Source organism: Hibiscus syriacus, unplaced genomic scaffold (assembly GCF_006381635.1).
Source record: "Hibiscus syriacus cultivar Baekdansim isolate YM2019G1 unplaced genomic scaffold, ASM638163v2 tig00116959_pilon, whole genome shotgun sequence".
Classification (NCBI taxonomy): Eukaryota; Viridiplantae; Streptophyta; class Magnoliopsida; order Malvales; family Malvaceae; genus Hibiscus; species Hibiscus syriacus.
The window spans coordinates 3,547,433-3,619,521 of record NW_024063485.1 but is presented as its reverse complement, the minus strand read 5'-3'; the positions used below and the strand labels follow the sequence as shown (position 1 = coordinate 3,619,521).

The following is a 72,089-nucleotide window of genomic DNA, read 5'->3' as shown; positions in this document are numbered from 1 at the left end:
TGTGATAATTAAATTAATATGATTACTTTTGAAATTTAAAATAAATTGTTAGTTATGATAACTAAATTAATAAATTTATTTTCTATATTAATTATAATCCTTCTATTATAAATTTTAATTATAATTTTGTTCATTCAAACATCTAAAATTTCATAACTGAACAATTATTATAAAACAATTATTCAGAGAAAAATCGTAATATAATATTGTTGGTTACCAATTCAAAACCATTTCAACCAGAGATAGACAGTTTCGTTCTATTTCATAAAATAAATACTATTGTCCACCACGTTTGATTTAAAACCCAAATTAATTTTATTTAAGCATAGTTTAATAACATATTTATTCATACTATTAATTATATTAATATTAACTATATTAAGAAATTTCAAACATTTCATTCTCGTATACATACCAGCTAGAACTTTTAAAACACAGTAGGATATCATTGTTACCTGTAAATATTTCCTTGGTGATTGATCCAAGCTCAGATCCTTACTCCTTTTCTTCCCTTTTACCATGCGTGAAAATCAACACACGTAAGTATACACTTAGGGAGGAAATCAATGGATATTTAAAACAATGTAACAAAGAAATTTAAATGAATAACCATATTCAATGCAATATGATCACTTTACTTGTATTCCAACATGTTACCATATTAACATGATATAATCAGATATCAAGTTTCTTACCAATATACTTGTCATTTGTCCATAAGCTCGTAAGCTTATTTGCATTGTTTACCATTTATTAACCAATAACCATATCCCAAAGTATAATTGCATGATGACCCCGATATAGGAGTCAATATTGCACAGTAGTGTTGAGGTCGAGCCTTGCTCACCTAATAATACACCGTAGTGATGAGGTCGGGCTTTACCCACCTTATACATCGTAGTGTTTTTGTACCGTGTGTCTTTGCTAGACACTCTGAAGCTTGAACTGTGTGCCTTCGCTAGACACTATAGTGTTACTTAATATGCAGTTACTAGACTCTATGGAATGCCATTAATACATTGACCCTCAATAACATACTTGGGCATACTCTATTTTTTTCATCCATGGCAAATTATATTATCATAATTTAACATTGGGCAGTTCATACCTGAAATATCATTCATGATAAATATCATATATGTTCATGATAATCATATGTAACAATCAGTTATCAATGCATTTTATACTCAACATTTCACATATTTAGAATATGTCAAATATATGATAAAGGGCATAAATATCATGTCAATATAACAAGGTAGACTTATTGCAAGTCCTACCCAATGATGTATAAAACATCAATGTATAATGTTATGTATGATTACACTCACTTTGACATTATATGCAAGTCAAAATATAAGCTTCACTAAGCTTTAACTTGATCCTTTGCTTGGTTAAAAACCAAATTTTCTCATAATTTCATATCCTGACAGTTTGCACCACCTTTAAAGAAATATTATTCTGTATTAATATACACCTTTAAAAATTATTCCACACTGTAAACTAGACTCAAATAAGAATATATCCATATATTCACTCTAGTTAAATTTGTACAATTTATGGTGAATTTTTCAAAGTTGACCGGCAAAATCTGTTTTGAGCAGAATCTGTTGCCTCGTTTTCTGACCTAACATTGGTTAAAAATTCATATCTTTTTGTATACACCTCAAAAACAGTTTCTGTTTTGTTCTAAACAAGACTAGGATTATATACTAATCTAACGGTGTAAAAATAATCCTCCAATCATTTCTTTAGAAGGTATGGTGATTTTATAAACTTACTTTCCATAACATAAATTCTAAGCATGTTTCACCAATTTACATTTTCAACTTGTTCACTAATTCTATTTGCTCACCAAATGTACATATGCATGCATCAAAAATCACATAACATTTTTAGGAGTCATTCCTTACCATAGTAACTGTACTGGCTCATCGCAAGCCAATGTTTGTTCGATAACATAAGTACAAATTAAATTAAATTTACACTCAAATGGAGTCCTTAGCTTGTAATTCCTTGGAATTTCTCATTTCATACTTAAGCTTCTCCTTAGCTTTAATAATATTTGATCTTGGTTCATGCACTCAATCTCTAGATGAACACCATTACTAAACATATACAATTCAAACCAAATGTTAGAATCTTACTAACATAAGCATACTATGGAAAATATATTCCTAACAAATTTTCGATGCTTATTCGATACAATTTCCATGTCACAACATAAATGTTAACCTTAACATTCCAATTGACCATTCAATTTCCATTTAATCCAAATTCACATAACATTTTCACTTGAGCTCCCAAACCTTCCATATTTGTGCTTTAAACCTTAGCTTTTATACGTTTTCCAAAATAATCCAATTTCACATCCTAAATTCAATTTCAACACTCAAACATTATTTCCAGCATAGTACATCAAATATTGAATAATTACCAACAATCCACAACTTTTCCAAAATTATCGACTAGTCCCCTAACTTTTCAAAAATAACAAATGGTCACCAAATTTTTATAAGGCTTGTAGAGCACTTCCCACATCATTTCCAGCCCTTACATAGTTTTTTCAGAATTTTCCTTATCCTTTAAGACCAAGGTCGAATGGTTCAAAGTTCCAAATCTAGGTTTTCATGATTTTGATCGGTTTTGATTCGATTCAAGCATGAAATCAACTTCCATCCAACCTTAAATCATCTCTACAATCAAATCCCTAATAAAATTTCATCAAAACACAAAGTTTCTCCAACTTATAATTTTTTCGAATATTAAATAAACATTTCTAGGAAGATTGAACATGTTTTAGTCATCATACAAGCTTGAAAATAAATCTACAACCTCAAAAACATCAAGATTCATAATCAATTCTATAAACCCTAATGTGAACATAAACCCTAGAATTTTGGATCTTTGAACACCAACCAAATTAGCAAGCAAAAATGGTACCAAATGATAGCGTTTTTTTAATATAACAATTTTTTGAATATAACAATAATGTAAATTCCTAATAAATTGGCTTGAAAAATCAAAAGAAATTTTTTTCTTACCTAGATAAAGAAATTCCCTTGAAAATTCTTTATCTTTCTTTATTAAATAATGAATTAAAAATTTATTAAATGTTAAATTACCTATTTACCCTTAAAATTAAAATACCTTTACTAATTTACCCTTAATGAAACTTGGTATTTTCCTTAATACCAAGCCTCATAAACCTTATCATATTTCAAAGTCAAAGATGAACAAAATATTTCCCACTTTATCGTTTTGCCCTTGCAATTTCCCAAAAATTACAATCTTGCCATTTTAATCCAACGATCCAAATTTAATATTGAATTAAATCCTCAAATCCAATTCTCCATATTGTTTTCCATTATTTTAAAATATGTAAATAATATTTCTAATCTTAATTTATCATCCTTCAAAATTTTCCAAAATTTTTATTCAGTTAGATTTACCGAATTTTTACAAGACTTTATCACTTTATAGCGTTTAATACCAAATCCGTACAAAAAAATTGATTCCCACATAAACGTCATTCATGGAGGTAAACTATTCATTTACAGGGTCGATTTACATAACTTTTTAAAATTACACTGTAGTCCCTAAACTTTTCTAAAAATTATACTTTGGCTGCTTAACTTTCAAAATTTATATTTTGGTAACTAACGAAAGTTTTGGGGTATTAAAGAAAATGAAGAACAAAATTTTTACAAAATAAAAGAAGAAATGAATAGAAGTAAGTAAAGGTTTTGATAAGAAAGAAAGGAAAGAAAATGGTGACTTACAAACCAAGAACAATACTTACAACCTTTCCTTTTGTATTTGACTTGTAATGCAATTTAATTTTGTCTTTGATTGCTGGAAATTTATTTCTTTTTGGATTTTATTCTTTTTGTGTTTTTCTCTTTTTTTTTGAACTTCTTGATTGATGTAGGAGTCATATTTTCTTTTTTTTGTTTGTTTTTGTTTTGCACGTCAATGTACTTGCTTGTCACTCCAAGAACAATACTTACAACCTTTCCTTTTGTATTTGCTTGTAATGCAATTTAATTTTGTCTTTGATTGCTGGAAATTTATTTCTTTTTGGATTTTATTCTTTTGTGTTTTTCTCTTTTTGTTTTGAACTTCTGATTGATGTAGGAGTCATATTTTCTTCTTTTTTTGTTTTGTTTTTGTTTTGCACGTCAATGTACTTGCTTGTCACTTCTAACTATGCTCTGAGTACCACTTGATGTAAGTTTATCCACAACCTTCAATGGAGAAGATAATACAGCCTTACTATTGTCCCGATCTAGAAAATGATAGCAAGTATTGCTCCCGAATGATAAGTATGGCTACAAATAAGAAAGGAGATATGAATAGTATATGGTAGATAATGATAGAATGGAAAATGAAAATGGAAATGGAAATGAAATGAAATAAATATAGAAGTAGAGTACTACATAAGTTGATAGATGTAATAGTGGCCTTTAATGGATGTGATGATGCTTGATGTTGTTGTAGAAATAGAAATGGAAGATGGTTGAAAGAATGATGAAAGATGATAAAGGAATAGTATCTTAATTAAGTTAAAGAAGAAATTATATTAAAGAGTATAGCCTCAACTTTTATAAACTTAATAAAGGACTGGTGAGTAGGGTTTAAACCCACTAGATATATTATCTTGGAATTATAAGTATCAAAGGTGAAGTGAATGATGCCACAAGTACAAAATTATACTTGCTTAATCGATATAGTTCTGAAAGAACTTTGAAGAATGATTTAACTCACAAGGAAGCTTTATAAATTGAATGAGATGATTAAAAATGATGAAACCTTTCTTATTTATAGGAAATGAAAGGATTGGTCAAATGGACACCTAATGTTTCGGCTAAGTACATGTTAATTGAAAATACATAATGATTAAGGTGAATGAACAGGCCCTTTAGCCTTATGTTGGTTTGTCTACTCTTCTTAATGTGCATGATGTTTCGGCTAGAATGGATGAGCATCTCCCTTGGCCGAAAGGTCTTATGATGATTCATTTTGGTGCCAAGGTTTAAGCATGTCCATGGCATGTTCACATGGTGTGGCCAAATAGTCACCTAGGTGTTCCTCATGTCTCTTCGTAAATTAGGCCTCCTTTGGTTGAAAACTCTTCCCCAACGTGCACCTAAGTGATAATACATCTTTATGGACAATGTTCACGATCACAATGTTTAGATGGTAACCTTTCATGAATGAGCTAGTTCCAAAATGTTTAAGCTGAACGTGAGTTGGCCATAGGTGAGTTGCATAATGATAAGTCTTTTGACAGCTCCTTGTGAAAAGTCATCTCATGGAAAGATACCTCTTCGTGAAAATTTAACTTGGCCCATATTTGAATTACTGTAATGGGTGATGATGATGGTGTAGCTCCCAGCTGAATTGAGTAGCCTAGCTAGCTCAAAAGTTCAACTCAAGTTAGCTATGAGCTCGGAGTACAGCTGACAACTTTTCTCCAAAATGATCATTAGCTTCCCCAGAGTTGTCCTCGTCATGTTCCCATAGCTTTGGGAATCCATTTACTAGCTTATGTCAGCTTCCAATATGTGGCCACCTATGTACCTTAACAAAGAAACATAATATAAGTTAAGTAATTAAAAATAATAAGCATATAATATAAAATTGTGAACTATAGGTTATAATAATAACTCATGGATCATATAATAATGAATTAATATGATTATCATAACTATAGTATAACATATATATAAATATATATATGATAACAAATGGAATATGAATAATATATTATGAATACAATAATCATAAACATAATGTAGAAAAGTATTAAATAAATCCCCTTTGAATTGTACGAAAGGTTGGAGATCAAGGATGAATATGATGTTGAATCGGTTCACATCAGAGGGAGTACTAGATGTGTAATTAACCCATTTTCAAATAAATAAAACCTTAATGAGGATGATCTCACATTTTTTTATTCTCTTCTTTTTATCCTACCAAATACTCTTCATTGTCTCATTCCTTTCTTCTTCTTCTTCTTCTTCTTCATCTCCAAAGGTTGAGCAAAGGTGTAATTTACAAGCTTAGTTTGGATTTACAAAGGTAAGAATATTCATCCACATATTTCAAGCTTTCATTTAAGCCCCTAAAATCAAGTTTTGGAAAAAGAAACCAAAAATAGGTTTAGTGGGGTTTAGGAAACAAAGTGATTTCTAACCTTTTTACTGAATTTAAGTTTATGTGTCATTAAATTCAATCCAAGCCCCTATATGAGTTAGTACTCATTATTTTCCTTGAATAGTGAAAGAAGTGAGAGAAGCTCCAAAGCCAAAGGAAATGAGAAATTGACCCTTAGGTGATTAGAAGAAGTTTCTAGTAGCAAGGAGGCCAAGGTAACACATTTACAACTCCTTCATACTATTTCTGAGTCTTTAGATTGCATTTAGCTAGATAGTTGAGTACTCAAGAATGAATAAGCATCCATGTAAATTCAAACTTTTTATGTTTTTAGTATGTTTGGAAGCCCTTTTATGACCCCTTGAGTATCGATACCATAGGTTCTGTTTGAGACTCGTAGGAAGGGCATCAAGATCGATTTCCCAGTAGCCAATTTTGGTATGGAACTCATGGGATAATCTTTTTAAAACGTTGAACCAAAATTTGTTATCGATACCCCGAAGAGTATCGATACCTTAGCACTAGAGTATTGATACTAGTCCAGCAATATCGATATTGTCCTTCCACTTCATCTTTAATTTACCATTTAGTGTCAATAGCCAAGGGTGAGTATCGATACTCATGAGTTAGTACCGATACCAAGGGGGCTCAGTATCGGTACACGCTTCATTATTGGACAATAAGTCCAAGGGGTTTAGAGAAATCTTAGGGACCCTAAAGTACTCAAACTACTTTAAAATAAAACTACAAGTGAGAACCTTGATAATAATCAATTACAAATAGAAATAAGATAATTAGGATGACATAGTCTTGGTGATGTTCGAAAATCAATTAGGACACCCGAGTTACTTTAGTAGATGATGATAGATTCGAGAAGTATAATGTTCATATATCCTTAGGTAGTGCGCGAGGCACTTTAAATGAATAACTAGGGTGCGAGGACCGACCACTCGCTAGGAGTGGTTAGTCGGGTGTTGTGTCCGATGTAAAGATTCCAGACTTCACCCTAGGTAGACTAGAGGGTGTGTGCCCAAGATGTGTAACCCTATGACCACACCATGATGTCTACCCTAGAGAAAGAGAGTAGTATACGAGTATACTCACTATCATTATTGCACTCAATAGCATGAGCATTTAATAAACACTTTTAGTACAGTTTAGTGTTAGTGGCACTAGGCTAGGGAGCTCATCGTTAGAAATTGTTTTCGTGCGCAAGTATTTAGGAGGAGTGTTCGAGAAGCCTATCGTACAATAGACATCCCGACTGATCGGGCATCTAAGTATGTCTTGAGTCTTATTTCTTAGAGGGCATGTATTATTCATAGACCTTCATGTACTTGAGTCGTAACTTTATGTTTAATACTTAGTGTATTATTTGATATACTTATTTAGGGGCTCCTCGATGTAAACCCTATAGTTATTTTGTTTGATTTACTTCACTTGAATGGTTTTAAATTGACATTTATTAAGAGTTTAAAGAAAATTTTTGGGTTAGCCACTCCGATGGTCTTGTGTGGCATTCTAATCGGCTGATTTTGTGTCATATCAGATATGGTGTTACAATTTCTAAAAAGTATAACATATTTTGTTATGTCATTTTCCAGGGCCTTTGAGTCATGGACGATATACAAGTAACTTAGATAATTCTTAAATTTTTTGGAAATACCAAATTCTTTTATACTTATTCTAAAAATGTGCTTTGCACGTTTATATTCTAATTTGAAGCACATATTTATTCTGACAAGATCTGGTTTGTGTTCTTATAGTTTGCACCTTCAAGCTTAGAGAAATTCATTCTAAATAAATGAACTGAACATAAATCTTTAGATCACTCAATTGTAAGTCTAAAACCAATAATCTGAGCTTAGTTTTTTTCCCTATTTTTAAAAAATAATCAAGGAGGAAAGGGCTTTATGTTTGGATTTGATCCATGTAAAAGGTAATAATATATTTTCCAACTAGTTTTTTTAATTAAACATGATTCATAGCTACTGCAACTTCAATAGTTCTAATTATCTGAGTTTTTCATTTCCAAAACAAATTTAAATATTTTTTATTCTAAATAGTTAATATTTTCTTTTCAATTGAATTGTTTTTCTTTTAAATTTTACCTCTTCCCTTTGATTTTTTCTTTTACAGGGAAAGAGGACATTTTATGGTAACTAGAGGCGATAAATTGTGTTGTCATTTGTTTAACAGAGAAGTTAATCTTAAAGGTCAAATATTTCAGATGCTTGATCTAACGAGAGATTTTCGCTTGGCAAGGGCAAAACAAGAGAAATTCCTCTTCATCGTAGATGAGTCAAATGCATGCTCGTTGTACACAATTCGAATGGTTTGTCGAGTTACTATGCAATAGATTTTTTGGACACAATACATTAGATTTTTAGATCTTTTATCACTTCCGTTATTTAATACAAGGTATCAAGGAGAGTTATTTGAGTTAGGAACACTTTGGGCCTGTATATTAAGTCCATTTAGTCGACCGCGTCATTATTGAATTTTTTAACTAAATGCATTTATTTTCTAAAAGCTTGGGGCCCTTCAAGATTAATATTTTAATGAGAATAATTGGACGAGAATCCACCTCTAATCTGAAGTAAATATCTTTACACCTTAACTATTTTCAGTTGACAGTATCTCTAAAATATTTTACACAAATCCTTTCAAGCTACGGTAGCATTTATAAGTTAATACTATATGTGGACATAAGTATATTGCCAGAGCTCCACTGTTTTTCTTCTAATCTCGCTTACATACTCTTGGCAAATTACATGCTAAATAAAGAACCAATATCAACACTAGAGAAACTTCCAAACTTAAGGTGTCTTGAGTTAGACGATTTATCTTTCATTGGAAACAAATGTTTTGCTTTGCAAAATATTTCTTAAACTAGAGTCTTTGAGCCTCAATAATCTTGAAGAATGGATCAATGGAAGGTGAATGAAGTAGTCATACCTTGTCTCCGACGATTGGAGATTAGTTTATGTAGAAACCTAGAGATTTTCCAAGATTTGGTAGTCCTTAAGAGATGAACATGATGAACTCACTGAATTCAAAAGATGAACTATTCAATGTTCTTTGAAATACACTAATCCAGTCCGACCCAAAGATCCATTGATTATAATGTTACACAGGACTACCGAAATAGTAACTCAAAAATTTATTTGAAAATTGATTTATAAAACAACTGATAATAGTTCTTCCATAGAAATAGCATCAGAAACGTACACCCAACCAACTTACTCCATTAAGTCTTGGGGCATCTGCGCCCAGAGCTACTGAAGTGCCTTGGCACTAACTTGGATATCCACTGACTGTCATATTTTTCTAGAGAGGAACTCGTGTGTCTTGACTATTTCTCGAGCGTCAAACAAGGCTATTTTTATGTAATCCTAGTTGTTATTGTTTCTATTGTTTTGATATTAATTATTGTTCTCACTTGAAGTCTTATTTGTCGTTATTCTAGTGTATTTGGGGTACCTCGAGTCTGACACCTTAATCCTGGGATTATTTATCCAAAACTATCCATGGTACATGTACTGGCACTTTAGTATAGATACTAAACCTTTGGTATCGATACCCTCTAATTGATATAGGCAAACTAGGTAAGGTAGTGTCGATACTCTATTCTGAGTATCGATACGCTGGTGCTAGGGTATCGATACCTGACTGAGTATCAAAACCAAAATTAGGTTCGATGTTTTAAAAATTACCCAATTTCGATACCCCTACTTAGAGTATCCCTATAGAGGTCCCCCCAATTGATGTTTAAGTGTTTTATTTGATAATAAGGGGTCATAAAGAGTCCATAAACATGATGTGAACACCCAAACAATGCAATCTACCATGAACACGCTTCAAGCTTATGCAACCTACCAAAACTCACCTAATGTGCTACAAGTGGTAAAGTTGAGTTAGAAGTGAGTTACCTGGTGATTTAAACTGTTGGAAGCTCTCAAGAACTCAACCAATAGTGAGTTTCTCTTTCCCATTAGCTTTGAAGCTTTCTCCAACTTCTCTCACTAGAAAAGAATCAAGAACAAAGGTTACTAGTTGAATGTGGAGGTTTAGGATACTTTATAAACATTTTCTAAGCTTAGAAATCCCTAAAAACGGATTAAATCACTTAGGTTTCTTAAACCCCACAAAACATGTTCTTGCAAACCATGGTCAAAGCTTGCTCTTTTGGTCTCAAATAGAAGCTCTTTTGGTCTCAAATAGAAGCTCTTTTGGTCTCAAATAGAAGCTCTAGAGGTGTTGAGTTTACTTATTACCTTTAAGTTGTTGAACTAGGTCTAAAAGGTCACCAAGTTTTCACCTTGAAGATTGCAAGAAACGGAAAAATGAAGGATGAAGAAAAGAGAATAAGAGACAAAGAAGGGTGAAGAAAATAGATAAATGGCAAACGTGAGATCACCAATCTTAATTAGTTTTTAGTTTTTATTTTGAACAATGGTATGATTACTCCCTTGGTCCCTCTGATTTTGGTGTAAAACTAAAAATACCCTTTTTATCCATTAACGGGCTCAATCTAAGCCCAATTTCACTTGTTCTTGGGCCAAGGCTTCTTGCAAGTTATGGTTTTTATTCGAAGCACAAATCGAAATTAACTTGAAACTCCTAACCCAAAATTCATAGCAGGATAACTCTCCCCTCCTAGAAAGAAATTTCATCCTCGAAATTTTACTGGGATAGAAGAGGTGAGGATACTGAAGTTGCATGTCCTCATTGGTTTCCTAAGTCAATTTTTCAACGCCATGGTTCGTCTATAGTACTTTCAATAAAGAGATTGTTTTATTCCTTAGCTTCTTCGCATAACTTCTAGAATTTTGGTTGATTCTTCTATATAAGTCATTTCTAGGCTGACCTCAATCTATTCTAAGGGTATGATGTGAGAAGGATTGGAACGGTATCTCCTAAGCATGAATACATAAAACACATTATGGATGCGCTCCAATTCTAGTGGTAAGGCTAACCTGTAAGGCACTAGTCCGGCTCTCTCGAGTCACTCATAAGACCATATAAAGTGTGGAGTCAAATTCCCTTTGCACCAAAAGAGAAGTACTTTATTACAAGGAATAACCTTGAGGAACACTTTGTCTCCTACTGCGAACTCGATGTTTTTATACTTTAAGTCTGCGTAAGTCCTCTTCCTATCTAGAGCTTCATTTAGTCAGTTTTGATTCAAATAAACTTTCTCTTCTATCTTTCTGATCAAGTCTGGGCCTACTATCTTACCCTAACTAAGTTCTATTGAACAAAGTGAACTCCTACACATGCGCCTATACAAGGCCTCATACGGAGCCATCTGAATGCTCGACTGAAAACTATTATTGTATGAAAACTCCACAATCTATCGATAGTAGTAAACCTTATTATGTCCTCTAGAATTTGGATTAATCACTATGACTGACCATCTTTTTTGAGGATGGAAAGTTGTGTTGAAACGCAGTTTGGTGGTTAAGGACTCATGCAGGGTTTTCTAAAAATAGGAAGTAAATCGGGGTTTTCTGTCTGATATAATAGAAGTTGGTACACCATGTAACCTCACTATCTCACAAATGTACAACTAAGCTAACTTCTCTAAGGTATAGTATATCCTAACTAGGAGGAAGTGAGTTGATTTGGTTAAGTTGTCTACTACGACCCAAATTGTGTCATGTCTCTATCTGGTCATTGGTAACTCAATCACAAAGTTCATGGTTACCATGTCCGATTTTCATTGAGTAATTTAAATGGGATGAAGCAAATCTAAAGGAACATGGTGTTTCGCCTTAACCTGTTGATGCACTAGACATCTAGCTACAAACTCTAAAACTTTTCTTTTCATGCTTGACTACTAAAACAATTGATGAAGCTCCTTGTACATCATGTTACTTCCTGGGTTATTAAGAGTGGGCTACAATATAGCTCATGGAGAATCTTACTACACAACTAAGCGTATGCGGGTACACACAACTGACCCCTGAAATACAACACATCTTCATCGCGTAACTCAAAACCTAGGGCCTCGCCTTAATGAACTTGTTTATTTGTAATTCTCAACTGATCATATGTACTCTGTAGCCACTTGGCTTCACCTACCAACTCTGGATCAAACGTAAGTCGGTTAACAACCCCCTATTACTGGTTATATTTAAACGTGATAGAAGGGCTCCTAATTCTATCATGGATTTTCTACTCAAGGCTTCTGACATTACATTAGCCTTTCCTTGATGGAAATCTATCACACAGTCATAATCCTTAAGTAATTTGACCCATATATTTTTTTTGAGGTTCAACACCTTCTCAGTAATGAGATACTTGAGGCTCTTGTGATAAGTAAATATATGACACTTCTCACCAAAGAGATAATATCGCTAGATCTTCAAGTCGAACACCACTACTGCTAGCTCTAGGTCATGGGTGGGGTATTTACACTTATAAGGTTTAAGTTGTCAGGATATGTAAGGTAAAACCTTGCCCTCCTACATTAGAATGCATCCAAGACTGTTCAATGAAGTATCGGTAAAATTGTGAAATCCATACCCGACTCTGGTTGGGTCAACACTGACCTGGGTCAACACTGACCTGGGTCAGAATGACCTTCAACTGTTCAAAGCTCTGCTATCATTTTTCATCCCAAACAAAGCAGACTACATTCTAAAGCAGTGTGGTTAGCAAGGCAGTTATCATTGAGAAACCCTGTATGAATCGATGATAATATCCAGTTAAGCTGAGGAAACTGCAAATCTTGACACATTTTAGGTGTCTCCCACTCAACTATGTCTTGAATTTTCTAGGGATCAACTCTGATACCATCTGCTTACACGACATGACCCAAGAAGAAAACCTCTGATAACCAAAATTCGTACTTCCCCAACTTGACATACAATTTTCTGTCTGTGAGGGTCTGTAGGATGGTAAGGATATGTTGATCATGTTTTGCTTCTGATTGGGAGTACAAATGGATGTCATCTATAAACACCACCACAAGTTGGTATAAGTATGGGTTGAAAACTCTGTTCATCAGGTCCATGAATGTCGTCGGAGTGTTGGTGAGTCCAAACGGAATTTCCAGGAACTCATAATGATTGTACCTTGTCCTTAAAGATATCTTTACGAAATTCATATCCTTGACTTTCAACTGATAGTAGTCTGACTGCCAATCAATCTTTGAGAAAATGCACGCTACTCTAAGCTAGTCGAAGAGGTCGTCTATCCTAGGGAGTGGATAAAGATTCTTGATGAATAACTTGTTTAATTGCTTGTAGTTAAAACAAAAAAGATTGACGCTCCTCATGAGGAGATGCTTGGTCGGATGAAACCTTCTCTTGTAATTCCTGAATCTGAGTCTTTAACTCTTTTAGTTCTACCGGTGTCATACAAAAGGGAGCAATGAACACAGGAGTTAAACCTAACATTACTTCAAGGTCGAACTCTAATTCACTCTCGGTAGAAAACCCGACAATTCTTTTATGAACACGTTGGGAAAACCTCATGCTGTTTAGATATCCTCGAGTGTTGGAACAGAAATTCAGGTTTCGATTATGTGAGTTAAGAAAGACTCATAACCACGTTCAATTATCCTTAGTGGTTTTATGGATGATACAATCCTCAATTGACTAGGTTTCTCATTGGTTATCACTAGCTTGGTCCCATCAATAGCTTAGAGTTTAAGTCACCTAGCCTTACACGTCAAACTAAAAGCTCATATTTTAAGTCGTCTGGCCTTGCAGCCCAAAATAATGTCAAACTCTCTGAAAGGTAATTCCATCAAGTCTGTTGGGAAGGTCTGATCTTGAATTCCGACTGGGCATCGTCAAATTTTTTTTCCACAAGGACATTTAGGTCCTCTACTATGATTTCTATTTCTTGAAATATGTCAGAGTAGATGTAGGAGTGGGTGAAACCAGGGTCTATTAATGTTGTAACTGGAATGGAAAAGACTATAAAGGTACTTGATATGACATATATCATATCACACTCCTCCATGGCTCGCACCGCATAATATTTGGATGTTACTCTCAGCTCTGCATTGGCCATTGATCTAGTTGTCCCTCGATTTTGATGTCCATACACAATATTACCTCCTCTAGCTGGTCCTCATCCCCTCTAGACTGATGGATATTGATCATTGAGTAATTACGTATGCTACTCCCTAAAAGATCAGTCAGTCTCAGACAAAGTTATATAAGGAGTTACAAATATAAAAACCCATATATCTATGTTGATATGTCTCTGGGAGTTTCCTACCATACTGGGTACAAATGAGATGTGTAAACCCTCTATTCAACTTACTAGCACTAGCTTTAGAGGCTACGGTCAAGGGTATCCTCCTAAACTCATATCTGCCTCCCTAATCTAAACTTTGACTTACTCTCTTAGACTGAGATGTTGGGGCCTCAACGAACTCTGACTATCTCGAGCCCTCTTGTTCAGAGTCTAAGATGGTCTTGTTGGCTTAAAGGCTCTCATAATATATCCTGTAGTCTCACTAGACTACCTAACTTGTCTATCAAGAACCCTCTTGACTGTCTTCACTTGGTGGATTGGTTGAGCGAAGACCTTGGGATGATCGACTGCAAGGTGGTACAAAATGTCAAAGCGAATACCCGCTCTAAATCTAAGATAGTTATGCTCTTATATCAGAATCAACTATGTAACATACTTTCTAAGTTTGAGAAATTCTCCCTCATATTCCATCACTAAACGATCCCCCTGAGTCAAGTGTAGGAACTGCTCCATCAAGTCATCGTTATGAGTCTCCTAGATGTACTTCTGTCTAAACTCATTTAAAAAATAATACCACATCATCCTCTCTAGCTCTATAGTCATCTCGATCATATCCCACCAATCTATCGCATCACCCTTGAGTCGAGCGATGATGCACTCAAGTTTACCCTCTAGGGTAAGATGATGTTGTCTGAGGGTGTGGAGGCCTCTCTAAGCCACTGATACACTACTATAGCATCATCATCTCCTAAACTAAAGAACTCGATTGTCTTGCATCTGCGGAGTCACTATACTGGGGAACTCATGGGGTACGGTCCCTGGCTGAGCTAAGGGTATTGGTATGGGAGGTAGTGCAGCTATAAAACTAGCTAGGGACCTAGATATCTGTCTAGGTACTGAGGTGAGGTCTCTTAAAAAGGTCGCTTCCTCAACCCGCATCAACTGTTACCTCTTGTTCATATGTGTCATGGATGAACCCTCACTTATGTCTGCTATTAGTGAGGTATTACTATCATTTTTGTCATCCTAACTATAAGTTGGGTCATCTGACATAGGTTTTGTCTGAAATTAAGGTTATTATCATCATTCTAGTCATTATAGTACTCTTGACTCCCTAGAAATATGTACGTGTATAGACCCTGACTGACTCTAACCAACGGGTCTTAGGAACGACTGAACATGGATGCTCTAATACCACTAAATGTAATATCCTTATCAAGTCTGCCCCGAATATCTATGGATTACAAAGTTACACAAGACTACCGAAATAGTAACCCAAAACTTTTTTTGAAAATTGATTTATAAAACAACTGATAATAGTTCATCCATAGAAATTGAAATAAAACATGATAATAGTGTGAGTTTACAAAATATGGAGAGCTCCCAAAATATATCCCAAAAATAATACAACACTGAGTATAAATCAAAAGTTACAACTAAATACACATAAGGGTCCATAAATGTACATGCCCTCTACGAATGACTCAAGACGTACTTTGAAAATCTATGTTGATCTGTTCTATTGCACTAGAATATCTGTGACGATAACTCCCCACGGATGGACTCCTAAGAGCCTACACACGGAAACACATTCTGAACGCTAAGTATACGAGCTTAGTGTATAACTATACTATTCTACATGTATTCACTAAATGAACTGGCTAGTGGCACAGGTCTGAAATATGAAAAGTTTTTAATCTACTAAGTTATGGATGTCATCATGGTACGGCTGAGGGTTCTGTATCTCGGAGCTCATGCACCCCTCTAGCCTGTTGAAATACCCTTGGGTATTCTGGGGTGAAATCCAAAATTTGCATCAGAAATGTACACCAGACCAACTTACTCCATCAAGTCTTGAGGCATCTACGCCTAGTCGGTTACTGAAGTGCCTTGGCACTGACTTGGATATCCAATGACTGTCGTATTCTGCTAGAGAGGAACTCAGGTTTCCTAACTTTTTACCAAGCTTCAAACAAGGCAAGCTTTATGTAATCCTTGCTGTTATTGTTTTTACTATTCTGATATTAATTACTATTCTTACTTGAAGTCTTATTTATCGTTAGTTTGGTGTATTTGGGGTACCTTAAGTCTGATCCCTTAATCCTTTGGATTATTTATCCAAAATTGTTCGTGGATTCTAGTATTGGCCTTTCAGTATCGATAATAAACCTTTAGTATCGATATCAGCCCACATATTGTTATCGATAGCCCTTGACTGATATAGGCTACTTTGTAAGGTAGTATTGGTACTCTATGCTGAGTATTGATAGCTACCTGAATATTGATACCAAAATTAGGTTCAATGTTTTAAAAATTACCCCATTATTGATACTCTATTAGGATAATCGATATCACTTCATAGGTATCGATACTCATTGGTCTCAATAAAAACCCAGTTGGTATCAAAACGAAGACCTTAGTATCAATACTACCCTTTAGAAATTTCCCAACTTTTGTCTGAATGATGAACAATATCGATATTATTCTTACAATATTGATACCCCTGCTATAAGGTGCCCTGAATTGGCATGAAAGTTCTTATCTTTCAACCCAAAAAGCCTTATAGAGATCCACAACTAATGTTTAAGTGTTTTGATAATGAGGGTCATAAAGAGTTCATAAGCATACTGGAAACACCCAAACAATGAAATCTATCATAAACATGCTTCAAGCTTATGTAACTTACCAAAACTCACATAATGAGCTACATGCGGTAGAGTTGAGTTAGATGTGAGTTACTTGGTGATTTAGATTGTTGGAAACTCTTAAAAACTCAACTAAGAGTGAGCTTCTCCTTCCCCTAGCTTTGGAGCTTTCCCTAACTTCTCTCACTAGAAAAGAATCAAGCACAGGGTTACTAGCTGAATGTATAGGTTTAGGAGACTTCAAAAACATTTACTAAACCTAGAAATCCCTGAAAATTGATTAAATACCTTAGGCTTTTCAAACCCCCACAAAACTTGTTCTTGCAAACCATGACCAAAACTTGCTCTTTTGGTTTCAAATGGAAGCTCTAGAGGTGTTGAGTTTAGTTCTTACATTAAGTTGTTGAACTAGGTCTAAAAGGTCACCAAGTTTTCAATTTGTAGATTGCAAGACAATAAAGGATGAAGAAGTGAGAATAAGAGACAAAGAATGATGAAGAAAAAAACACGAATGCTAGACGTGAGATCACCAATCTTAATTGGTTTTCATCTTTTATTTTGAATAATGGTATAATTACTCCCTTGGTCCCTTTACTTTTGGTGGCAAACTAAAAATACCTTTTTTATCCACTATTGGGCTTAATCAAAACTCAGTTTCACTTATTATTGGATCAAGGCTTCCTACAAGCTATTGGTTTTATCCGAAGCCCGAATCGAAATTAACCCAAAAACTCCTAACTCGAAATTCGGGTGTTACATTCTTAATGAATTCATATCTCAAGATTTGGGTGGTCATTGTGAGACGGACTTGATTAATTCACTAATTTTTAAATTGAGAGGTTTAACTTTCTAAATGCTCTTAATGATTTCATATCCCTAATTGGATAGTCTATTTTGAGATAGACATGATGAAATCACCTACAAAGTGTAAAGAATTAGCCACATTCTATGAAAGACTTTGGGCGGTCTTTCTAGAGTACTTACTAGCATCCCAAAGTATATATGCTAAAATTTGTTGATCTATCACAAAACTTATTTGGTGAAGAAGTTAATTGTGTGTTATGAGTTTACTCCTATTTTAACAAATTCTATATTCATTCACTTGTTAAAAGAAGAATTGTTTATTCCACTATGTATTACTTCCAGATGCGTTCAATAGTATTTAAGCGATTAATTTCATTGTTGCTCTTTTCTAATATTTAAAAATTCTCTACTTATTTTCATTAGTGGGGGATTATTTGTAATGCAAATATTAAGGGATATTTTTAGAGAGTTGGTTAGCTATTTCTAGGATGTGGTTGGAGTGGGTATTGTCAATTAATAAATTTACCCCTTTACCACTCCTAGAAAAGAGATATGCCTTTCCCTAATTTTACATACAATTGTTGGCTTTTGTAATTCCTTCTTTGAAAATTTCTGATCGAAGAGAGCAACACAAGTGGGTTCCATTTCCTCACTTCGGGTGTACGAGGTTTGGAATACTGTGTTAATCTTGGGACCAACGTCCATATTCGAGATTACACCAATTCGAACAAAATTGCTTCTAAGGCAGTGGCTTCCATAGTACGACACAATAAATCGGTCTATTTCCTTCATTATTTGATTATTATTTGATAGTCAATGCTAGCGATTTTGTTTTGCAGCAATATTGTTTTCTGACACCGACAAGTTGTAAATCAGACTCAAGAGACGTGAAAAGCTATTCACAAACGCATAACGGGTATCCAAATACAATCTAAGGGTCCAAAGCAGGGAAAATTAACAATATAACATATAAACGCCATCTTGATCAGACGTTACAATGTCAAATCAACTCTTTAAAAAAGATAAGTAAAACCAACGGCCAAACGACCAAAAAATATACCAAAAGACAGAAGAAAACGTGTCATAAAGGCATATGAAAACGTGTCATATAGGCATACTTATTGAAAATAGAAAAATAAAAGAAAATAAAGATGTGATATAACAAAAAAAAGAATAATAAAGAATATCGATGACCGACAACCAACATTAAAGTTGGTGTCACCGTCGATCAGTAAAAATAAAAAAATGTTAACATCGTACCAATGAAAGAAAAAATAGAGAGAAAATTCTCACTTTTCTCTCTCTCTTATTGGCATATGATCAATTAACTTTAAACTATGTGATTAATCAACAATAAATAAAAATAATTGGACAGAGAGTACATTAAATACTTTTACATCGTCATAATATATTTGTTGACACATTTTACTTTATAATAGCATTGCATATTTTAATTAAAATATAATGAAATGATATTTTGTTATAAACTTTTGTTCATCTCAAACTATGGAACTGGCGAAGAAAATAGAATGTAAATCGAAACATATTTGAATCACTATTCATATTTTTAAATAACTTATTTAGATTGGAAATTTTTCTGTTTAAATATGAATAATAGTTATAAAATTTTTAAATAAAAAATTAAAACCCCTCGTAATTTTTACGCGTAATTATCATTATAAGTAATATTGTACCTATTATAAAATAATTTAAGAGACGTGCTTACAATGAGTTAGTCAAATATATTGTTATCTAATATATATTTATGTATTAATTTTGATATCTTCATGTCAATGACAACGTCTATCATCAATCAACTACATATTAGTTGTTGATACATTATTGTTATTCAAGCCTGCAATAATATTCGACTAAAACCCTTTTAAAAATAATCATATCAGATATTTCGAGCACCCGAAATTTATTTATCCAACGGGTATGAATGACAATATAACGTACAATACGCACATGACCATTGACTAAAGGCAAGGTGCCTATAATGAAAAAGGAAGGAATGGAACTTCCTTATGGTAATTGATATGCCTTGCATTAAACATACTTTTTACTTACCGGCCTATGCTTATGTGTTATATGAATTTCTATATAATAGTTGTGTATTATTGATCTCGCATAGTTCACTATTTGATTGTTTGAAAATAATTAAAATAAGTGTTTAAATTATGTCATTTTTTAATTAGGTGTCCATATTTTTTTAATCATCCAGGTGTTTAACGTTTCAAACATTACTACAATAGGTGGTCGGATCGTAACTACCGTTAAATTTCTTCCTTAAGTGACATGTGTCACGTTCTGGTAATGTTAATATTTTTATTTTAAAAGAAAATTAAAAATATTGTTATATTTATTAAAAAAAACCCTAATTTATCTTAAATTACAAAAAACCAAAACTCAAATCTTCAAAAATCCTAAATCCCTTACTCTAACTCATCGATGTCGTCCTTATTAGCCACAGCCACCGTTGTCGATTGGCCGTTAAGATCGTGTGGGATCGCAATTTGCTGTGTAGGTTCGTCGGGATACAAACATCAATTGATCATTGATTGGTCGCGATTTCATAAGGTTATCGATTTTCGGGTGGAGATGAGGTTGGGTGGAGCTTCGTCGACGACAAAGGGAGATGTACGGCGTGAGTTTAGGGGTTGAAATGAGGATTTTCAAAGTTTTGGGGCTTTTCTAAAGTATTTCAATTTTTAAAATATAATTTTTTTTTCAATTTTAAATAAAATTTTTAAAGTTATCATAATGTGACATGCGTCCTTTAACGGTAGTTACGATTCGAACACCTAAAATGATAACATTTATAACATTAGACACTTAAGGATGATTCAAAAAAATTGAACATTTATTTAGAAAAACCGATATAATTTTACACTTATAATTAAGCCTTTTCAAGATAGTAATTTGTTGATCGAGTACCGTTACTAAAAAAAATTCCAGCACATTTATTCAGAGTACGTTATTAATTTTTATAGAGGACATATATATCCATGTGGACCTGTTTTTACGTTAGTCTTGAATCTGAATATATCTTGACTATTTATTATTTTGTTGAACATGTTCGGAGCTTTAAGTTGAAATCAAAATATTTACTAAATTTATATTATGGACAGAGATGGATTAAGGGCATGTAGAGATAGTCGTCCCTTAGAATCTTAAAATTACAGTATATTTTAAAAAAAAAATTTATATATTTTATATTAAAAATATGTTTTCACCCTGGAATTATGTAAGTTCAATTTCATCTTCTGAAATTTTAAAAGTTCAAATTTACTTCCTTTAACATAAAATCTTACGTATATCCATGACTATAAAGGATGTTTTAATGTAAAAATGTAGTTTTGGGCTTTTTAAATGTGAAAAAAAGTATATAGGCTGATAATTGGTTCGCTACGATCAAATGTACTAGTATCTTAAACCCATCGTAATCATATATCAAATTTAGGTGGCGTTTGGTTGGCATGAATCACTTGGAATTAGGGAGAATTAGAATCCAATTCCACCACTTTCTCATGTTTGGTTTAAGTTTTCCAAGGGAATTGGAATCCCTCATGGCTTCAACTTTCCATCAAATAAGGGAAAGTGAATTTCATCCAAGAATGGATGGAATTCAATTCCCTTGTTGGAGGGAATTGAAATTTGACCATACTACCCTCATCAATCTTTTGGTAACTTATTCATATATTGAATAAAAATATTTTTTTTATTATTTCGGGTCGGGTTTCTAATTCATATATTCGGGTCGTGTCGGGTGAAACTTTATTTTGGTCGGGTCGGGTCGGTTTTTTTAAGTGTGATATTCGGGTCGGGTCGAGTTCGGGTTTAGGGTGAAAAATACCCGACCCGAAAAAATATATAATTTTAGGGTGAAAAATACCCGACCCGAATATATTTAGGAATAATTACAATAATACCCCTCTATATATAATTTTTTTCAATTAAGTCACTGTTTTTATTGAATAAAAATAATTTTTTTATTATTTCGGGTCGGGTCGGATTTCTAATTCATATATTCGGGTCGGGTCGGGTGAAACTTTATTTTGGTCGGGTCGGGTTCGGGTTTAGGGTGAAAAATACCCGACCCGGCCCAAAAAATATATAATTTTATCTTATATGTTTAGGAATAATTACAATAATACCCCTCTATATATATATTTTTTCCAATTAAGTCACTATTTTTATTGAATAAAAATATTTTTTTTATTATTTCGGGTCGGGTTTCTAATTCATATATTCGGGTCGGGTCGGGTGAAACTTTATTTTGGTTGGGTCGGGTCTCGGATGGATGTTCCCTTGTACTCGGGTCAGATCGGGTGGACCAAAAACCCGACCCAACCCGACCCATGGCCATCCCTAATTGGGATGATTTTTATAATTTATTAAAATGAATAATCAATCAATAAAATTTAAATTTAAATTTAAATTTAAATTTTTTAAAAAAATTTATAATATATTGCTACATGTAATTTATAAAGCAAACTAAAATTAAGAAAAAAAACAAGAAGGGCAATCCTGTCATTTTATATTATTGAAATCAAATTCATATGATATGTCTGCGAACCAAACAGAATATGGAATTAGATTCCAATTCAATTTCCTGCAACCAAACAGAATATGAAATTTGATTCCAGTTCCTTCACAGATTCTAATTCCCTCAGAAACATTCCAGAAAACCAAACGCCACCTTAATGATTGGACAAAAAAGATATCCTTATAGAATAAAACACTCTAATAAATTTGTATGTCAAATAAATTGCGCATCTAATCACTTACAATTTCGAAAATTTTCATTATAATCATTTAAATGTAATGTGAACAATCCACCCCAATAGCAAAAAGCTAACACAGATTAAATAATAGAAAATCATTTGGTTTTTGAGTAAAAATTAAATGAAAAACACTTTATTAATTCAAACGTTCTGATAGTAAATAAAATCTCCAATCCAGCCCCTTCAAATTGTTTTATTCTTTAAAATGCTAAGCCTTCAAATTATTTTTCTCCCATAAATGAAAAAGCTTCCCTAGGCCATTATCAAAGCGGCAATGGCGAAAATCACCCCTAACAAGACATGGAAACCGGTGGCTTTGGCGAATAATGTCGAAGCTGAGGTGGGAGCTGGAGCCGGGGCACCGTCGAGCACCGTGATCTTAAGCTTCATCCCACCGTCGCAATGGCCATTGATGCCGCAGATGTACCATTTGGTGCCAGAGGTTGCCAAGTTAATCGTGTCATTTCCGGTGAATGAGCCTAGGCTATTGTTTGATGGAACAGTGCAGCTTTTGAATTGATCTCCGGTCACTTTGTACACATTGTGAGCATTAGCCTTGTACTTGAAAACTGCAACAACAAAAGTAAATAAAATTAAATCTTCTATCCAAAACTAAATTTATAACCTAAAAATATGATTTAGGATTACAATGTAATTTCAATTTTAAGTTACTGATAGATCATAAACCATATATATATATAAATGGTGATAGATCCAGAAATATTTTTAGGGTGAACATACATATGTTAAAAACATAAAAATTTTATATGGGTAGCTACAAATAAAACTTCTGAGTGGGTACCATCAATAAATATATAACTAATCGAAGAAAGTTCGAATTTCAATGTGATTATGTACCCATCAAGAATATTGTGAATCTATCACTAGATGTAAATATATTTGAAGTTAGTTATATTTATAGACACTACTTGATGTTCACCTCAAAACTATTAAAAAATAAATTAAAAAATTAAATTATTTACATTTAGATTGAATATATAGAGAGAGAGGGGGGCTTAAAGACTCATTTTCCCTCTAATTACTTTTTGGAACGCTTTATCCCCTAAATTATTATTTTTAAACATTTTGTCCCTGAAACTACAGATGTTATCTCTGTTGTCCTCTTTTTTAACATTGTAAAAAACAACCAATAAGAGTCTGACACATAGTAATTTTGATTGGCTAACTTTAATAACAGGGTAAATAGCATGTTAAGACTTTCATATTTATTTTTTGTTTAGTTTAGTCCCTAAAACGTATTTATTTATAGTTAATTTGAATTATATTTAAATATTAATATAAAAATCAATTTTAGGGGTATTTAGTAATTTTAGGGCAAATGACATGTATTGATATATTTTTTAAATAATATTGGACTAAATTAAAAAATAAACTTTTTCGGGACTAATCTGAACAAAAATAAAATATGAAAGACTTGATATAATTATATTTTTCATTAAAATCAACCGATCAAAACTTCCATGTGGCACATTCTTATTGGATGGATTTTTTTACAGTGTTAAGAAATGAAATACTAAAAATAACTTTTGATATTTAAGGGCAAAATATCTAAAAAGTAATTTAGAGGTAAAATGGTAAAAATATATACTTTGACTAGGGATGGGCATGAGACCCGAACCCGACGGGTTCCGACCCGATCGCGACGGATTAAAAAAAATTGGGTTCGGGTCGAGTTTTTTAAATGTGATGTTCGGGTCCGATCGGGTCGGGTCGTGTGAAATCTTATTTTGGTCTGATCGGGTATCGGGTGGAAGATTCTTTGTTCTCGGGTCGGGTGGACCAAAAACCCGACCCATGCCCATCCCTACTTTATACACAAATAAACCTTTTAAGTCAGTGAGATATTTGATCTATACAAGAGAAAAATCGTTAGGGATCGTAAAATGTACCAAGAGTGTCTCCAACAAAGAACTGCTTGTCCTTAGCCCATTCATCGTACTTAACTCCAAGTGCCCACCCATCGTCACCGCCGACTACGTGCTCCGTTGCTGATGCGATCACCGGAGCCATCAAAGCAACAATTGCAAAAATAACTAGTGAGTGATGACGGGCCATTTGATTCAAGCTTTTGTTGCTCTAATGTTTTGGTTTTCTGGGTATGGAAGGCTTTGACAAATGACATAGGTGGAAGTAAGTATTTATAGTGTTGAAGCCAATTGCTGGCTTCAAAAGAGTACAATATTGAAGGTAAAAACTATGCGTAATTTTTGAAATAAACTAAACGTTGTATTCAAGAACGTATTGCCGACTTAACATGAGACAATCAGATTATTTCTAGGATTGAACTTCATTGGATTATCTATGGAGTTGGTAGATGATTACAATATGTTAATAGAATTAATAATAGATGATGTATAAAAAGTTTAGGGTAAATTATGTGTTTAGTACCTAAACTCTCAATTTTGATCCGTTGTAGTACCTAAACTTTCAAATTTTTTCAAAATCATACCTGAAGTTTAATTTTTGCTTCATTTTAGCACTTGTCGTTAAAAACTTTAGTTTTTGTTTCATTTTAGTACCCCGTTCAAAATTTAACATGAAGTTTTGAAGAAAAAATTGAAAGTCTATGTACTAAAACGAACCAAAACTGATAGTTTAGGTACTAAACTCGTTAGGTTTTTAACGATGAGTACTAAAATGAAATTAAAACTAAACATAAAATATGGTTTTGAAAATATTGAAAGTTTAAGCACTAAAACAGATTAAAACTGATAGTTTAAGCACTACAAATGATAGTATTTGTTTTAGAAACCCAACCATTGGATAATAAACGCTTAAATATCCTGTAGTTACTGATGTTGGAACCTGAATTTTTTAGAGACAACAACTATCCTTTTATGCACAGAGATAACTTAATTCGTGATCATTTAAACTAGTTTAGATATCAAAGTGATGAAAATGGATAATTTTGAAGGTAAAATGAGTATTCAATCCTATTTACTATTAATCCTATTTACCTAGATTAATAAAAAAAACCATTCCGCATCCATTCATTCAATCCCATGCCAAAATTAGTGGTAAAATATAAGATTTTTACTGGCAAACAAATAATTGGAAGAGAAACCGTGGGGGGGGGGGGAAATGGCGTTATTGATATTTCTATTTCCACCATATCCTTTCGTGACTACAACGTCTATGGCAAGTGCTGGATTATCAGAATTTAGAGTAAAGAACGTTGAATATTCCAAGTTTTTCAACGTTGGTTCTAAAGCTTCCGATTCAGAAAAATTGAACAAGTTGACGCTTCCCAGCAGAATCGCCATGCCCATGCTTTATACACCAGCTTCTCTCGCTGGCCTTTCATCGTTTGCGATTTACCCAGAAGACAATCTCAGGTTTTTTTTTTTTTTTTTTTGCTCAAATCCGCCATTCTATTGATACGATCCAAACTAGCACCAACTTTCTCCATGACTTGATCACACCATGGATGTTATTCAAAGTTGTTTCTAAGGGAGTTCTTCCTTACCCTATCTTATATTATATCATTCATACATTCTATTCTATCATAAGCATGCATTCACATGTTAGTATAAATTATCATAATAATTCCATCCTATGCTTAGTTGATCACGTCTTTCATATCATTCAAATATATGCTATGATTACATATCATTTCTTAGGATATTATTATTACATGTTTCCATTTATCATTTATTATGAATACTATGTTATACGATATTCATGCATACATCTTGTAGACATCAATTTTTTCATTTAAATTTATTATTATTATTAAAATTATTATTATTAGTATTATTATTATAATTATTATTATTATTATTTATTATTAATATTAATATTATATATTATTATTATTTAATAAATAATTACAAAACCCGGAGCCCAATAATCAGGCCCGTTTTACACAACCAAAACCGGCCCAATCTAGTCTAGGCCTAGCAGAACCCTTTTAGGGTTTCCATCTCATCCTCAGCCGCCAGACGATCTCCACCGTTGGATCTGGCAAGATCCAACGGTCTAAAGTTTTACAACAAGAAACCCTAGGGTTATGATACCCTAGGGACCACGCGGCCGCCGCTGTCGCCACCACCTTCGTGCCGACGCCCATTGCCATGCCTCCACTGCCAAGTGACCCAACCAGCAGCTGCCAATGCCACTGCCAACGCTCCACCAATGCCACGCCCTCGCCAGAAGCCTCCAGAAGCTTTGCTGCCATGATAACAGCCGCACACGTCGCCTCTATGGTGAGTCACCAGCATAGCTTTGGTGACTCACCGAGCCTTACACCCTTGTAACCGGTCCGACGAGAGCCTCATCGAGGCTATAAAGCCATCACCTGCAAGACGAGAGAAGAGGCAGAAAACCGAGAGGAACACAACAGCAACAAAGATCGAGAGCAACCACAGTAAAGTCGAAAAACACAACAACCAGTATCAAAAATAAAATAAAAGAGAAGAGAGTGGAGTAGCTTACCCTTGTAGGAGTCTCCAAACCGCCGTGCAACTACAAAAAACCGAAGGTAAAAGCCTAGATCTAGGCCGAATGAGAGACTTTTAGGAATAAAAAGGCTCAAAATCGGAATAAGGAGAGTGAGACTTTTATTTTTGTGTATTTTGAGATTTTCCGGCCACCATAGTCGGTGGCCGGCGGCGGCCATCGACGCCGGAACAAGGTGGCCAACGGTGGCCAGTTTCCATCCGGCGAGGGAAACTTAGAGAGAAGCGAGAGAAAAAAATTTCTCTCGTTTGAGAGAGAGAAGGGAGAAAGGAGAATGAGAGAGCTGGCCCTTCGGGCCAGCCGTTTGGGGATTTATACCCCTCCTCAAACGACGTCGTTTTTGGGAGGGGTATATCTGTAATTTCACGCATGGCTAAACCCTTTCCGTAGCCATCCAAGTTTTATAATTATTCATTTTAGTCACTGAAATTAATTTCTGAACATTTTAATTCAGTCTTTGAATTTTATTTTATTATGTTTTAGTCCTTACCAGTATTAAATAATATATTTAGGATAAATATCACATTTAGTCCCTAATAATTTTAATATTTCTATTTTAATCACCTATTAAATAATTAATGGCTAATTATACTACTAGTATTTATATTTTATGATAATTCTAACCATGTCTCTTAAATATTTATATTTTATAATTTGATCATTAAATTTTATATAATCTTAATTTTAACCATAAGATTTATTATTTTTACATTTTAAGTTCATATATTTATGAATATGATCCAATAGTTTTAATATTATTACTTTTATTTTCTTTCATTTTAATTATTATTATTTTATTTTATTATTACTTTTGATATATGTTTAAATTATTATCTTCATGATTATTTTATTATTATTATTAAGTTATATAAATATATATATATCATATTTATTTATTTATTCTATTTGTTTATTAAATAAAAATCCTATTTATAAATTTAATTTTATAAATTACTTTTAAGAAAAATAAAACATATTTTGATATGTATTTATTTTTTAATATCTAAGAAAAGAGCTGTCTTAAAATACCTAGAAGTCCTTTTCTGATATTATTAAATAAATAAATGTCCTATTTTTATAAATCATATATTAATATATTTTAATTATTTTTAGATAAATGTTTTATTAACATTTATTTATTTATTAACATTAAGAAAGGAGCTGTCTTAAAGCAACTAGAAGCCATTTTCTGATATTTCTAAGTAAATAAATATCTTATTTATAAAAATAAAGATATATATTAATATATTTTCTTAAAATTATAATAATAAATTTAAATTAAATAGGATTATAAATTAAATATATTTTGAATTTTTAAATTTCTAATAATAGAGACAATTTATAATTAAAAAGTACCAATTCTGGGCGTTGTAGGGGTGCTAATCCTTCCCTAAACGTAACCGACCACGAATCCCTTTTTATTATTAAAAAGAACGAATTTTTAGTTAAAACGCAGATCAGTTCATCTTTTAACTGATGTTTTCTTAAAACTCTTTTAAAAGATAATTTTTAGGTATTCGACCTACCTAACCCAAAAGGTCGATGGCGACTCCCAAATTATTTTAAAAAACCATTTATTCACATCACTTTTCCCGCCGAGTAAATATTTCGTGCCCGGGCGAAAACCGGTTACGACAGCTTGGCGACTCCGCTGGGGATTGGTCAAACTTTAAAATCAATTATTAATTGTCTCTATTAATTAGAAAATTAAAAATTCATATATTTGATTTATAATTCTTTCTTTTCAAATTTTTTATTTACTTATTATTTTCATAGTATTTATATATTTTCTTATTAATATTTCATTATTTGCAAGTATTTTATTATTTATTTTTCTGTCAGAGGTTTGAACATTTCTCCTCACACACAACACTTGCATAACATAAAGCTCTATAATTGAGTTTGTCCCTTTTAAGTGGAAGTGAAAGCAACGTCTTCGTGAGAATTTATTCTCCGTGTCAGACCTAGCAAGTAACTTTCGGGGTTCATATGCTCTATGTCTTCGTGAGAATTTATTCTCCGTGTCAGGCATAGAGAAATGTATCCCCTCGAATTGAACTCGATCCACTTTAGTCTGTGATGGACTAGGATTGAGGGTTAACAGCCCAAGGGGGCATCAACAGGGACAGTTCGAGTACCTTTACTCCTAGAACTAAAAACTTGCATATAATAAACCCTAGAAATTCTCTTAATCTAAGACAATACTGAAACCATTTCCATAGGTATACACAAAGGAGAAATAAGTTTTAGTTTTTAATTTATTATTTTTTCTGAATAAATGCTTGCGAACTAAAAATCATACGGTTAGGTTAATTTTTCCTAACAAAACATGGAACTAGAAAGCATGAGGTTAAGATTTATACCTTGATAGATAGATTTTTTATTAGTAGGTACTAACTATTTTATTTTTTCTCATTTCTTTTTGTTTTCATTGCATGATCATAGCATAACCAAAAAGGTGTTTACTTGAAAGACTGTTCATCATATTGGAAAGAAATCGTAAATGGACAAAAAGTTCTATGATCAAACAAAATATGATGCGGCCAAGAAAAGACATCCTGAGGAAACTCCGATGATAGAAGAGAGCTATGCACCTAGAGATCATGTGTCCATTAAGGAGAAAGAGGAGATACGAGAAATAAGAGAGCAGATGTCCAAGATGATGGATAGAATATCTGTTTTGGCCAAAAGAGAAGAGATTCCTGCACAGAAAGAGAGAAAGCTTAATGAACATAATCCTGCAATCTCAAATATGCAAGGGACTTCTGATCCTAATCAATTGGAGAAGTTACAGACAATCATCATCCGTATTCACAAGTCATCTGGAGATACCAAAGAAATGATGACAATTGTAAAAGCTTCCAGAGAAGAGAAGAAATCATGTAACCTGAAATCATCGAAGTTTAGTATGCTCCCGATATCTAAAACTCAGGTTCAATGCAAGACAAAAGGCGATTCTCATGTTGATGCTATACCTATATCATATAAAGAGTTGTATGAAAAGTTACTTGAAGCACGAGAAGTGGATCCATATTATATAAAACCGTTCCAACCTCCGTATCCAAATTGGTATAACATCAACGTTCATTGTGAATATCATGCCGGAGCTCAAGGACATACCATCGAGAATTGTCTTGCCTTCAAACGCCGAGTCCACAGTCTTTTGGATCATGAAACCTTACAATTTATGGTAAATGATCGACCTAGTTTGGTAACCGAGGGTCCTGATAGATTAATACCAAAAGTCTTCAAAGGTAAGAATATCAGTAGGGGCGCCCAGAGAGAAGAAGATTTGCTGAGGTTTGAAGCTCAAATACGTCATTTGAAGATTGAAAACAATAAATTGAGCACCAAAATGGAAACCATACATGAAGATTTCCAGAAGGTCAGTCAAGCCTTTCAAAATGCTGGTATAGGAAACACCCCAGAAGAGTGGATAGCAGGGGTCACCAAACTGAAAAAAAGTTGCAACATACATGAAGATCTTGTCCAAAAACTTTTTGAACACAAATGTTCTCTCACAAGGGAAAATGAGCAACTCCGATAATTGACATAAGAGATGAAAGAACACCAGAATGTCATGGAAGAAGCTGCAGTCCAGACAAGCAATATGGCTCATAAGCTGATAAACTAACTTGGTTTTAGAGAAGAAAATAAGAAAGTTATTCCTTATATGTAAAGTGAGGACTAAAAGTTGTCCCCTACATGTAAAAGTTTTGTTTGATGTACCGAAACTTTTGTGTTCAATGAAATCTGTTCTAAGATGATCACTCTTGAGAAACACCTTTTCATACATGCATTTTCATTTTGCATCTTTGCATTTTTCATTTTGCATTCATACTTTTATGTTTGCCTTTGAAATGCACATTTTGCATTCTTATTTTTCCATTTATGCATTTTTCACATTTTTATTTAAAGTATTGTTATGTACTTTAATTATAAAAACATGTAAATAATTCATGAAAGGTTTTGTAACAGTAAAAACCAAGACCATTCATTTATATTACTATACTATCATCATGAAAACAATGGAGTAATCTTATAATGGACTACAAGACCAGTGGCCAGAACAATTGACAGGGTTACCTCATGATATAAGGAAAGAAGCGTCAGATTCAGTACCAGATGGATCAGATCAAATTATTCAGGGAATGGAATCTAATAAAGAAGAGATAACTGCTAAAGAGAAATTGTGCTATCAGATTGAAGAGTCAAGAAAGATAACATACCCTGGGGCATCCCACTCAAACCCAAAGAATAGCCTCATTAATTATTCACAATATGAGGAGAAAGTCAAGAGGACAGAGAAAGCAATCAGAAACATGAAAGATGTTAGTGCCCACCACAAAGAATTAGAAGCAAGAGAGCTCAGCTTGGTTCCAGATTTGATTATTCCCCATAAATTCAAAATGCCTGATTTTGAGAAATATGATGGCACCAGTTGTCCCTTAATCCATTTGAGAATGTTTTGCAGAAAAATGGAAGGATATTTGAGTTCTGATGATCTGTTAATTCACTCTTTCCATGATAGCCTTATTGGCCCAGCAGCAGTCTGGTACAATCAGTTGACCCAAGAACAGATCAAGAGATGGGTTGATCTAGCTGATGCATTTTTAGGACAATATCGGTATGTTAAAGGCATAGCTCCAACACGTATGGATCTTCGAAGAATAAAGAAGAAAACCAATGAAAGATTTCAAGAATATGCCTTAAGATGGAGAGGAGTGGCAGCACAAGTTCAACCTCCCATGTTAGAAGAGGAGATATCACATATGTTTCGTGATTCCATTTCCGCTCCTTTCTGCAAGTTAATGCAGGCAAACCCGACAAAGGAATTCGAGAATCTTATGATAAGTGGAAATTTAATTGAGAATGTAATCAGTGAAGAAAACTCAAAAGTCACATCCAGAAGCCTGACGGATCAAAAAGCTAAAGTTGGTAATGTGAATGAGTATCACCTCCAAAGTCCCCGTAATTGCAAAACAAAAGGAGCAAATAGTTGTTCGGATCGACCAAAGAAAGTCATGTGATCAATAAAAACTTTGGAAGTATTCCAAACTTCCATTTTAGACTTGTATCTTCATTTGGTTAAAGGTCAATACATCACACCAAGACCAACTAAAGTGACATCAAACCCTTTTTCTCATAGCTATGATCAACATAATGTTTGTAATTTCCACTTGGGGGTAAAGGGGCATTCTACAGGCAATTGTAGGCCACTGTTAAAAGAAATTGAGATGCTTGTTGACAAAGGGGTTTTGACACAAGAAATGATCAAGAAATGGGGGGCAAATAAAGAAAAGAACCCTGATCTTATTACATACCCAACATTATAGGAATAATGAGGCATGATGCATAAACAAGTGGAAGTGTTATCTACCACTATAGTACTTTTCTATTTTCAGCGTCCTGTTTAAACTTGTTTTTTGTTCCTTTCTACACCTTTTGTGCAATAAATAAATTTGTGTTGCTTTTAAGGTTATGAGCATTGAGTCAATTTTGTAATCTTGCAGTTCTTTGAATATCAACTGGATTAAGAAGTTCTTCATGATTAGAGTTATAATCTTTGACAGAATATCAGGATTGAAAACCAGAAAAACAAGGACCATTGACCTTACCTCAGAAGAAATACACCCAAACACTATCCTATTACAAATATGAGATAGCCTACTCCTATTGAAATAAATTACACAAAGGCTTGGTATTTATATATAGGAGCGTTGGTGCATCATTGATGTATTACATTACAAAACCGACTAGAGTATTTTTCTATTGATAACGTTCAATGATGAACGTAATCTTCACAAATAGGTAAATCTAGTTTAAGTCAGTTGCTTGAGAATTGAATTCTAACAAAGAGATTTTTTGAATTCCACCAAAACACCTAGACTATAACAGGTTCTTCTTAACAAGCTTAAGAAATTGGATTTGAACACCCATGTTATATTATTATACAATAAAGTTTGAGTTGTCCCTCTAGAGCAATTGGTTAATCGCCCTGGCTTTATGGATAATATTCAGCTAGTCTATTATACTATTATATGCAATAAAATTGTCCCTCTAGAGCAATTGGTTAATCGCCCCAGCTTTATGGATAAGTTTCAATTAACCTGATAAAAGTGATTATTATATACAATAAAACTGAATTCAGCTAGCCAAAATGGCAAATGTGTTAAACAAATGGACTAAGGGAGTTGTGAAACACCTGTTATAGTCGACTTCACACTAGCACTCAGAAATTTCATTTTTAGACCGATATTTTTGCACTACTTTGATTGGATGAATCTAAATGAAAGATTCCAAAGAATTGAAATAGAAGAATTCTAGAAGGTCTAGTGATTGGCAATCCTAGTTGCGTCATTTTGTACGCATCCGGTTAAAATACCAAGTCCTTAAAGTGAGGTATGTGACAAAGTTCACAAAGAGATAGAGAGGAGTGACATCTTAAATAGATGTAAACATAGAAAATAGGAAAGCCATCCTGAAATCAAACCAAATCTTGATACTTGTCAAAGAATTATAATTCTCAAACATTACAGAGTTGTTGATTCTTTTGATATTCTTTGAATTCATTCTTATGATTTGATTATATTGTGAACTTGAAAGGGGTAATACTTTACAAAATTCTTTCATTCTTCAATAGAGAAAGGAGAAAAAAAACATTTTCAAACAGGACAGTCTCAAATGAGGAAGGTCTTTGAAACAATTGTTGCTTGTTCTACCTCTGTTGTAGAAAAAGAATGAACGAGGCCAGAATAATGAAGCACTTCACATTTTTGAAAGCAAGTGGTCTGAGAAGCCAGAAAGTCTGGAGAATTGAACTTGTGACACTCTCCTATGACATTATTAGCAGCTCATCAAGAAAGATTATCGTTTATCTCATGTTGAGGTCGATAAGCATCACCAGACAAATTATTTTTCCCAACCATCAATTCATGTTCTCTAGAAGATTACATCATAGAGCCATGAAGAAGTCACTACCTGCACTCTGGTTATACCGTGATGCTGGCTCAAGTCTTGATACATCATTACTGCTTCTTCTATGCCGATCACTTTCTTTGTCAAAATGATATCCATTATGTCATTCAGAAGATTGTTGAATTTGAATTTGAGGACTTATGGCACAAAATAAGACGTTGGAACAAATTCTACATTTATATGCCGTACAGGATTCCAAAAGTTTAGATAACCAGTTTTACCATCAATTAAATCTTTCCATGGTTAGGGAAGAGTGGGATATGACAGTGTGTATTTTGGAGCAGCAGAAGAGACAGTCAATGTGGCAGTCATTGCAAGGAAATGCACCAAAAAAAATCGTCTAGCTCATCCTGATGATGTTTATTTCTTCCAGTAAGGTTGTTACATGGGATGCCATCGACAACAAGGTTGAATCCGCCAAATCTACTCATCAATTGCTCCAATCAATCATCATTCAGTTCTTGCACATCTATTTTCAAAGATATGCCAAGATAGTAAAAGACGGCCTCTGCATCACTGATCCCAGAAAGAGACAGGACATTGATACCACCGGGGAACATGTCTCTAGCAGATCCTCCTCCTCATGTATGGTTTTTAGGGAAACCTAGAAGCATTTTCACCTCATCAGGTTCAAGTGGAGCAACTTTATTCCTTCCAACCCATACTAGATTCCATTTTCGGCATTCATCAAGAATATACTTATGGACACTCGAAGATGGCTCATCATCACAAGCTTCAAGAACCTTGCGGATCCTTTCTGTCAATTTGGCACTTCCTGTACATGTTTATAAACAGTTCAACATTGTTCTTGGATCCCAGGAAGGCCATCATTTCTTTGTCAATGGAAAAATATCATGTATAGTGCATGGAGAAAACAAGAAATCTGTTCTCAATTGACAGATTATGAATATAGCCCCTTTTCAGTATAGCAGCATGAAAATGCTTTGAATCTACAAATTCTGGCTCTACATCGAATAAGTATTGTGATATTCCAGTCCAAACATTAACTGGAACAAGTGCCACGTTCTCGTAGTATAAATAAGGAGATCCAATAGCATCTTCTGGAAGTGTTCTTTGAGTTATCTAATCTGGTTTGGTATAAACCCCAAAACCAATCATTGGATTTAAAAGATGAATTTGCTCATAGTAGAAATAAGGAGATCCAATAGCATCTTCTGGAAGTGTTCTTTGAGTTATCTGATCTGATTTGGTATGAACCCTAAAACCAATCATTGGAATTGAAAGATGAATTGCATGATCGTCTTCATTAAGAAGCTTCTTTTCAAGCTTCCTCTGCTTCTTCCTTTTCAAAAATCATAGCCCGAGTTTCGCCTTTGGTTGTAATTGGGGTCATTGCATAATGACTTCCTATCTTCTCCTGAAAGAAGTGCGTCAGCAGCCTTAGCCATTTGAGCAGCACATATAAAATCTGTCAACTCTGTAAGTGATGAATCTGGACCACATCTCTCCATGGCTATTGAAGCCTCAGCCTCTGAGAATCTCATTTTTGTCAAGTATAACATTTTACTTTCCTCATCAGAATCAGAATTCAGGATTTCCTCGGTATCAGAAAAAAAACTATCAATATCTGTGAAATCATCCTAAAAAATCACTTCATAATCAGATGAGTTGTTAGCAGAATCAACATGTTGCATGGGTGCAGATTTTTGATGAGCCTGTACCACTGTATATGTAATCTTGCCATTGCATCAGATTACTATTCGCATAAATTGGTTTCTCTCCCACAGAAAAGTATATTTCAGAGATGACCTTCACTGAAAGATGATAAGCCACTGTGTCAACCTGGAATGAATGATTGAATACTTCTAAAGTTTATGACAACATAAAGAGAATTTCTCCAGTTACTTGACAACATTGCTGTTCAGTAACACCAGAATGAGAGTATTCAAGATAAACAGATTTGGGGCATGAATAAAACCACAAGTACAACAGTGTATTGTCAAAATTAGACCTCGTGGGGATCATGATATTCAAGTCAAACAGACATTGAGAGTCAACCATAAGCAGAATATTGGGGCATATCGAAAGCCCATTTAAGACAGAAATGTTTCATGTGGAACATCTTGAGGACCCATTTCAACCAGAAATAGAATATTGGGGCATTTTGAAGGCTCATAACAATATGAATATTTGGGCATTTTGAAGGTTCATCTCAATAAGAAGTAATGTTGAGCATACTTTTAGCATATGTATCAGCAAATGTTGAGGCATTTTAAAGGTTCCTTCAGACAGATCCATGTGGGGCATTTTGAAGGCTCAGATTAACAAGAAGCAAATGTTGGGGCATGCTGAAACCCCATTTCAATCAGAATCAAAAATGTTGATATATTTTGAACGCTCATATTAGCAAATGTTGGGGAATGTTGAAGGCCCATATCATCCTGTGTCAAGATCATTGATTTGAACAAATATTTCCAAAGAGACAGAAAGATATGAAGAATGAAAATGGTGAAACAGTGACAGTCGAGCTGACTATACATAATTGCTTCGTTCATCAGGCAGTTACATTATGATCATGTTGTTGAACAAATGTTTACTCAACAAGTATGTTTTCAAATACCTAATCTTCTTAATCGTATGTCACATGATAGTATGTTCTTTGTTAAGCTACATTACGGTTGCATGAATAAAGATGATCCCCAGGCAGACTACTCGATCCAGGGATCAGTTCCTCAAGATCTCAGCTTTGAATTTTGTATTCTGTGTGTCGGTGACAATTGAAAATATTTCTTTGAGATTCCTGGCAGTTAGTTTCAACCATACTATTGGGATTATGAAGCTGTTTTTCACATCAGTTTTTTACTTGATGACAATGAAGAGAGAAGCTCGACTTACATATATTAACATTTCTCGTTGTTACTGGGGTCATTATTGTTAGCCATGCTGAACTGAGTTTTTATCTATTTTGGGTTATCACGTGCGTTTTATCCCCAGCAGCAAGAATTTCATGAACCTTTTTCTGTACATTGATCCTACAGTTGATGTGTTTCTACTTCCTACAAAGATCATTATAGAAGAAAACGTGATCAGTATCACATTTGTCTTTTCCCGAGATGATATCAAGATCAGTTAGTGTCTCCTATTCAATTCGACACCAGCATATCTTGTGAATTTGACCAACTTTTTGGTCATACCAACATTACACTTGAATCCCCACTGAGTTTTTGTTCTCAAATGGTCTTGTGACATCATACAAAAACTTTGAACACCATGCAAAGAGCAGAAGCCACATGAGATGATGAATGTATTGACAAATGTTTTAAGAACCTGCTATTCTGATGTTGAACCAATGTTACGATCATATGGTTTCCATTTATTGATCCAAGATGAAATCTGTCTTCTTCAACCCCAAGATTAGAAGTAAGATATAATGAAGATTTCTTTCCACATAAGGGAGAGCTGAAATTTTAACAACAAGAAACTATTTGAACGACAGGTTGTGGTTAATCATCTCGACATGATATGGTTCAAGTTGCCTTGTTTGAGAACCAATTAAATGTGGAGACATGAAAGGAATTTGAATAAATCTTCCTTATGATGTGTTTCAAGAGTCAAATCAGAATAGGCTCTACTCCCCTAATTAATCCCCGCTGAGTCACATATCTACATCTACACTCTTCAAAGATGATAGATTCTCTTTTTAAAGATGATAGATTCTCTTTTCAAAGATAAAAGCTTTATGGGATTTCTACACAAGTCCAAGCAAATAAAGTTGGTTTTATCTAAGACAAAATGGGGCATCAGGGTCATAATTTTGACTACGACAAGAGTTCCACAAGTGAAACATTTCTTCTAAGACTTAAATGAAGCAAAGAAGGCACCACGATACAAGTTGATCAGATGATTCTGTAGAAATGCAAGCTTGATAGCATAAGTTTCTACACTGATATCTAGAGGTAACCCTGGCAATAAATGATGAAGTGAAGGAAGACCAAGTTCACCACTTTGAAGTCAAATGAAGATTGCATCAACATTCATGCATTCATAAGAACATCATTTGCACAATAGACAATGCATTACATGGATATATCTGAGTGCATTCAAACATGAAGTTTTACAGATCTTCGGAAGAACAAGAAGATTCATGGTAAGAAATACCTTACAAGAAGAAGGTATTCAAAACCGTAAATACAGGAATCACGCAAACATCTGAAGAATAGATGGACATAATCCACAAAAATGAGCATTATCTTGAGATTGGGGCATGTTACCCAATCAACATGATGTTTCCAAAAAAAAAACATAATGAGAAAACGATTTTCATAGTTTCTCATTTTATCTTTTCTAAAATGAAATTGTTGAAAAGTAAGAAAACAATTTTCTTAGTTTTTTTACTTAGTAAACTATTTCCAACAACCTTATCTTGAGATTACGGCATGTTACCCAATCAACATGTTATTTTGAAAAATAATGAGAAAACGATTTCCATAGTTTCTCATTCAATCTTTTCTAAAAATGAAATTGTTGAAAAATAATGAGAAAACTATTTCCTTAGTTTTTTTTTTTTGCTTAATAAACTATTTCCCACATCTGTAAGTCCTACAGCGCATGATGTTTCCAAAAAGCCTTCGGGAGCTTTTTGATGTTTTCAAAGCCTTAGGGTCATCTGTAAGTCCTGCAGTGCATGATGTTTCCAAAAAGCCTTCAGGAGCTTTTTGATGTTTTCAAAGCCTTAGGGTCATCTGTAAGTCCTTCAGTGCATGATGTTTCCAAAAAGCCTTCGGGAGCTTTTTGATGTTTTCAAAGCCTTAGGGTCATCTATAAGTCCTTCAGTGCATGATGTTTCCAAAAAGCCTTCGGGAGCTTTTTGATGTTTTCAAAACCTTAGGGTCATCTGTAAGTCCTGCAGTGCATGATGTTTCCAAAAAGCCTTTGGGAGCTTTTTGATGTTTTCAAAACCTTAGGGTCATCTGTAAGTCCTTCAGTGCATGATGTTTCCAAAAAGCCTTCGGGAGCTTTTTGATGTTTTCAAAGCCTTAGGGTCATCTGTAAGTCCTTCAGTGCATGATGTTTCCAAAAAGCCTTCGGGAACTTTTTGATGTTTCAAAGCCTTAGGGTCATCTGTAAGTCCTGCAGTGCATGATGTTTCCAAAAAGCCTTCGGGAGCTTTTTGATGTTTTCAAAGCCTTAGGGTCATCTGTAAGTCCTTCAGTGCATGATGTTTCCAAAAAGCCTTCGGGAGCTTTTTGATGTTTTCAAAACCTTAGGGTCATCTGTAAGTCCTGCAGTGCATGATGTTTCCAAAAAGCCTTTGGGAGCTTTTTGATGTTTTCAAAACCTTAGGGTCATCTGTAAGTCCTTCAGTGCATGATGTTTCCAAAAAGCCTTCGGGAGCTTTTTGATGTTTTCAAAGCCTTAGGGTCATCTGTAAGTCCTTCAGTGCATGATGTTTCCAAAAAGCCTTCGGGAACTTTTTGATGTTTCAAAGCCTTAGGGTCATCTGTAAGTCCTGCAGTGCATGATGTTTCCAAAAAGCCTTTGGGAGCTTTTTGATGTTTTCAAAGCCTTAGGGTCATCTGTAAGTCCTTCAGTGCATGATGTTTCCAAAAAGCCTTCGGAAACTTTTTGATGTTTCAAAACCTTAAGGTCATCTGTAAGTCCTGCAGTGCATGATGTTTCTAAAAAGCCTTCGGGAGCTTTTTGATGTTTTCAAAGCCTTAGGGTCATCTGTAAGTCCTTCAGTGCATGATGTTTCCAAAAGGCCTTCGGGAGCTTTTTGATGTTTTCAAAACCTTAGGGTCATCTGTAAGTCCTGCAGTGCATGATGTTTCCAAAAAGCCTTTGGGAGCTTTTTGATGTTTTCAAAACCTTAGGGTCATCTGTAAGTCCTTCAGTGCATGATGTTTCCAAAAAGCCTTCGGGAGCTTTTTGATGTTTTAAAACCTTAGGGTCATCTATAAGTTCTTCAGTGCATGATGTTTCCAAAAAGCCTTCGGGAGCTTTTTGATGTTTTCAAAAACCTTCGGGTTATCTGTAAGCCCTTCAGTGCATGATGTTTTCAACATTTCCATCCTGCTCAAAAGAAGCCAAATGAAAAAATTATTGTCTTTTTCGTCTTTGCTCTATTCTTGTTAACACAAGGATGAGCAAAGAGGGGCAGCTGTAGACATCAATTTTTTCATTTAAATTTATTATTATTATTAAAATTATTATTATTAGTATTATTATTATAATTATTATTATTATTATTATTATTATTATTATTAATATTAATATTACATATTATTATTATTTAATAAATAATTACAAAACCCGGAGCCCAATAATCTGGCCCGTTTTACATAACCAAAACCGGCCCAATCTAGTCCAGGCCTAGCAGAACCCTTTTAGGGTTTCCATCTCATCCCCAACCGCGAGATGATCTCCACCATTGGATCTGGCAAGATCCAACGGTCTAAAGTTTTACAACAAGAAACCCTTGGGTTATGATACCCTAGGGACCACGCGGCCGCCGCTGTCGCCACCACCTCCGTGCCGACGCCCATTGCCACGCCTCCACTGCCAAGTGACCCAACCAGCAGCTGCCAATGCCACTGCCAATGCTCCACCAATGCCACGCCCTCGCCAGAAGCCTCCAGAAGCTTTGCTGCCATGATAACAGCCGCACACGTCGCCTCTATGGTGAGTCACCAGCATAGCTTATGTGACTCACCGAGCCTTACACCCTTGTAACCGGTCCGACGAGATCCTCATCGAGCTATAAATCCATCACCTGCAAGACGAGAGAAGAGGCAGAAAACCGAGAGGAACACAACAGCAACAAAGATCGAGAGCAACCACAGTAAAGTCGAAAAACACAACAACCAGTATCAAAAATAAAAAGAGAAGAGAGTGGAGCAGCTTACCCTTGTAGGATTCTCCAAACCGCCGTGCAACTACCAAAAACCGAAGGTAAAAGCCTAGATCTAGGCCGAATGAGAGACTTTTAGGAATAAAAAGGCTCAAAATCGGAATAAGGAGAGTGAGACTTTTATTTTTGTGTATTTTGAGATTTTCCGGCCACCATAGTCGGTGGCCGGCGGCGGCCATCGACGCCGGAACAAGGTGGCTAGTTTCCCTCCGGCGAGGGAAACTTAGAGAGAAGCGAGAGAAAAAAATTTCTCTCGTTTGAGAGAGAGAAGGGAGAAAGGAGAATGAGAGAGCTGGCCCTTCGGGCCAGCCGTTTGGGGATTTATACCCCTCCTCAAACGACGTCATTTTGGGAGGGGTATATCTGTAATTTTGCGCATGGCTAAACCCTTTCCGTAGCCATCCAAGTTTTATAATTATTCATTTTAGTCACTGAAATTAATTTCTGAACATTTTAATTCAGTCTTTGAATTTTATTTTATTATGTTTTAGTCCTTACCAGTATTAAATAATATATTTAGGATAAATATCACATTTAGTCCCTAATAATTTTAATATTTCTATTTTAATCACCTATAATAATTAATGGCTAATTATACTACTAGTATTTATATTTTATGATAATTCTAACCATGTCTCTTAAATATTTATATTTTATAATTTGATCATTAAATTTTATATAATCTTAATTTTAACCATAAGTTTTATTATTTTTACATTTTAAGTTCATATATTTATGAATATGATCCAATAGTTTTAATATTATTACTTTTATTTTCTTTCATTTTAATTATTATTATTTTATTTTATTATTACTTTTGATATATGTTTAAATTATTATCTTCATGATTATTTTATTATTATTATTAAGTTATATAAATATATATATCATATTTATTTATTTATTCTATTTGTTTATTAAATAAAAATCCTATTTATAAATTTAATTTTATAAATTACTTTTAAGAAAAAAAAACATATTTTGATATGTATTTATTTTAATATCTAAGAAAAGAGCTGTCTTAAAATACCTAGAAGTCCTTTTCTGATATTATTAAATAAATAAATGTCCTATTTTTAAAATCATATATTAATATATTTTAATTATTTTTAGATAAATGTTTTATTAACATTTATTTATTTATTAATATTAAGAAAGGAGATGTCTTAAAGCAACTAGAAGCCCTTTTCTGATATTTCTAAGTAAATAAATATCTTATTTAAAAAATAAAGATATATATTAATATATTTTCTTAAAATTATAATAATAAATTTAAATTAAATAGGATTATAAATTAAATATATTTTGAATTTTTAAATTTCTAATAATAGAGACAATTTATAATTAAAAAGTACCAATTCTGGGCGTTGTAGGGGTGCTAATCCTTCCCTAAACGTAACCGACCACGAATCCCTTTTTATTATTAAAAAGAACGAATTTTTGGTTAAAACACATATCAGTTCATCTTTTAACTGATGTTTTCTTAAAACTCTTTTAAAAGATAATTTTTAGGTATTCGACCTACCTAACCCAAAAGGCCGATGGCGACTCCCAAATTATTTTAAAAAACCATTTATTCACATCACTTTTCCCGCCGAGTAAATATTTCGTGCCCGGGCGAAAACCGGTTACGACACATCTTTTTATTATTTGATGCACAATGTTATTTCAAAGAACGATAAGTATGTTAGATTAGCCTTGCATCCATTTAAGCATGATTTATCACATTTATATAATGGCAGCATACTTATCATTTATTTTATTAGCTTATATGCATTCATTTTATTAGCTTATATGCATTCATTTTAGCTCTTAAGCTTTAAACATTAGCTAACACATATTATATGATATTATATGTAGCTCATAACATGCAACCATAGCTCACAAGACCATGATCAAGCACGACAACAAGGTATTTAGCTCATACAATCTCAATGCCAATAAATTACCTTGTTTTCTTGCACATATAGGTACATTGGATCATGAAAAACGTTGGGGCAGCTTGGTGGAGCATTTGGAAGTCATATTCAGGTCACAAACAGCTCACAAAGAACATGGCAACTCGTGGAACACTAAGGAAAGATCAACTCAGCTGGAGAAGCTCAAGGCCAGCTAATCTCAGCTAGTTGGACTATTTGAAGCTAAGTTGCTAAAAGTCATAGCTGAATGTGATGTTATGAAGCTTGCAAGGTCTCAGCTAGGAAGCCCATTCACAACCAGCCCCTTGCTTACTAGCTAGCTACTCACTCAAGCAAGCTTAGAGGAAGACCCATGCACACCCAAGATGATGCACATGACCAGCCTTCATCCTATGCACAAGGCTGCACCACAAGGTTCCCTAGAATACCTATGTGCGTGCCATATGACCAGCAACCATGTGCCTTGCATGTGGTCTCATTTAGGCGCCAAGATGATGGGCCACCTATCCATTCGGCCAAGCATCACTTCCTCTCCAAATTTGGCCCCAACTTGAAAGGATACAAGTGCCATCGGCCATGAGACATGTTCCTGCATTTCAACCGAACCATCACCTATTTATTCATGTTAATTATATATTAAATTATGTCTTTTTAGGAAGGTACAAGGGTTGGATGAACCATCATGTACCTATTCGGCCAAGTCCCTTCAAAAACTATAAATAGGCTTTCCTATTTCATTTGTAATCAGACCTTTTTTCATCATTTAAAGTGAGATATTTCTCTTTACTTAAGTCCTTGTCATTTTTATTGACTTATCAAGTAATTGATTACTTGTGCCGTCAACCCCTTCCCTTTGATACTTGTAGTTCCTATCTCTATATAGATAGTGGGTCCAAGTCCTTGTTACCACCCCTTAGAAAGGATTTGTAAAACTGGGTCTTTGCTCTCTATAGCACTAGTTCCTTCCTTGGTCATTTCTAAGATACTATCCTCTTCAACCTTCCATTGTTTCATCAACCATACCATAGCCATAACAATCATCTTCCGCTACCATCTCTTTTTTCTTAAATAGCCTACCATTTCACCTTTACATCTACCACCAAACCATCTATTTGAACAATTCACTTATGCATGTTGTTTTGCTTCCTTCCTAGATCCGCAATCAATTGAAAAGGTGGAATTACCTTACATCATCCATCCATTTCTTCAAGAGAGTTTTCTAGGTAATTCGAGTCTCCTCTCGTAGATCATAGATCAAGTTGGGGAAATATTAAGGGTAAAATACACAAATGGTCCCTGACTATAGGGCTTTATTTTGTTGAGTAATCTGAAAATTAAAAGTTACAAAATGATCCCCAACTCATAGCTTTATTGAATCCTCGACTATCATAAGTTACAAAATAGTCACCTGACTATTCATATATTTCAAACTTATATGTTTCCGTTAAAAAAAATTAATGACTGCTTGAGATAGACGTTAACATGCTGAATATGATATGATAAAATTATATTTTATTGTTCCCCTAACTATGAATTTCATACTTAATTAGTCATTAAAACTTTTGAGCATTCCAATTTCATCCTCAAACTATAACCCTCATTTTCAGTTGGTCCTCAAAATTTTAACTCTTGCAATTCCATCTCTAAATTCATTGAAATATGTAATTAGTTTCAACTATAGTTAACCTAAGTTTATTTTTAAAACATATAATAATGTAATTTGGCCTAATGGTTTTACTAACAAGGGATGTGATTAGTATATATGTATCATTTGAGATGAAATTGAAATGTTCAAAAAGTTTGGGGATTAATTTGGAATGAAGGTCAATGTTTAGTAATGGAATTGAAATGCTCAAAAGTTTAAGGACTAATTTAGAATGACAGTCGTAGTTTAAAGATGAAATTAGAATTTTTAAAAATTTAAGAACAAATTTAGAATCATTATCTTAATTTGAGAATATATGATACAATTAACTCTCTTTTTTCAGTCATGTTTTGTTCATAAATACTGTGGGGAAATGGGTGTGGAAACAATGATGACAATACTTTCAAGTTATTTCATTTCCATTACGCTCATGATCTTCAACCAACACTTAACAACGGGGCTTCAAGAGCCTGAGATTGATCTGAAGACCCCTGGGATTCTCTTGTTTTTCACAGGGATCACTGGCAATCTCTACCATCATTTCCTTCTTTGTAAACTGAGAAACGAAGGCGGTAGCAAAGAATACAGGATCCCAAAGGGGGTTTGTTCGGATTCGTGGTTTGCCCTCACTACTTGTTCGACGTTTTGGGGTTCTGTGGATTTGCTTTCATTTCCCAGGCTTTGTTTTCGTTTGCATATGCCATGGGAACTACCTGTTACTTGCTGGGCAGAAGTTATTCCACTAGGAGATGGTACCTTTCAAAGTTTGAAGATTTTCCCTACAATGTTAAGTCCATGATTCCATTTTTGTTTTAAATTCATGATAGATTAGATTTTTTTCATATTAGAATTGATCTTTGGATGTTAAACAGATATTGAGATAGAAATTCATATTCGGTACGTTTATTATGTGAGTGCGAACGAAAATGAAAGCTTCGAGTCCGGATATCATAACGTACTTTTTTTATCAAAGATATTATTATTATTAGGATAAACTACACCACATAACATTGAACTTTACATGTTGTATCATTTATGCCACTAAACTTTCTATTTTTTCAATTATAGCACAGAACTTTGATTTTCGTTTCAATTATACCACTGGGCCATTAAATCGTTAATAGCCGGATCAAAACGACGTCGTTTTGGTTAGATGTCTACATCAACAGCCATAAGCCACGTCACCGTGTCATTAACGATTTAACGGTATAGTGGTATAATTGAAACGAAAGTCAAAGTTCAGTGGTATAAACGATGCAACACCTAAAATTCAGTGGCATCTGATGTAGTTTACCCTTATTATTATTAGTGAGAGATTCGCATTGAATTCTGTGATATATTGTTTTATTTCTATTTTGATCATTTTTCGTTAGATTTGATAATTGACGTAACAAAAATGATAGTATAATATGATATAATTTTAGTCTCCAAAACATACACATTCTATCAAATTAGAATTAATTTAAAATAATTTAATAATTTTAAATATTTAAAAATCTTACTCCCACTTTGTCATTTTTTTTGTCCATTGTTGACTAAATTCATAGTTTCAAGAAGTTAATTTGACAACATGCTAAGTCATATAAAACAAGAAAAATGATAAAATTACGACAAAAAATGATTGGTAGATTTAATATATTTGTTTTGATGTGAAAAAAAATGATAAATGTTTAAAAAAGAAAATATATGTTGTTATTATTGACTTTTTTTAATAATACATTTTGAAAAGATAAATTTAAAAATCAAAAGGGATAAATTTAGTGAGACAAAATGTGTATTAATTTGATCCTCAATTTAATATGAAATACTTTGATAAATTATTAATTTATTATTAATTCATTAATCTAATAATAATTTGTCGTAATTTAAAAGTCAAAAAGGTAAAAAAAAATGATAAAAATAAAATCATGATCTTCTTTTACTAATCTAAAGGTGATTGATTATAAGGTAGCATTTATTTGAAATACTCTCAATCCATTTGACAATGAACGTTCAATAGGTAACATCCTAATGTCTTCTCAAATCCAAAACCATAAAATTTGGAGATTTATTCCGAAATTCCTAATTTGATTTTGATGACCAAATTACAATTAATGTAAAGTTGTAGACTTTTCTAACAATATAAGAAATTAAGGGACTAACCCAGTAATTTACCCATTTTAATTAGAACTCAACTCGATTTCTATTTAACTAGCGTTCGCACCTTATTTCCCTTTTCCCCTCTTCTTTGTTTCACACTCGTCGTTCTCTAACTTTCTCCCCGTCGTTGCTCAATTTGTCAAGGTAAGGTCATCGGTTCTATGGTCGATCGCGTCGTTGTTCCTTGCCTAGTCTTCAATCGTCGCGGGTCTTCTCTCGATAAGCAAAATCGAGACCGATCTCCACTTTACTTTGTCGCTGGTTCGGCTGTCGTGAGGTCGGGGGCTGCATGCGAGGAGGCCAATCGGCCAGGTGCGGGCTGAACAACACCCTGGTTTGACATGAGGGCCCTCTGACGCCCTTGTTATTGCCCTCTACCGCCCCTCTATTGCCTTGTCGCTACTATTGTTCTTCTCTCATCGTCAGATGCTCTAATTATAGTAGAATCAGCCTGCCATCAATAAACCGACAGTCTTATATTCGAGTTAAACCCTACTGCTTTAGAACCGATAATAATTATAAATACCTTTTCATCTTCATTTCATCGAACATATTCGGGAAAGTGTTGATTTGAGATTTGATACAAAAACCATATTTTGGTTGAGATATTAACTCAGAAACGGAATTACTGCCTCATCCGTCGTTACCGCCTCACTTTGAACCGACTCGATTTACAAGGATTGATTGTGAGTGTCAGTTGATACATTGGTTTTAGTTATGGTTTTGATATTAAATTTGGTTAATAAATTATTATTAAATTATTTTGTAAGAGATGATTCAATCCGACTCACTGTTAGAGTTGACTGTCGGAATCGTCACATTTACCATTAGAGTTATTTTGTTGAGGTGTCTTTGTCTAGAGCTATAATTTTTGAATTATTTGGGCTTTTTTATCCCACTGACACCGTTTATTTTTATTTTTACTTTTCTAACACCGTTCGACCAATATTTCCAAAACTAGCACCCTTTCTGCTGAGTTGGCAAAGGCGCGTCCCCGGGGGCGTGCTTTACCCGTGTTTTCGCTGAGTTGGATGCCACGTGTGAAAGGCGCGTCCCCGGGGACGCGCCTTTGCCATATCAGCAGACACGTGTGGAAGGCGCATCCCGGGGACGCGCCTTCCATTAAATGTCATTAATGCCCCCATCGTTTTTCCTAACTACCCCTCCTCCTCCCCTATATAAACCCCCTCAACCCTCACTCATTCTTCACACCAAAATCATCTTCTCCTCTCTTATATAACTCAAATTCTCCAACTATTTGAGTTTTAAATTTGTTATTAGTGGTAAGAAATTTATTTTATGTTAGTATTTTTTTAAATAGTTATTATTTTTTATATTAATATATTTATGTAAATATTATTTATTATTAAAATAATATTTATATAATATTATTTATTTAGAATTATTAATTTTTTTGCTAATTATATTGTTTGTCTACAGTTATAATGGAAAACGAAATGCTGTTGCGATTGGATAATTATCATATCTCCAGACATTTTAGCGATATGGTAATATTTTTTATAATTAATGTTAATATTTAAATTTATTTTTATTTTAAAGTTATTATGAATTTATATTAATTTTTACTTTTTATAATATATATTATTTAGGATGCTGATCGTATTTTAGAAACTTTTATTAAAAATCCACGTATACCGACACCGGAACGTATTTTGCCATATTTGGCTTCTGCTGGGTTCGGGTATATTGCAACAATTATAGGCGGTTGCAAACTCGAACCTGTCCTAATTTCTGCACTGATTGAGAGGTGGAGGCCCGAGACACACACTTTTCACCTTCCATGTGGAGAGGCAACAATTACGTTGGAGGATGTCTCTATGCATCTGGGGCTTCCCGTCGACGGAAATATGATGTGTGGTATGGCGGATGGTGATTGGCAATCAATGTGCATTGATTATCTTGGAGCTGCTCCGCCAGAGTTTAATGGAGGTAGAATAGCTTTATCTTGGTTGAAAGCTAATTTTGAGGTTTTAAATGAAAATGCTTCAGGATCAAGCAAAGGCATGTGCTCGGGCATATATTCTACAAATAATTGGAGGAATATTGATGCCCGACAAATCTCGCAACCAGGTGCATTGTATGTGGTTGCGGCATCTGATCGATTTTGATGAAGCTGGAAGATATAGTTGGGGTGCTGCAGTTTTGGCATTTCTCTTTAGAGAAATGTGTCGGGCGACGAATTATAAGAAAACTGCTATCGGTGGATGTCTTCTGCTTCTACAATCATGGGCGTGGTTCCGCATGCCTTTCTTATGCCCGATCGTGAATGAACCATACGTATTCCCCTTATTGTTGAGGTAATTTTCGAACTAAATTTTGATTTAAATATTTCAATTAAATAGGGTGATTTATTTATATTATATTTCATAGGTGGTCGATGAAAAGAAAGGACCATAAAAGTATACCTACTGTTTTAGAGGAAATTCGTTTACTTATTGATACGAAAGCTGGGTCTGAGGTATGTTTTTAAATTTGTTTAATTATTAATATTTTAATTTAAAATGTTAGATATAATTAGAATATTTTATTTATTTGAATTGTATATTTATATTTCAGTTTCAGTGGATACCTTATGCGAGCGATGAAGTGAAAGCTTGCATCCCACCCCACCTTAGAGGGTCATTAGAGGTATGGATCGGTTATACCTCTTATATGTTATGCTATTATTGAGTGGCATCCAGTTGATCGCGTGCTCCGTCAGTATGGTTGTACGCAATATATTCCTGGAGCTCCTAGAATTAGACGACGTGCATAACATAGATAGACGGGGAAAGAAAGATGTTAACTGGGTGGTGAGACACAGAGATTGGATTGCGCTTTGGGAGAACCGATATACACTGTTGGCCCCTCGACAATATTACGCTGAAACTGGTCATATGGTTACGGATAACTATATGGACTAGTTTAATGAAAATGGGAAGCCGTTTCTACTTTCGGCGGAAGCACGAGGGGTTAACATTCCTAGGCGCCGAGAAAGACGTCAACCGTCTCAATATCATCGTCCCCCGACGCGTGGACGGAGAGAAGGCGCTACCGGTTCTGCATCAGTCCCACCACAACATCCTTATTCGTCGATGCCGCAGGGGTACATGCCCAGCCCTCCACTTCATATGCCAAGCCCACCAGTTTATATGCCATCTCCGCAGGGTTACATTCCGAGCCCGCAGGGTTACATTCCTAGCCCGCCATGTTACATGCCTAGCCCGCCAGGTTACATGCCTAGCCCGCAGGGTTTTATACCATATGGAGGTGCATATACGACTATGTTTAATGATCCAGCATATGCTTCATATGCATCTTATTTGGCTGGTGGTGCTTCCGCAGACACCTCAATCTTCATCTGGATCACATACATCGATGCCAATGTTTCCACAGTTTCCACAGTTCCCGGGGAGCGGTGGGATTGTTACTAGCACTCCTCCAGGGTCGTTATTTTATACAGGCCCTTCAGCCCCTTCAGCGTCATCTGCACCAAATGAAGAAAATGCTGCTGATGATGATAGTGAAGATGAGGAGACTGAAGAACAGTTCCACGAAGAAATCCTCCACGAAATAGGCAACCACCGCCATGTGGAACTCATTCGAGACGACGACATCGGTGATCCAGTTATATTTAATGTTATTTAAATAATTAAATTTCAGAATTTTATGTAATTTGGTTATGTTATTTAAATGTTTCATGGTTGTTACATACATATTTTTTTTATGTTATTTTTTATTCACATTTAACATTAAATGTTTGATAAATGTTTTTAAAATACAAATTATATTATTCGAAATTTAAAATAAAAATAAAAATAATATTATTCAAATTTAAATTTAAAATATAAATTATAGTATTCGAATTTAACATTAAATTTCAACTTAATATTCCAATTGTATTCGAAATTAAAAGTTATATTCCAATTATAGTTCACAATACTTAAATTGAAATTAAAGGACTCCATACATATGATTTTATCATTAACATATATTAAAACGTATACATTAAAATCAACTTATGTTGAGTTCATCGATCGACGTAATCAACCAAGAGGGGGGGTGAATTGGCAATTTATTCAATGTCACATTTCAATGCTCATTCCATACAATTTCAATGTCACAATCAAACTTATCACTTCACATTTATTCAATTTATCAATAACATTTTATCTAATTTATTCAAACTTCACATAACGTTTTAATTTAAGTTATTCTTAACTTGTTGAACATTCAAAGAAGTTAAATTTAAGTTATTCCCCGAGGGACATGAGTGACATAATAGGGCAATGATAATATTCTCTGACGAAATAATGGAAGGCGCGTCCCCGGGAACGCGCCTTCACGTGAATAGTGAAATAATAGGTACTGATATATCTAGTGACCCCGAGGGACATGAATGACATAATAGGGCAATGATAATATTCTCTGACGAAAATGGAAGGCGCGCCCCCGGGAACGCGCCTTCACGTGAATAGTGAAATAGTAGGTACTGATATATCTAGTGTCCCCGAGGGACATGAATGACATAATAGGGCAATGATAATATTCTCTGACGAAATAATGGAAGGCGCGCCCCCGGGAACGCACCTTCACGTGAATAGTGAAATAGTAGGTACTGATATCTCTAGTGTCCCCGAGGGACATGAATGACATAATAGGGCAATGATAATATTCTCTGACGAAATAATGGAAGGCGCGCCCCGGGAACGCGCCTTCACGTGAATAGTGAAATAGTAGGTACTGATATATCTAGTGTCCCCGAGGGACATGAATGACATAATAGGGCAATGATAATATTCTCTGACGAAATAATGGAAGGCGCGCCCCCGGGAACGCGCCTTCACGTGAATAGTGAAATAATAGGTACTGATATATCTAGTGTCCCCGAGGGACATGAATGACATAATAGGGCAATGATAATATTCTCTGACGAAATAATGGAAGGCGCGCCCCCGGGAACGCGCCTTCACGTGAATAGTGAACCGATTATAGAAACTATTATATGCAACGTATTATAAACTTTCAAAACAAACTTCAGTTCACAATTTCAAATTCTCAAATTTCCAAACTCTAAATTCTCAAATTCTCTGAAAATGAGTCGTCTTTCTGCTGTTGTTTTGTATGATGGAGAAATTAAGGAAGCTGAAGAGGGGGTTGTTTTTGAGTCAGATCATTATATCCCCTTAACCTTGAAGAGAAACATCACAATTGAGGAGTTAATCACAAAAATTTCGTTAAAGATTCGTGTAGCAGGCCAGAGAAGACTATCTTCACTTCAATACAGATTTCCTACTGAACTTTTTCCGCTCACGTATACATCATTTCAGCTTTCAAACGATGATGATGTTTCTATGATGGTTGATGCTCATATGGGGAGTTCACAATCTCTTATTGAAATGTATGCCACTTTTATTGAGGTTCGTGTAACTCGTGGTCTCTCATATTCCTCTCACTTTGGCATTGCATATCAAACTGATCAAGTTGATAGCCCGACACAACTTATCTGTAATGATTTCACATCATTAATGGCGGATCCAACGCCATACCATGCCATCAAGTTCAATAGGAAGGCATTCATCTGCAACTGCTTATGATCTCAACCCACGTGGCTTCACCAATAATCCATATGGCAACATCTCTTCTACTTCAAGGGGCAGACATTCATCTGCCAATGTTTTCGACTTACATATGGAAATGCCAACGAGACGACAGTCTATTCACATCCCACATGATACATGGCCTCAAGTTCAAGGGGAGGACACGCAAGCGGGAACTTATTTGACCTCAACATTGGATTATCGGAGGAACCCTCATCTCCACCAGAAGAACCTCTTCGGGAGCCAGGTGCAGATGGTGTTGAAACGGGATTATTCGTTGAACCTGACTCACCACAGTTTAACGTACATTCTGATGATGACGAGGATGACGTTCTGATAAATACAACACCAGCCGAACTTCCTGCACATATGTATGAGGCTGATTATGATGCAATGTATGAGCCTGAATTTCCAGATCTTCCTGATGTTGGAAACTATGGACTTCAATCATCAGTCAATGACGGTAATTTACATATTGGAATAGAGTTCGCATCGAAGGAGGAAGCAATGATGGCAATAAAGAGTTACAATATTCGTAACTCAGTTCAGTCCCGAGTTGATCGATCTAACACGGAGAAATATGTCTGCTACTGCGTCCAACGTCACAACGGATGTCAATGGATGGTCCGTGTATCAAAGAGGAAGAGGAAGAACAACTTATGGGAACTAACCAGATACAACGGTCCTCATACATGTTGTGCAACAGGTATAAACCAGGATCATCCCAACTTGGACTCCAACATTATTTGTCAAGCAATCATGCCCATTGTGAAGCAAAGCTCTCATATAGCTGTTGCAGTGTTGATTTCTGCTATACAGTCCCAATATGGGTACACTGTCTCATATAAAAAGCGTGGTTGGCAAAACAGAATGCCATTTGCAAACTTCATGGCGAATGGGATTCCTCTTACAACGAGCTGCCCAGTTGGTTTCATGTTGTGCAAAGACTTAATCCCGGGACAATTGTTGAGTTCGAAACTCAACATCATTACGTGAATGATCGAATGGTTCGCGATCGCTGCCAATTTTACCGAGTCTTTTGGACTTACCCTCAGTGTATTAATGCAGTCAAGTACTGTAAACCAATTGTCCAAATTGATGGTACTTTCTTGTATGGGAAATACAAGCAAGTTTTATTATTGGCTGTGGTCCAAGATGGAAACCGTAATATTCTTCCTGTTGCGTTTGCCCTCGTTCAAGGAGAAGACACTGAGTCTTGGGCTTTTTTCCTTAAAAATTTACGTTTACATGTTGTCACCAGGGAACGAGTATGCATTATTTCAGACCGAGGAGCCGGGATAAAAGCAGCAATGGACTCTTTGGGTACAATGTATAGACCTCCACATGTTCAACATCGTTATTGTGTCCGTCATATTGCTGCAAACTATTACGGAAAATACAAGAAGAACGATGAACGTCAGTTAGTCGTGCGGATGGGTATGTTACTTTTTCCCAATTTTTCTATCAATTTCTTATTACTTATTTATACTTCATATTAACTATTACATATTCCTAATGACTTAGGTTACGAACTCTTACCTCAAAGGTTTGAGTCGATGCTACAAGAGCTGTTTGGCAAAATAAGAAGGGGTGCGAGTACATTATGGACATCAGCAAAGAAATGTGGACAAATGCATATGACGGGGGGTATCGCTATGGTCATATGACAACAAACTTGGCTGAAGCAATAAATTCAACCTTAAAGGGGGCGCGTCATTTACCAGTCACGGCGTTGGTCAAAACGACTTATTTTCGTTTGGGTCAACTCTTTGCAAAACTCGGTGGACAAGCTCTTACTTGGATGCAAAACGGACATATTTACCACCCAAGACTAGTAGCCGATTTACAGAAAAAAATGGCTACATCAAATGGGATGTTAGTTACAAATTTTTCTCGCACCCGTGAATTGTTTCGTGTAACCGAAATGCCACGTCCGCTGCAAGGGATTGAAGCTAACTCTTTCAGAGTTAATCTGCAAGAGAGGTGGTGCGATTGTGGTTTCTTTCAAGCACTCAAATATCCATGCTCTCATGTCATTGCTGCTTGCTCACATTCGCATTTGGACTACAAAAATTATGTTGATCCCGTATACCAACTTTCACAAGTTTTCAAGGTATATGAATTTGAGTTTCCGCCCATAGGAAACGAAAGAGACCCAAATGAGATTCAAACTTGGCTTACAATTGTCCCAGATCCATTGCTATTGAGGGACTCAGGTCGTCCAAAATCTACTAGAATACATTGTGATATGGATATTCGGGAGAAGTCAACAGAACAAAAACGATGTGGGCATTGTAGAAACATCGGGCACAATAGAAAAAAATGTCCAGCTCTGTTATCATCATATAACCGTTAACTCTTATGTAATTAAAGTTTTTAAATGAATGTTTTTATTTCTAATAATTTAATGTTATTGCATTTATATAATTTGTCAATGTATGTACACCTAAATAATTTTTTTAACTTTTAAATACATAAATATATTTAATATATTTATTTAATATAATATTTAATATTATTAGTTATAATTTTACATTATAATCGAAACATTTTACATAATATAATCGAAACATTTACATAATATATTAATTTATAATAATAATAAAATAAACTATTTATTATAAAACAAAATACGTGTCTGCTGAGTTGGCAAAGGCGCGTCCCCGGGGACGCGCCTTTCACACGTGGCATCCAACTCAACGAAAAACCGGGTAAAGCGCGCCCTCGGGGACGCGCCTTTGCCAACTCAGCAGAAAGGGTGCTAGTTTTGGAAATATTGGTCGAACGGTGTTAGAAAAGTAAAAATAAAAACAAACGGTGTCAGTGGGGTAAAATCACCAATTATTTGATTGCCTGACATATTCCCTGTTGATTGCGAACATGATAGTGATATGACATTTGTAACTAGCATGTGATTTAAATATTATTATGTGGTATATGTTATTATGCGGTATATGTTATTATGCCAAATTTCGATTTTAGATGCTTGTTGATTTGTCATACTCCTAAATATACTTTGCATTCAGAAAATTATAATTATACATATTGTTCAAATCAAATCAGAAATCATATAATTTGTTAACATGTCATTGAGTTTAGGATTTTTAATCGGGGAAGTTCAATGATTTCACCATACGAGATGAATTTCTACTTCAGATTATTAGTGACCATTTCCTTTGAGAAAGACTTTCACTTCAAATAGTGTTAGTAGAGAGTGGCTATAAGGAACCTACTCTTCAGATGAGGTAAGGTGTTTTGGTGCATTTACATTTGCATATGATTCCCATCATGAATATTATCAATTCGGACCGTGTTTATGTTTTGTTATCTGAAACTTGTATGCCTGATTGCACTTTAGAAACACACTAAGCTTAATAGCTTACACTCATTTAGTTTTCTTTTAGATTCTCAAATTTAGGTGATTTGGTACTTGGAGGGTTACGTCATTAAATTTATGAGAAATTATTATTTTTAGTATGAACTTTATTTGGTATTTCCTTTCATCGGATATTTATTTATTTTCAGATTTATTATTATTTGTGTTACAGAACATTGAACATTAAAATTTTGGCATTATTTTACGATTGCATTTAATAATTTATATTATTTCAGACAACTTTTAAAATCAATCAACGTGGGAGATATTTTCAATTAGTTTTATTTAATTATGGTTTAATTTAGAGATAAGTTTAAATGAGCCTTAAGGATCCAACTCATTACTTTTAGGTCGGGTAAAGAGGTTACATTTAATGATATCAGATCCATGTTTAACCTTCAAACTATGTAGCTCAACCACAAAATTTTTAACCAAATTGATTTTTGCTTATATACAAAATATTTCAAGTAAAAATGGGATTTTTTGGAAAAAAATAAATTTTTCTCTTTTTTTATTATTATTTTTAATTAGTAAATAAATGTTTAACTCTAAACTCCAAGTGTCAACTTTGATCTTAGGAATTTACCTTATGTAAATAGTTCATTTTTCCACCTTGTATAAGTTCACAATTAGATATTGATCAAGGTCAGGGTCGTATCCCTTTTACTCGAGTTGAGCCTCTACCCTAGCAGATCAGACACAAAATCATAATGAGATTAATGAAACTGATAGGGATGGGCAACAAAGGACCAGGCTGGAGTTCTGTCGACTGAAGGTGAAAACCCTCTCGCACCTCAGACTCAAGGTGATGGTTCCCGAGATTCAATGGAAAGTGAGACCATCGGTGTTGATAATGCAGCAGTGAAACGATAGTTATTTCGCTATTTTCATCAGGCAGAGGGTGCTAGGAACCCCATCTCGACTAAATTCTTATATGCTGAGATGACTTTATTCATGGGTAATATCGAAGATGAATCGATTGATGTTGAGTATTGGTTGAAGAAGCTACATCGTTTATTTGTTGAGATGGATAATCTCGCTAATCGTAGGTTGAGGGCCATTGTATCTCTGTTTGGCGACGAAGCTCAAAACTGGTGGGAGGATGAAGAGGATATTGTTTCTGTTAGGCATATCACCTGGGAGTATTTTTGTGAGGCCTTCTAAGATCGTTATGTGGGAGCTGAGTATCTAGCGAATTATCATGATAATTTTCTAAACTTGAAGCAAAACAACATGTCTGTGAATAATTATGAGATAAAGTTTCTGAGACTGATCAAGCATACTCCGGGGTTGCTTTCTAATGAAAAAAAGTTTGACTGGTTTCTGAAAGGTCTTCGACCTACAATCCAGTTAGATGTTGCCTTACATCAGGACACGGTGTTTAGTAAGTTGACTGCTTAGGCTGTGACTGTTGAAAGGATCGAGCCACTAACACCTGTGAGTTTTAAAGAAAATAAGTTTTTTTTTTTATAATTTTATTATCTTCTCACACTTTTTACAGAATAAAATTTATTTTTACTTATAGGACTCTACAATAGAAAACTCTAACAAACAATTTAAAATTTAAAATTTAAAAACTAAATTTAACAACATAATACTCAGGGATCTCTAACCAATAAAATCTATAACCAACACTCTCCCTCAAGTTGGGGAGTATACATTGTAGAGCCCCGGATTGGATGTAAGCTCATCAAAGATGGTTTTAGGAAGTGCCTTGTTGATTATATCAGCTAGTTGTTGGTGATTAGAAACATAGTTAAGTTTAACAGCCCCATTGTAACCTTCTCTGAAATGAAATGATGATTTATCTCCACATGTTTCGTCCTATCATGATGCACCAGATTCTTTGTAATGCTTATTGCCGATTGATTATCACAATTGAGGTCAAAATTGGTGTCGTGATTCGAACCCAATTCTACTAACAATCATTGTATCCAAATTCCTTCACAAATCCCTTGTGCCAAGGCTCGAAACTCAGCTTATGTACTGCTCCTTAAGACTATATTTTGTTTTTTACTTCTCTATGTCACTAAGTTTCCCTAAACACGAGCACAATACCCGGTTGTTGACCTCCTGGATTTGAGTTCACTAGCCCAACTTGCATGTGAAGACTTCAACCTTTCTGCTTGAGTTTTTTGCAAAAAACAATTCATGACCAGGTGTCATTTACAAGTATTTTAAGATCTTGATTATTGCCTCTAGATGTTCCTCCTTAGGATCACTCATAAATTGACTTACAATGCTCATGGAGAAAGCAATATATGGCCTTGTAAGAGATAGATAAATGAGCTTACCTACTAATCACTGATAGTGTCCCTTGTCAACTGGAGAACCACCACCATCAGTTATGAACTTTAGGTTGTACTTCATGGGTGTCTCAACAGGTTTGCAGCCCATCATAACAATTTCATATAATAAACCTGAAACATACTTCCTTTGATTTATCACAATGTCACTACTTGTTCTAGCCACTTCCATACCCAGGAAATACCATAAGGAACCAAGGTCCTTAGTTTCAAATTCTTTTACCAAGAAATTCTTCAACCTCAAAATTTCAGAAGAATCATCATCACCAATGATGATTATATCATCAACATAGATTATTAGAATAGCTTCTTGTTTCGGGAAGTTGTTTTAACAAAAAAAAAGTGTGATCAGTTTGGCATTGACGAAAGCCGAAGTGTAAAACAGCTTTGGGAAACCTCTCAAACCAAGCACGTGGTGACTGCTTAAGGTCGTATAAAGACTTTAAAAGTTTGTAAACCTGTTCTGAATTAGAATTCGAATATAAGCCAGGTGGTTTCTACATATAAACTTCCTCCTCCAAAGTACCATTAAGGAAAGCATTATTAAATTCGAGCTGATGAAGTGGCCAATCTAAATTTGCAGCAAGGGACAATAATATACGGACGATATTGAGTTTTGCAACTGGTGCAAAAGTTTCTTGATAATCAATCCCGTAAGACTAAGTGAATCCTCTTGCCCCCAACCTAGCCTTGAATCATTCAATACTTCCATCCACATTATATTTAACTGTAAATAGCCATATGCAACTTACTGCCTTTTCCCATAAGGTAAATAAGTCATAATCCAAGTTTTGTTTGCCTCCAATACCTTAATCTATTCTTCAACATACTTTCTCCACCTAGGATGCTTTAAGGCCTCATCAACAGTTTTAGGAATGGAGCAGGTATCAACCTTGGCTATAAAGACCTTGAATGTCGACATAAGCCTCCCATATGCCATATATTTTTGAATTGGGTGATCAGTACAACTTCTGACACCTTTCGTTTTTGAGCAATTGGGGGATGTTTTAATTGGTGGTTGTGGTAAAGTTGGTAGAGGGTTGGAAAAAGAAGAGGTAACTGGTACATCAAGGGGTAAAAGAACATGTTAGGACTAAAATTCATTCAAACTCTCCCCCTGAATTTCAAAATTATAAAAATAAGGTTCAAACTCATGAAATGTGACATCCATGAAGACATAAAACTTTCGAGTAGTAGGGGAATAACATTTGTATCATTTTTTAAGATAGAAATAGCCAAGGAAAACACACTTAATAGCCCGCGGATCTAACTTACCCTGATATTGTTTATGAATATGAACAAAAACAGACGATCCAAACACTCGAATAGGAAGGGTATAAGCCATGTGTTTAAAAAATGGATAGGTCCAAACTAACATCTCTTTTTCTGTTTGAAATCTCAAAATTCGGCTAGGTAAGTGGTTTACGAGGTATGTAGCAGTAATTAAAGCCTCATCCCAAAATCGTTTAGGTACATTGGCTGAAAACAACAAAGAACAGGTAACCTCAAGAAGGTTCTTGTTTTTTCTCTCTGCCACCCCATTTTATTGGGGAGTATCAACACACAAGCTAATGTGAGTAAAGTCTTTTTCATGAAGAAAGGACCCCAATGTTTTGGTAAAAACAACTCACTTCCATTGTCACTCGTAAGGATTTTGATGTGGCTGGCAAATTGGTTCGAACCATATTATAAAAGATGTGAAAAATACTCTCAGTTTCAGTTTGGTTTTCATTAAATACGTCCAAGTTGTTCAAGTGTGATCATCAATAAAGGACACAAACCATTTAGCCCCGGTTACATTAGGAACAGGCGGAGACCCCAAAGATCAGTGTAAATAAGAGAGAAAGGTTGGGACAGTTGATAAAATAAATATGTAAAAGAGGATAGTTTATGTTTTGCAAGTTAGCATACATCACAAGTAAAAGAAGCTACTTTTTTATTGATGAATAATACAGGAAACAACATTTTCAGGAAATGAAAGTTCGGGTGACCAAGGCAAAAATGCCACATCATAATGTCATTCAAATTTAAAGATGGTAAAGTGGATGAGAAACAAACGGAAGAAGAAGTACAAGAATAGTCTGATTGAGCTTATCGTTGAGGAGGAGAATATCCTTCAAGAATGTATAGACCACTACACAGTTCAACACTGCCTATCACCCTCTCTGAGTCCATTTCCTGAAAAGTACAGCCATGAGAACGGAAATTAGTTAGGCATTTTAGATTAGTACACAATTTACTAACAGATAAAAGGTTGCAATGCGGTTTAGGAACATATAAAACAGATTAGAACACAAGATTCTTGTTAACGGCCAATGTGCCAGTGCATTCCACAGTCGTTAAGGAGCCATCAGCAGTCTAACAAATTGTTGAACTATAGTCTGCATAAAATCGATAAGCCAGTTTCGATTTCCTCTCATATGATCAGTAGCACTCGAGTTTGGTCAACACATGACAAATTCTGTTGAATCAGCTGGTTGAGTTCATCAAGTTGCTGCTAATTGAAATTGAGGGATGAGTCTGATTGTACAACATTGACTGAAATATTTTATTGTGGCCGATGACGTCGAGGTTTCCAATCAACAGGTCGGCCATGTAGCAATTCTCCTTTAGATGGCCTACCTGACGACAATGATCACATGACGGCTTACCAGATTTTTTCATTCTTTAAGTACTTCTTAGTGAAGATTTGATCATCATTAACGTCCGACTACTTTCTTCATGACGACTTCAGAAAATGCCTCACTAATGGAAGGAAGAGGTTTGGTGCTGAGAACTCGGCCACGAACAACATCCAAACTCTGATGCAAGCCATTGAGAAACTGGAAAATAGTTCACTATCTTCTTATAGAGGGCAACATCTGTCACACAAGTCCACGCATGAGTTTCATACAAATCGATTTGCTGCCAAAACATGTTTAATGTGTTGTAATAGTGAGTAACACTCAGGTTATCTTGTTTCAAGTCAAAGGCTTTAATTTCATTCCCGAATAACTCAGATATATTATCGGCGCTAGAATACATTACATGTCTTTGACAGCACACTAGATTTCATATGCTGTATTATGGAGTAAAAAAATTTCTCCAATCCTAGGAGACATCGTGTTGATCAACCATGACATAACCAAACTGTTTTCTTGAAGCAACCCTTCATAACCAGGATCAGTTTCATTAGGTTTGGCAGTGTCGCTGGTGATGTAACCAAGTTTGCCTCTATCCGTGATGTACATCTTGACTGATTGGGACCATTGAAGGTAATCAAGGCCCAACAGTTTCTGTACTATTACAGAGGTAGAAGAATCAGCAAGAACATCCATGCTAGGATGACTGCCACTGGTGGAATTAATTTTTGAGGAAAATGATGAAGCCATTGGAAAGAGATATGAACATTAATTTTATTATCTCTTTCCAATTTTATTATCTTCTCACACTTTTACAAAATAAAGCCTCTGCAACAGAAAACTTTAACTAACTATTTCAAATTTAAAATTTAAAAATTAAATTTAACAGCCTAATACTTAGGGATCTTTAGCCGATAGAATCTAAAACCAACAATGCCTGGTTCTAATATCTAAAATTTAAATAGATCCTATAAGCAACCAAGACCACTTACACAGACTGACTATGTGAATTAGTTTGGTAAGAGATCAAAAGAAGATACATATTTTCAGAGTTATTTTATAGCAAAACCTATGACATTTATCATTCCAGCTGTTAGTGTCGGAGGTACAATCAATACTCACGGGGCACCACAGTGCTCTTATTATAAGAAGTAGCATGCATAAGTGTGTTAGAGGAAGACTAGAGGTTGTTTTCATTGTGGATCATTGAAGCATCGTTTTAGTGAGTTTCCGCTTCCACCTGTTGCTCCTTATGTTTTCAATTAGTCTTGGGCGTCAATTTAGACATTGATCAGAGGTGGAGAGCAAGGCAGACCTACTGGTTGTATTTTAGCTAGTACAGATAGACTAGCTCAAACAAGAGGTTCAACTAGGTCTACAATAAGGCATCTTGAGTTGGTGTATGCTATTCGGAGGCAAGAGGATTGGGATGAACCATACGCTATTAAGGGTATTTTCTTAACTCATTCTATTTTCATTTCAATAAATTTCGAGGTCATAATTTTCTTTAAGAGGAGAAAGTTGTAACACCTTAATATTTTTGCCAAATTTGAAACCCTTAAATTTGAGGATATATTCCCAAATACCTAATATGATTTTGGTGACCATATTGTAATAATTGTAAACGCTACAGCCTATTTCGAAAACCCTAAGAAATTAAGGGACAACCCTTGTCATTTACTCGTTTTTAATTACAATTAAACCCTAATTCTATTTCAACAAGAGGTCGCGCCCTATTTCCTCTTTTCCCTCGTATTCTTCATTTTACTCGCCGTTCTTTACCTTTCTCACCTTCGTCGCTCAATTTGTCAAGGTCACTGGTTCTAGTCAGTTCGGCACGTCGTCGTTCCTTGCTCAGCCATCGATCGTTGTGGGTCTTCTCTCAATAAGTAAAATAGAGACTGATCTCCCCTTTGCGTCGTCGCTGGTTCAGCCATCGTAGGGTCGGGGGGCGGACTCAGCACCCTGATTGGCTGTGGAGGCCCTCTATCGCCCCTATTACTGCCCTCTACCATCCCTGCTACTACCTCTAACGTCCCTATGCTGCCTTATTGCGGCTGTCGTCCTTCCCTTATCTTCTACAGACCTAGTTACAGTAGAACTGGGCTGTCATCATTGAACCGGTAGTCTCGTATTTGAGCCAAAACCCCTTACCCGATTCCCTCGTTTCGAACTGAGAATATCATAAATATAGTTTTATCGTCATTTTATCATAAAATATTCAGGAAAAAGTAGATTTGGGATTTGATACAAACATCGTATTTTACAGGAGACATCGACTCAAAAACGGTTCCTCCGCGTAACCAGCTCACTTTGAACCGACTCGAGTTACAAAGACTGACCATAAGTGTTAGTTTATACATTGGATTTATTTATAGTTTTGATATTAAATTAAGTTAATAAATTATTATAAATTATTTTATAGTAGTTGATTTGGTCCGACCCACTATTAGAGCTGAACGACAGAATTGCCACATTCGTTATTAGAGTTATTTTGGTGAGGCGAGTCTCTATATGGTGCTATAGTTTATTTGTGAATTATCTAATTGTCCGTCATATTCTCTTTTGATTGTGAATATGATAGTGATGTGACATTTGTTAACAAACATAGGATTCGGATACTATTATATGATGTATGTTATTATGCCAAAATTTTGGTTTAAGATGCATGTTGATTTGTCATACTCCTAAATATGCTTTGCATTTAGAAAATTACAATTATACATGTTCGGATCGGATCAAAAATTGTATAATTTGTTAACATGTCATTGAGTTTGAGATTTTAATTGGGAAAGTTAAGTGATTTCACCCTACAAGATGAATTTCACTTTAGATTATCAGTAACTCTTCCTTTCGAGGAAGACTTCTACTTCAGATGATTTTAGTCGAAAGTGACTTTAGGAAACTTACTCTTTGGACGGTATAAGGTGTTTGGGTGTATTTACTTTTGTATATAATTCGCATAATGAATACTTTTGATTTAAACTGTGTTTATGCTTTGCGATATGAAACTTGTATGTCTTATTGTACTTTAGAGACACATTAAGATTAAAAACTTACACCCCTTTAGTTCTCTTTCAGATTCTTAGATTTAGGATATCCGATAATAATTTCAGAGAAATTATTATTTTAGTATGGACTTTATTCAATTTTCCCTTCGTCAGATTTCCCCTTCGTCTTAATAAGAAGCTCCTTGATGTACTTCTTTTATGGAAGCAACAACATGCCTTTATCACGTTAAACCTCTAACCCCATGAAATAGCTTAGTTTGCCAAGTTCTTTAAGTGAGAAGCGTTGACCCAATAGCTGAACAGTGTTGTTAATAGCTTTGTGGACTCTCATGCATGGGAATTGGAACATGCAATGTAGGATTGTTAGCAGCTACAGAGTGCAGAGGTTGAACCCACATCATCAGAGGAGCTAGAGACAACTCCCAAGGACGACATCCCTTCAGTCTACTCTTGTGATTCCAAGGACTGTTGGGACTGCACCGTGTTTTCCAAGTTGGAATAAGAAGGTTGTATAGATCCGTGCACACCAGAAGATGGAGAATGATGTATCTCAGTTGCGCCACCCACACGTTCAGCCTGAGGTATTATCTTGAAAGAGTTCACCGGTTGTATACACTGGGGAGAAGTATTTGATACAATCTCACCATCTGCAAACAAAAAACTATTTTCATCAAACACTGCACTTCGAGAAATAAATTTTCGACCATTAGGAGCCAAACATTGATAGCCATGGTGTTGCATACAATAACCAAGGAAGACACAAGTTTGAGATCGAAAATCCAACTTATATGGCCGAAACTAGTGTGAGGGTAACAACGACTCCCCAAAACCCTTAGATGATCAAGGGTAGGTGGTTAGCCATATAACAGCTGAAATAGAGACTGTCCATCAAGAACCTTGGTCGGCAGGCGATTAGTAATGTGCATAGCAGTCACCACAGCAAAGGACCAAAACTTAAAAGGCATAGCAGCCCGAGCAAGCAACATCAATGCTACTTCAAGGACATGCGTGTGCTTGCATTTGACAACACCGTTTTATTGAGAGCTTTAACAATAGCCCCAAAATGAGCTTGAATCATTTTGGGAACAGAAGAAACGCATTAATAGCCTCGTCTTTCGACTTGATAAGATAGAGACGTGTATGTCGTGTGTGTGCGTCCACAAACGACATATAATATCGATAGCCATTCGAAGGAACATGAGAAGGGCCCCAAAGTTCAGTAAAAACAAGATCAAATGGTTTAAAATAAGATGTATATGATGCTATAAACGGAAAACGATGATTTTCCCCCATTTGAAATGATTGACAAATACTCAACCTTTTATTTATAATTCTAGGTAAATCAATATTAAAACATTTTCAAGCACTAATTAAAACTTCATGAGTACGGTGACCAAGGGGATCATGCCACAACTCATAATCAGCTGATGTATGACTAGCCAAGCACATTGCAAGTTGAGCAACACCATTCCGTGAGGTTTTAAGATCAAATGTATATAACTCATCTACTTCTCTTCCTTCCAGTAACACCTCTTTTAACTTTTCATCACAAACCACACACTTCTGAGCATGAAATTCTAGGAACACGCCATTGTAACTAGTAAGCTTAGACACAAATTAGATTCTTATTAATATGCAGAACAAGCAATATATTGTTCAAGTTCAAAGTGTGCGAAGTAGTAAGCAAAGAGGATTGACTAACTCTATCAATAGATAAACCTTTCCCATTACCGACTATGAACTTATCGACACCCAAGTAGTTAACACCATCAACAACATCCAAAGGGTCAGCCGTAATAAGATGCGTGGTACCAGAATCAACAAACCACCATCCTTGTTCACCTATCATACCAGTCGATCAAGACTTATCCGAAGAGAGCTCAGTAACACGAGCTTGAGCATGACCATGAGAGCTACAAACACACTCAGGAGACGTAGTATTTGCACTAAAAGTGCTTCGATTTACAGAAGGCGTACTAGATCCTAGACTAGACTAATTGACACTAAAATACACCCCGCAAAATGTGATACATGCACCACACGCCTCGATCCAAAGGATGATGGTTTGACTATGCCGTTGGAACCTATCACAAGAGGACGAGCCAGGCTTCTCAAAGACAAACTCCAAACAACAGTCCGAGCCTTTGTCAGTAAGGGTATACACGCCCATGAGGAATTGAAGAGTTCAAGGAAGGAAACACATCAGTCGTTCCCCCCTACAACCCCTTGGATCACCACAACACAAGTGGAATCCACTCAAGCCCTAAACAACTGCAGACTTTCAACTACCTTTTGAAAAGGATCCTGATGTTATTTGGTCAACTTTCTTCTGGTTTTACAACCATCTGTCTCTTAGCTTTCCAGCGATTCTTGAATCGCATCAATCCAATACCGGAAACTCAAGATATGTTCATTTTAGTGAAGACAAGGCATGCAGAAATTCCTATACGATATTAATACGAGATTTTCTAATTATTATGAATTTTCAATATTTTGTAATATCCCAAATATCAGACCAGAGACTTTATCGAAAAGAGTTGAAAATTTAAGATTAAATTGAATAAGTGGTAAAAGATGAGAAAAGGATTGGAATAGTGTTAGACTAATTTGTATCAATAGATAAGTTAAGAGGGCACTTTGGTCTTTTAAGAGGAAAATGAATTTAAAAATAGATAGGTATTTTAAATAGGAAGAAAGAGGAAAGTCAAGCAATTCTACACTTCTTCTTCTTATTCTTCACGTTGGTGTGCTCTCCTCTCCCTTTAGCTAGTGTTTCCTTTAAATTATGGGTTGCTTTTGTAACATTAAGTGATATGTGCTTAGATGGGATTAAAATGAGGAGATAAAGGGAAATAATGGGGATTTTATAAAATGGGTTTTGAAATGATATGTTAAAATATGAGTATTTATTAATGTTTATTAGTAGATTTGACTTGTTAAAGAGCTAAATGATAGATTAGAAACATTGGATGAGTTTAATAACAAGATAGAAATTTTGTAGTGATTCTTAGAATCAAATGATCTTGAGGGATTTTAGATGTTTTAAGTATCTAAATGAGGGAAAGTTAGAATGTATAAGTAATGAAGAGTTTGGTAGCATTATGGGAGGTAATCCTAACGAATATGTAATAATCGGGTTAAAAACTGGAAAATTTAGGCACGAGTATTGGTACTGATAGAACAATACCGATACTATAAGCTAAAATGTCATGAATCAGCTGCGTAGTATCGATATTGATTCAATCAGTATCGATACCGAAGGGAGAGTATCGATACCGAAGGGAAGGTATCGATACCATTTTAAAACAGAATGCAAGAATGGTAACGATACCATGTGAACGTATCGGTACCATAGCAAGGTAGTATCGATATTATGGTAAGGGTATCGATACTAAGGACCCAAAAATTTTATGAAAGGCTAAGATTGTTGTGGAAAAGTTAATAATAGATATTTTTATTAATGTTCAAGTATGATTGTTAGGAAATATACTAACAATTGATATTATACATATATTTAATGAATATGGAATAGATCGAAATCAAACTCTTGAGTTGAGTAAAGCAAAAGGAAAAGGACAAGTTCTGAAGTAATCATCTTTAAATTTAGGATATCTAAGCAAGGCAAGCCAGGTCAGCACATTTATTGTATCCAATCTATTTAAGGACAATATACAATAAATACAATTAGAATGTTTAAATTTTAAATTTTGTTTTACAGTATTTACTAACTTTTATTTAATATATGGAAAGAATAATATGAATGAGTTTTAGAGTATGAACTATTCTAGAACGAATGATTAAAAGAATAATGCATATGGGTGCATTATTGGCATGAAAGGATGCCTTAGTTGAAATGCATATGGGTGCATTATCGGCATAAAAGAATAATGCATATGGGTGCATTATCGGCATAAAAGAATAATACATAAAGGATGCCTTAGCTGAAATGCATATGGGTGCATTATCGACATAAAAGAATAATACATATGGGTGCATTATTGGCATGAAAGGATGTCAAAGTTGAAATGCATATGGGTCCATTATCAACATAAAAGTATGCTATAACTGAAAATGCATAATGGTGCATGATAAACATGAATGGACGTTATTAATAAAAATAAGGAATAGTGATCAATGATTATGACAATTTCGAATTGAATATAGTATAACTAAAAAGGATTAGAGAATCCTTAAAGAACATAAAATTCGATGTGAATTAAATAATATGACATACTTATGTATACATAAAGGTTTCTTTACAATATTGTATCTCACTAAGTAAATACTTAACATGTATTGCTTTCACGCGTAGGTAAAAACGGAGACTAATCCAGTAAGGAGTGCAGGTGTATCAGAAGATATCATCCATTAAGGTTGACTCACCAGTAACATTAGGACAATAGTAATCATTTTTGAACTTTGTTTGGCATGTAATTAAAATTACCAAAATATTTTGTAATATCACTTAATGAGTACTACTTATTATGTTAATTTATGTGAACTTAAGTTTGCAAAATTTTAGAGGTTTTTTCAAAATGAGTATACAGTTTTTAAAGTGATGTGACATTTGTATTTGTATACAGAAACATATACGGGATATGGGTGTTATAATTTTTATTGATTATTTGTAATATGCTTTAATATAGGATGATGAATTGTCTTTTAGGATTAGATTTATTATTTTATTAGGAATTAAGATAGATTTAAAACAATTATTTTTGTTTATTGTTATTAGGAATTATGATAATATTGTTATTGTTATTTTTATTATTATTTTCAATTATTAGTCATGCTACAACAAGGACTCCTTCACCCTATATAAAGGAGGCTCCTCCCACCATTGTAAACACATTTTTTTCTTTGAACAATAATACAATGTGAGTATGTTTTTGTAAGTGTTGATTGCCTTGTGCCTTAGAAGCTTCTTCAACCTCAAGTTCTTTCAAGTTCTTGCAATAGAGATCAATCATCACTCCGATTTGTCTCTTCATTGTGATTAGGATGGCTGGTTAGAGCCATTTATTGAGTTTTCCTTTTCATAGGAGGGTTCAATAGGACAATTATTCATCTATTTTTCATCTTTCACAACTTCATCATCATCACCAAATCACCATTATCACACATCACCATCAAAACCCTAATTTTGGCTAAGTATCCCTTTCCTATTATATTTTTTGTCTTCATTTATTTTCTTATTAAATCTTTATTATCTTAATCTTATTTCCTTTGATCAATTTCCACCAACACTAAATCCCTTAAAACCCCTAAATATCATATCCCCTTCAATTCTATTTTCTATCTCATTCTTTGATTGAGTCTAGAGCTTTCTAGATTTGATTCTTCAACACGAGAAACAATCATTCATCCGATGTTGTATCTCTATAAGTTGGTATCAGATTTAGGATGATTCTTGGGAAAAATCAAAGCAAATTGACTTGTTTTTTCAAGTATCAACCACTGAAGTACCCCAACGAAGCTAGTTCACACACGTTCATCGATTTTAGGTTCTTTTTCAATTTTTTTCAGTTTTGTTTCAATTCTTTCTTGTTATTTTGTTGATTTGAAAAAGAAAGAAAAATAAAGAAAAAGTTAAAAAACCAAAAAAGAAAAAGAAAATCTAGAAATTGTAAATGAAAGAATTTGGAGATGATTTTTGACAGGAACATTCTTTGCCCTAAGATAGATCTGTAGTCCAAACTCCAGGTCAATCCGACAACAATATATCCCTCTGATCCATCATTCAAGATTTTTTAACATATTTGAGCACTGGTCCTTAACGAATTTTCACATAATTTTCCAAAAAGAGTTTGGTGCTAAACTTTTCCATATTGAAACTAAATCTATTGAGGAACATTCACAAAAACATCATAATTTTTGGAGACTAACAACCCCCTAAAAAATGTTACTCAAGTTGATCTAACATTTTAGGTTTTCCGGGTTTGGGTTCTTTTCCAAATTTTGTCTTGATTTTTATTACTTTAGGGTCATGTGTCTTACCTTTTCTTTGTTCTTATACATCATCTAACATATTCTCTTCCTTGTGTTAGAAGGATTAAAAAAGTTTGCATACTTCTTCACTAGGAGTCTCATATTTGTTTAACCTCTTAGAGCTTTTAACTTTTTCTTTCTCACTTTTTTAGTGATCAAACTCTGATACAAACTATGGAAAGTTTCTTGGTGAAGTGAGTTTTAAAGAGTACAATATCGAATTACTTTCCTCGCGTTATGTTACTTCTTGGAGTGACTAGTAAGGTTTCTTGTTTCTTTGAAATTTTCTTTCTTTACTTTACACTACTTTTGTTTTCTTGGAGTGTTGTGAATCTCAGGATGTCGAAAAACAAAATACAAGATTAGGAGAAACAACCATCAACTTTTATATGATGTAGTAGAGTCTATAAACTGGTTGGCATCATTCATATGAGAGTCGGTTACAAACAATCGACGACCAACCCGACCACCTTTACGAGATCACAGATTTGATGAGCAAAGACAAACCACACAAGAAAGAGAGATCTTTGCCAAACCAAAAACTATTATTCTTCTATTATAAGAAAAATACAATCCAGATGAATATTGCGATTGGGAGAACAAAGTCGATCTCATGTTCGATTACTATAATTGCCCGCTGAAAGAATAGGTAACTTTAGTTACTTTGGAGTTCACTCATTATGCACTAACACAGTGGACGTATAGTCAAAGATCTCAAACAGAACGGGGACTCAAACTAGTCAAATCGTGGAATGAATTAAAATATCTCATGTAACAACGATTTGTACCGTCCTTTTATACTTGAGAAGTAAATCAATGACTTCGACAAATACGAAAAGGTCGACGATCTATAGAAAATTACTACGAAGAGATAGAATCATTGATGCAAAATTCATTCATCAGTGAAGATCAAGATGATACCATGAATCAGTTTATGGTATGACTCAATGAAAGCATTCAAGACTAACTCGACGCACAGGGCTACACCAATCTAGAAGATGCATTGAAAAAAGCAATTGTAATTGAAAATTGGATCGAAAGAAAGTTTCGATTTCGAGAAAGCTATCAAGGTACTTTTTCCTCCTTTACAAATCTATCTTCTAAATCGATTAAGAAGACAAGGGATAAAAACCCGAGAAAGAAAATACAAGACGACAAAGAATGATGCTTCTTAGAACCCAAAAGATAACATCAGAACAAAAGACATCCAGTGTTTTCAATACCAAGGAAGAGGCCATTACAGCCGTAATTACCCGAATACAAAATCTTTATTCATCTAAAACAACGGTTCTTACACCTCAGACCCAGAGAAATATTGTGCCAACACAGAAGAAACACACCACCAGAAGAAAAACACACCACGACAATGAATTGTGAACGACTTCCACACAAGGTGCCTAATCCAAGAAAAGCCATTCTACATCATCATTGACAATGGAAGTTGTGTCAACATCATAAGCAGCCACATCGAATCACTCAAACTACTTTGCCAACAAATCCGAAACCATACTGCTTATAATGGCTTAACGAAAGTGTCGAGTTAAAGGTAAAAATAATGCCTCGTTAATATGAAGATGGACAAATATTGCAACGACGTATAGTGTGACGTGATCCCGATGCAAAGATCTCACTTTTTTTCAGGACGACCATGGCAATTCGATAACGACGTCACCTATGGTCAAAAGAACATATACATGTTAAACATTCATGGTAAACCCCTTCATCTTCATCCTTACCTCATAAAGATATTTTTAAAGATCAACAAAGAATTTATGAGGGTGGGAATTTTATGTAAAATGTAAAAGAAAATAAGGTCAAAAAACAATAAAACCAAACAAATGACCCTTTAGATGTGAGTGAAACTATTTGTGAGGGGAAAAAGTGTCTCAAAACATTTATGCAAGCACAAAAGAATTAAGAGAAACCATTTTTCAAAATAAATTATGCATCCTAATCCATTTTAAAGATGCGAGTCTCTCAATTTCAACTAACATCATAGATTTCCTAGTGTGTTTGTTCACTTTTGCAGGACGTTGAGGATGTGCTTATGACCCTCTGGATGGCTTACCACCCATAAAAGGTATAGATCATCAAATCGATTTCATTATAGGTTCATCCACATCTATCTGATATGTTTATCGATTGAATCTCGAAGAAACAAAAGAGTTGGAACGACATGTGGAAACATTGTTACAAAAAGGCCACATCCGTGAGAGCCTTAGCCCTTGTGTGATACTCATTATCCTAGTGCCAAAGAAAGATGGCACATTCCAAATATTCGTAGATTATCACCCCATCAATTGGATAACAATCAAATATAGGCATCCCATTCCATGCCTATACGACATGTTAGATGAACTTTATGGTGCATGTATATTCACGAAGATCGATCTAAAAAGTGGTTACCATCAAATCTGAATTAAAGAATATGATGAATAGAAGACAACTTTCAAAACAAAGTTCATATTATACGAGTGACTTGTCATGCCCTTTGGTCTCGCAAACGCGCTTAGCATTTTCATGAGATTGATGAACCACGTCCTT

General features: G+C 34.6%; 1 protein-coding gene and 1 pseudogene across 1 annotated transcript; one reads left to right on the top strand and one right to left on the bottom strand.

The window, feature by feature from the left end:
• Window positions 1-22,864: 22,864 nt before the first annotated feature.
• On the bottom strand, window positions 22,865-24,688 carry LOC120189835 (blue copper protein 1a-like). Its single transcript, XM_039193003.1, has 2 exons — window positions 24,523-24,688; window positions 22,865-23,181 (listed from the first exon to the last, which is right to left on the bottom strand). Exons 1-2 carry the CDS (start codon window positions 24,686-24,688, stop codon window positions 22,865-22,867), a joined length of 483 nt encoding a protein of 160 aa, XP_039048934.1.
• A 1,026-nt stretch (window positions 24,689-25,714) lies between these two features.
• Window positions 25,715-45,320, top strand: LOC120189766 (annotated as a pseudogene).
• The last annotated feature ends 26,769 nt before the right edge of the window (window positions 45,321-72,089 follow it).

Bases quoted from the DNA above. Each gene is read 5' to 3' on its own strand.
- LOC120189835 (XM_039193003.1), bottom strand. From the start codon at position 24,688: ATGGCCCGTCATCACTCACTAGTTATTTTTGCAATTGTTGCTTTGATG. The intron at 23,182-24,522 runs GTACATTTTACG...TTGTTGTTGCAG, and splicing joins CTTTGTTGGAGACACTCTTG to TTTTCAAGTACAAGGCTAAT.